Source organism: Hibiscus syriacus, unplaced genomic scaffold (genome assembly GCF_006381635.1).
Source record: "Hibiscus syriacus cultivar Baekdansim isolate YM2019G1 unplaced genomic scaffold, ASM638163v2 tig00110120_pilon, whole genome shotgun sequence".
Taxonomy (NCBI): Eukaryota; Viridiplantae; Streptophyta; class Magnoliopsida; order Malvales; family Malvaceae; genus Hibiscus; species Hibiscus syriacus.
Window position 1 is genome coordinate 155260 of NW_024062596.1, and position 60948 is coordinate 216207.

Genomic DNA, 60948 nt, shown 5'->3' on the forward strand with positions numbered 1-60948 from the left:
CGTGACAACATTAGTGCAAACCTCAATGTACTCAAATACCTAGAGTTCTTAGTAATATACATTGGGAATTTGAAATTAAGGTTATATAAATTCGAATAAGGTATAAAAGTATACAATCTTGTTATGAAAAGTTATTTGAATTCCTTATGAAATGTGTTTCTATGAAATGAATAAGAAATTATTATATAGTGCTTATTTGACTCGTACTTGCCTCACTAAGTCAACGACTTAGCGTGTGATTGATAACCATCGTTTTACTATCAAAATAATTTTGGCTTCTTAAATAAAAATGAAAAGGTAGAATAGAGAACCAGGGTCGATCCACAGGGATTGTGGTGTTTCTGATTTAGTAAAATTGTTTCTTGATTTTAGGAGAAGATAGAATTCCAGGTAAAGTTAAAAAGATTTAATAAAATAAAATAGATAATAATAAAATAATAAATAATAGTAGTAAAATAAAAAGGGGTTTTAAAATTTGTTTTTAAAATAAAATATAATAATTAAATAAAAGAAATAATTAAATAAATAATTTAAAGAGATTAAGATAAAGAGAAACTTATAGTGCAAGCAACCTCAGACTTCAGCTTTGTCTCAAATTCCTCGGATCCTCAAAACATATTTCTACTTTAAGATTCACGTCGGCTTACAAGGACAATTCTTTGCTGTCGACTCGGATTATGTTGTTTCAACAATAACTTATTTCTATCTCAGTTTCCTCTTAGCAAACAATTTTTCTAAGTGTGTACTCGGCGAGTCGAATATTCTTCAATAAGTCAATCCTTCTTCCAATGTTAACCATAACAACATCCAGACCAATGTTGAAAATTGTTTTGATTTGAAAAGTAAGCTAAGAAAATAGAGAGAGAAATCCCGAAGCGATTTAAGTGCCTTACAATTCATACATTTGGAATTGAGCCTTCACTTTAGCCTTCGGCTTAAAAGAAAATTAGCTAAGCATGACCAAAGTCATACTTAGAATATTTGAAAACAAAATTTTAAAGGGAAATAAAGGAAGTATGTGAAAAATAGTGAGAAATCTAGAGAGAAAAAGAAGATTTTATTTTCAGATGATAGATGTTTCTAGGCTCACCCTTAGAGGGTATTTATAGCCTTCAAATTCCTAAAAATAAGCTAAAGATAATTCCTAAAATAATATCTTTTATCCTAAAAAAAACTTAAAACTATTTAAACTAAAATACCTAAAAGAAAGATAAACTAAAAACTATTCAAAATAATATCCTAAGTCCTAATTGAGATACTAAAACCTATTTAAACTAAAATACAAAGATAAAATATAATGTTTAAAATGTTATCGATCCTAAACTTGAGTTTGATTCAAATCTTTATTCCAGAAACGTGCGGCCAATTTATTTGTTCTTCTAGAAACGCTGACTAGTTCTTCTAGAAGGTGATGATGTCATCACCTCGTCGGATGTTTCATGCCTGAATTCATGCCCACTAACCCAGATTTGATTCTGAAAATAAAAAACTCCAGAATTCTTTTCTTTTAGTGTAATTTCCAGAATCTGACGTCATGCATAGAAAATGAATGAAAACGAACAAATAAGCCACAAAAACCAATGATTAAGAATTAATTTAAAAGTAAAATATTAACTAAATTAAGCACTTATCAAATTCCCCCTCACTTATTCAATGCTTGTCCTCAAGCATTCATCAGTTGACAAATCAAAATCATAAGTTGCCATCTTCAATTTCAATTTATTTCTCAAACTTCGCATCAAACTAAAGCCATGATATTTGTTGAATTCAAGTTGCAATCAAGCAAAGATACAACTAAGAAAATTTAAGGTAAGCAAGACTGTTACACCCCATAATTGCATTATAATATAATAAATAAATATATCTTATATCACTATAAATAAAATAATAAGCATTATAAATATTATAATAGCACTATGAATAAAATATAATGAAGTGGGAGACAATGTCATAACCACTTAGTTTTTTTATTGTAAACATTAAATGGTGGGTTTATATATTATTAGGAGATAACCCATGAAATATGAAGAAAAAAAACCCTCTCCTCGTGGAGAACCAAAAACTGAATTTCTTCAGTATCGGTGGTGTGGTGCACCGTCGTGTCCTTCAGTCTCAGCTGCAACCATCGGTACAACCCCGACTAACCCAGTTCCGAAATCTGTCACAGATAGACTGAATCGAGAAGGGAAATCGACACTTAAAACCCCGATCGTCATTTTAAGTTTTGTCGATTCTGGCCATTCCAACAACTGTCTTGTTTCGTTCATCCGCCGTAAGTAAAGTCAGATCGTTTAATTTGGATAATATTTCAGTGTTTCGATTGAAAACATATTATAGTTGGTGTTGGTTTAGATTACCGATAAATATTTTTAAAAGAGTGATAAATACGTAATTAATTTCGGTTATGGTGTTATTTTCGTAATTATTTTTAAAAGTGTGTTATTTTCGTATTGATTTTTAAAAAAAGGTGTTATTTTCATAATTAATTTTAAAACGGTGATATTTTGGCAATTATTGTTAAAACAGTGATATTTTGGCAATTATTGTTAAAACAATGATATTTTGGTAATTATTGTTAAAATGATGCTATTTTGGTAATTATTGTTAAAATGGTGATATTTTGGTAATTATTGTTAAAAACAGTGATATTTTGGTAATTGTTTAAAAAATGACATTTCTGTAATTTTTACTGTGGACTATTGAACCATTTTGACCATAACTTTGATCGGTTTTAAACGGCCATTAAACGACATTTGATTTTGTTCGAGTATACCTATTCTGACATTTTTCGACGTGCCGAATCCGTTTCCGAAGTCCGTTTTGCCAAATTCAAAACCGAAGGTCTCCAAATCATCAGTCAAACCCGTTGACTTTGACTTTGACCAAAAATTCAAATTTTTGAAAAGTCATACTTTATGATTTTCGACGTCCTAATTCCAATTCCGCAATCTGTTTAGTCAAATTCAGACGCTAAAGTCTCCAAATTGATAGTCAAACCCGAAAAAGTGCATATATACTTAAGAGTTTTAGCTTTGAATGATTAAGTAAGACTTGAGACTGATAAATGATTATTATTTGAAGGTACAGGAGACTATCATGATCGCTCGACAACACGACCCAGCTCCTCTAGATCAGTTAAACCGCGTGTGCCAGTATTTACCCGTATGACCCGTAAATCTTATAATTTCAGAAATTGATTATGTTACCCTCTAGTAATGTAGTGTTATTATGAATTAGGTTCGAAAACTGTAGCAGAGCGTGGCAAGGCCAGTACTCAGTAGATCTAGAGTTTGATCCTATTATCGAGGTGTGTTCCCTAAGTACTATTTAATTGTTTTATCTATTTTGAAATATGGTACATTTAAAGCTATGATTTATTGTTCATTGATGGTTTATGGACAATGATTGAGATATGACTATTGGTTTTCATTAATATATGATAACGATGTTTACTGATTTATGGAAATTATGCTTACTGCATAAATAGTATTTTTGAAATACTGATTTTGGGTTGGATTGAATTACGGAGGTATAGCTCTGATCAAGCTGGTAAACCTTACGGACTTAATGGACTCTTGGGTAGGCTCATGAGCCCCAAGATGCTCTATTAGGTTAGCCCTCTTTACTGTGTGCTTAGAGTAAGCCCTACGGACCTAAGGATACAGGCTCAAAAGCTTATTCTTAGGTAGGCTTCCTTTTTGATGTGTGCTTAAGGTAGCCCTACGGACGCGGTTCTGGGGAACTGCAGTTGGTGTACAGGAGAAGGGATTTAAACTACGAGTTTCAAAAGTTAAACTTCATTATGATTTTATGATGATTTACTGAACTATTACTCGGTTATTGTACCTACTATGATTTTATTGTACTATTGGGACACACTAAGCCTAGCTCACTTTTCAAAAATGTTTTTTTCCTTTCATATACTGTTGGTTAGATACCCCAGATCGAGCACTTGGAGAATCAACATATATATTGAAGTACATCTATTTGTAATGCTTTTATATTTCAAGTTGACTTTATTTTGGTAACATGGGCCTTTATTTGAAGTATTTGTTTCAGAAATGAATATTATTTCGCTATTGATAATTGGTTTATAGTGATCCAAATTCTACGACGTGTTTTAAAAATTAAATTTTTAACTATTTAGTTTTATATTCATGAGTTAGGTTTTATCGTAATTTATTATATCCTTTTATAAATGTATTTATAATGTGATTTTACATTGATCGAATAAGGGTTTCGAAAAATGTCTTAAAATCATGGATGTGATCCGCTAGACTTAGTCGAAACGCATAGGCTGGGTCTAGGGGGTTACAAAGACATCCCAATTAATTGTCAACTTCAATAAAACATGACTCAATATCTCACAAAGATTCATACATATCCGCTCAAAGTGTTTGGGGTAGATGAATCGCTCATACAGAAACTAACCAAAATATTACCATAGGCATGGAATCCAATCAAGTTTCCACTACTAAAAGTGAACATAATGTAATAATCAATGGGTCTTTAAACAAGAGGTAACAGACTTAGGTTAGGGTAGGGAAAAGGCCAAAAATAAAGGTTTAAAATACAGAAACAAGAGATCAAAATAATTAAGAACAATCCACGAATTAACATGAAGCGCAATGAAAAACAAAACAAGGAAAAAGAATAGATGAAAGACAATTGAAACAATCAATTTTTCCTTCCCTTCTTTATATATATGTTTTCGAACAAGGGTCTGTTTTTTTTCTGCTATTCGAAACAGTGAACAGCTTGTTGGTTTTTTTCGAAAGAGCGATTTTTTTTATAGTGGAACAAGAATGATACAATATCTCAAGTCTCGGTAAGGGTGTGAAAAGAGAGGAAAAATAAAAAGAAAGGTTTCGGATTTAATTTTGAGGTGTAAAACAAAGAAAACAAATAGACTCAAATTTGGTTCACTAGTGGAAATATAAACGTAGGCTTTTTGGGAAAAGTGGGTTTATCCTAGGTGCCCCTATCATATTAAAACATTACGTTCAACATAAAGTCTCGATATGCATTGTGATTACAAGTTCTAGAACATCCTTATTAGTCTGGCACACACGAATCAAACAATTAGCAATAAAGAAAATGTATGCTCGTTAGGCTCAAATCTCACAAGAAAAGTTTATATGCACTGAGTCAAGTTTATCTCTATCAACAAAATCATAAAATATCAATATTCAACAAAAAATTCACCAACTATACCAATCATGCAAATTAAATTCGATCAAAACATGATCACAATCCAAAAGGAAGCAAGAGTATAAAGTGAAGTTCAAAACTAGCAACCAACGATCCCAACAAATCAATATCAGAATAACTCAATTTTAAACAATCAAACAAGTCAAGGAAAAATTTAACGACATGTTTATCTTTCCCCCCTCACTTAATCCGTTTTGTCCCAAAACGTATTCCAAATTTAAAAAAAAAAGAGGGAAAAAGAATACTCCCCAATATAGTGGCGATCGCGACCTCCAAGGTAGAGAGGCATTGAATGCAAGAAGAAAGAAGAGGTTGGGGTGTTTGGGGGCTTATCACGTGGGAATAAAAGAAAGGAAAAGAAAGGAAAAGAATTTTAGTTTTGGTCAAACTAAAAAGGTGGAAAGAGAAAGTGTTGGGATTAGTTTAGAATTGGAAAGGTTTGGATAGTGATAGATAAGGTGAGGCCCACAATGAATAAATTTGAAACAAAAGTGGATTCAAACCTGGAATTTTTGGTAGTGGAGGGAACAAAAAAATTTGGGGTATGCTAACGTGCACCTCCTAGGGGTTGGGTTTTTGCTAACGTGCGCCTCTTCCTACTTCCAGACGGAACTTGTTCTTTATGTTAAATATTCGATCGGTGTTCGGATCTGTTCAGAGAAAAATATAATAAAATTAATTAAAATAAAATAAATACAATAAAAAATGTTTGTTGAACACAAAATAAAAATAAAAAAGTAATAAAATAAAATAAAACAAAAATAGATCGGAATGAGTTACCTCCCATCAAGCGCTTTTGTTTAACGTCGTTAGCTCGACGACCTGGTTTTTCAAAGCGTGGGTTCCTCTAAATTGATTTCTTCGATTAGACCAACCGGAGCATTTTCATAATATGGCTTCAATCTTTGACCATTAACTTTAAATCGTACTCCTAAGTTATCTTCATTTTCAACAGCACCGTGAGGAAATACTTGAGTAACTGTAAACGGTCTGAGCCATTTTGATTTGAGTTTTCCGGCAAAAATTTTAAATTTAGAGTTCCTTTTGACCTACAAAAAAGTTTTAAAAGAAATTCTATTATCGTAAAATTCTTTTGTTTTTTTCTTTAAATATCCGAGCACTATCTGTCGCAAACGATTTTTGTCTGGGTACGAATTTTTACTTGACGGGAAAAGTGATATGAATAAATGGTTTTTAAAATGTTTTGGGAGTCAACATCGACCTTTTGGGTCAGGTAGGTCGAATACCTAAAAATTATCTTTTAAAAGAGTTTTTAAGAAAACATTAGTTAAAAGATAAATTGGTCTGCGTTTTAACCAAAAATTTGTTCTTTTTAATAATAATAAGGGATTCATAGTCAATTACGTTTGGGGAAGGATTAGCACCCCCACAACACCCAAAATTGGTACTCATTAATTATAAATTAGCTCTATTATTGGAAATTTAAAAATTCAAAAATATATTTAATTCATAATCTTGTTATTTCAAATTTATTAATATAATTTTAAGAAAATATATTAATATATATATATATATATTTAATTTTATAAATAAGATATTTATTTACTTAGAAATATCAGAAAATGACTTCTAGGTGCTTTAAGACAGCTCATTTCTTATTATTAAAAAATAAATAAATATTAATAAAACATTTCTATAAAAATAATTAAAATAAGTTAATATATACAATTTATAAAAATAGGATATTTATTTATTTAAGAATATCAGAAAAGAACTTCCAAGTTCTTTAAGACAGATCATTTCTTAATATTAAAAAATAAATAAATATTAAAATATGATTATTTTTCTTAAAAGTAATTTATATAAAATTAAATTTATAAATAGGATTTTTATTTAATATATAAAAAAGTAAATAAATATTATTTATTATATATATATTTATATGACTACATAATAATAATAATAATAATTAAATATATTAAAAATAAACATATAAAATTAAATAATAACTAAATAATGACTAAAATAAAGAAAATTAAATTATAGTATTAAAATATAAAAATAATAAAGCTTGTAAAATAAATGAAAGTATTAAACTTAGTGACTAAATTATAACATATTAAAATTAAATAACTAATTCATAATTAATTATTTAAAATTACAAGGGCTAAACATGTTATTTTATCTTATTATTAATTTAGTGACTAAAACAAATATATATAAAATTTGGACATCAAATTAAATTAAATTAAAACATGCTATTCATATTAACATATTAATTATTAAAATTAAAAGGTCTAAATCTGTTATTTTACCTAAAGTCTATGTATTTAGGTCAATGACTAAATTATAAAGAAATAAAATTAAAAGACTTAATTATAAGGTATATGAATTGATTTCAGTGACCAAAATAGGAATTTACAAAGTCATAGTGACTGCGCGTATGGTTTGACCATGCGGGAATTTACACAAATACCCTTCCCCAAAACAACGTCGTTCGAGGAGGGTATTTAAACCCTTTTAAACCGGCCTTAAGGGCCATTGTTTCATTTTCCTCTTTTCATTCTCTCTCTGACTGAAAGAGGGAAAAAAATTCTCTCCCTTCTCTCTAAAATACCTTCGGCCGGCAGCCGTGCTCTGACGCCGGTCACCACGGTGGTCGGAATCCCTAAATTACCCCAGAACATAGGTTTTGACCTCCTAAGGCTGAAAACAACCTTTGTTTTCCTTAAATCCCTTTAGATCGACGTAGATATAAGGTTATTTACCTTCGATATTTTAGCTTTTCAGTGTTAATTGCAGGCTCCGACGACTGTGTAGTGTCCTCGGTGGTAAATCTCCTTCTCTCTTTTCCTTTATTTGGTTGTTGTGAGTTTTACTTCGTTACTGCTGGTTGTTGTCGTATTTTTGCTTACTGTCCGTTGTTTAGCTTGCTCTCGATTCTTCATCCATTTTCTGCCGTGGCTCTCTGTTTTGCTCTTCTCCTTTCATTTTACAGGTGCGATGGCTTTTATAGCCAAGGAGGTTATCCCTTCAGACCGGTTCTAGTGGTGGTTGCCTAGGTGAGTCACCATAGGTATGGTGGTGACTCACCATAGGGCTTCTACGTAGGCTTCCATCTGGTGTTCTGGAATCTACGGTGGCGAGGTGGCGTGGCCAAAGGAGTCGGTCGTGGTGGTGGCAGCAAGGGAGGTAGCGACGTGGCCCTAGGGTGATGATACCCTAGGGTTTTCTCTGGAGGCTTCTGGACCGTTGGTTCTTACCAGTTCCAACGGCTGAGATTGAGGCGGCTAACTACTGAGATTATGAAACCCTTGTTGGGTTTAAGGTTTCCTGTGGGTTAGCTCAGGTTTGGGTATGGATTGCGTCAAGATCGGGTTTGGGTTGTAAAATGGGCCAGTAATATGTAATGATAATAAATTAATAATAAAAATAATAATATAATAATAATAAACAAATAAAATAATAAAAATAAAAATAAAAATAAAAAATAAAATGAAAAAAAACTAGTGTCTTCAGCTGCCCCTTTTTGCTCATTCTTATATTAATGAGAATAGGGCAAAGACGAAAAGACAATAAGTTTTTTTCATTTGACTTCACTTGATTAGGATGAAAATGTTGAACAAGTTCTTCTTCTTTGGGATTATCTCTTCTCATTATGAACTTTTCCACTGGGGATGACAATTTATCTCCTTCTATGATGTAATCTAGCAAAAAGTTGAATAAATTCTTCTCATTATGAATTTTTTCTCCTTCTTCAGATGAGTTCCTTTCATCATGAACTCCTTCTGGAAATGTTGATCTTCAAAAGAGGGGTTATTAATTCAGCTTCATAGGTGATAAATTAAGGCAAGGTTGAACAAATTCTTCTCATTATGAACTTCTTCTCCTTCTTCAGATGAGTTCTTCTAATTATGAACTCCTTGTGGAAATGTTGATGCTAACCTATCTCCTTCTGTGATAGAGTTACACAAAAGGTTGAACAAGCTCTTCTTATTATGAACTTCATCTTCCTGTTCAGATAAGTTCTTCTCATTATGAACTTTCTCTTGAAAATTGTATGTTGATCTATCTCTTTCTGTGATAGCGTCGAGAAAAAGGTTGAACAAGCTCTTCTTATTATGAACTTCTTCTTCCTCTTCAGATAAGTTCTTCTCATTATGAACTTTCTTTAGCAATGTTGATTTATCTAGTGATGAATTCGAGCAAAAAGTTGAACAAGCTCTTCTCATTATGAACTTATTCTCCTTATTCAGATGAGTTCTTCTCATTATGAACTCTACCTGGCAATTTGATCCATCGAGTGATGAATTTGAGCAAAAGGTTGAACAAGTTCTTCTCATTATGAACTTCTTCTTCCTTCTTCAGATGAGTTCTTCTCATTATGAACTCTACCTGGCAATGCTGATCCATCAAGTGATGAATTCGAGCAAAAGGTTGAACAAGTTCTTCTCATTATGAACTTATTCTCCTTCTTCAGATGAGTTCTTCTCATTATGAACTCTACCCTGGCTATGCTGATCCATCGAGTGATGAATTCGAGCAAAAGGTTGAAGAAGTTCTTCTCATTATGAACTTCTTCTTCCTTCTTCAAATAAGTTCTTCTCATTATGAACTTCTCTGGAAATGTTGATCCATTGAGTGATGGATTTGAATCTTTGCTAAAATCTTTGAAATTCCTGTCAAATATTCAACATGGATAAAATGAATGAAAATGTCCCTATTTTGCAAATGTCTAAATATGATGCATGAATGTTAAGTTCATCTTTTTACTTCAAAGTAGGAAACTTGGTCTTCCTTCACTTGGTCAAAATGTTCTTTCAAGCTGGCATTTCTGATTTGGAAGAGCAATCTTTGTGTCTTCTTTGTTTCATGAAAGTCTCAGAAAAAATGTTTCATTTATGGAACTCTTGTCGTAGTCAGAACTATGACCTTGATGCCCCATTTTGTCTTTGATAAAATCGGCTTTCTTCATCTGAACTTGTGTAAAAATCCAATAAGGCTTTCATCTATAAAAAGAGAATATATCATCTTTGAAAAGAGAATTTATCATCTTTGAAGAATGTAGATGTAGATATGCTAAACTCAGCAAGGATTAATTAGGAGAGCAATGTCTATTCTAATTTGACTCTTGAAAAACATCATAAGGAGGATTTATCCTAATTCCTTTCATGTCTTCACATCTAATCAGATCTCGAACAAGGCAACTTGGACCATATCATGTTGAGATGCTTAACAACAACTTGTCGTTCAACCTTAGTTGACTCCACTAGTTTCTTGTTGTTAAAAGTTTCAGCTTCCCTTATGTGAAAAGAAATATTCATCATATTTCACTTCTAACCTTGGGGTTGAAGAAGACAGGTTATATCTTGCATTGATAAATGAAAACCATATGATCACAACATTGGTTCAGCATCATAATCACTGGTTCGTAAAACACTTAACAACACATTCATCATTTCTTGTGGCTTCTGCTCAGATGTTCATAAAACATTTGACAACATATTCATCATTTCCTGTGGCTTCTGCCCAGATTTCTTGTTAGTGAAGATTTTTCATAGTGTTCAAAACTTTTGTATAATGTCACAAGACCATTTGAGAACAAAACTCAGTGGGAATACAAGTGAGATGCTGGTATGACCAAAAAGATGGTTGAATTCGTGAAATATGCTAGTGACGAATTGAATAAGAGATACCAACTGATCTTGATATCATCTCAGGTAAGGTCAAATGTGATATCGATCAAGTTTTCTTCCGTAATGAACATTATAGGAAGTAGAAACACATCAGCTATAGGATCCATGTATAGAAGGAGGTTCGTGGAATTCTTGTTGTTGTAAATGAAACGCACATTCTTGTTGTTGTAAATGAAACGCACATGATAAACCAAATAGATGAAAAATCAGTTCACCCTGGCTGGCAATGATAACCCCAATAACAACGGGAATAAGGGTAATATACGTAAGTTGAGCCTCTTTATTCAATGTCATCAAGTAAACAAAAATTGATGTATAAAACAACTTCGTAACCCCAACAGTATGGTTGAAATTAACTGCCAGGAATCTTAAAGAAATATTTCCAATCATCACCGACACAGATAATAAAAAATTCATGCAACTGTGATGTAGCTTAACAAAGAACATGTTGTCATGTGACACATGGTTAAGAAGATTGGGTATTTGAAACCCTACTTGTTGAGTAGATATTTGTTCAACAACAAGACCCTGATACAATTACATGATGAACGAAGCAATTATGTATAGTCAGCTCGACTGCCACTACTTCTCCATTTTCATTCTTCAAACCTTTCTATCTCATTGGAAATATTTTCTCAAGTCAATGATCTTTCTATAAGATAATATGGATCTTCAGCATGCCCCAACATTGGCTAATACAAACATTCAAAATACATCAACATTCCTGATTCTGATTGAAAGGGGTTTTCAGCATGCCCCAGCATTGGCTAATACAAACATTCAAAATGTGTCAATATTCCTGATTATGATTGAAATGGGCTTTCAGCATGCTCCATCATTTGCTTCTTGTTAATCTGAGCCTTCAAAATTCCCCACATGGATCTGTCTGAAATAACCTTTAAAATGCCCCAACATTTGCTGATACAAATGTTAAAAGTGTGTTCAACATTACTTCTTGCTGAGATGAGCCTCCAAGAATGCTCAAATATTCATATTACTATAAGCCTTCAAAATGCCCCACCATTCTATTTCTTGTTGAAATGGGCTTTCAAGATGTCCCGCATGGATTTGTCTGAATTGGGCCTTCAAAATTCCCCCAACCTTCTAAATTGTAAGGATTACTTCCAATGTTTGTTTGATTTTAATATCATGATCCCCACGAGGTCCAATTTTTACAATGTACTGTTGTGGGTACTTACGGCTTTATCCGTGCCCCAAATCTGTTTATCTTAAATACTCTCATTCTGATGTCACTAAATAGCAGTTGTTAAGTAACTTGAGGAATTCTCTTCATGTTGTCACAAACTTAAGAAGTAATCAATCATTCTGACGAAAATGTCTGAGATATGTGCCTCTTCTGAATATGGTGCCCATTTTTTGGATCTTGAGGGATCTAGTCGGACAAAGTGGTATAAATCGCTTGGTAATTCATTCCAGGCCGACACAATGAACCTTGTTTTCAATGAAGGCTATTTTTGGAATATACTTTTCCATGCAACATGTTGATTCTGATAACTACTCATCTGATTATGAAGCGATCTTTCAGTATGATTTCACAGATATTGATAGTTCTTCTGATACCGATGAAATCTTGAATTCTGATTTTGATGAGGAGAATAAACTGTTATACTTGACGAAAATGGGATACTCAGAGGCTGAGGCTTCAATAGCCATGGAGAGATGTAGTTCGGATTTATCAATTGTAGAGTTGACAGATTTTATATGTGTTGCTCAAATAGATAAGGTTATTGACACACTTCTTCAGGTAGAATATAGGAAACCATTATGCAATGACCCCAATTACAAGAAAAGACGAAACTCGGGCTATGATTTTTTTAAAAAAAGAAGAAACAGAGGAAACTTGAAAAGAAGCTTCTTAATGAAGACGATCATGCAGTTCATCTTCCAAATCTAATGATTTATTTTGGGGTTCCTACCGAACCAGATCAGATAACTCAAAGAACACTTCCAGAAGATGCTATTGGGCCTCCTTATTTCTACTACGAGAACGTGGCACTTGCTCCAGTTGGTGTTTGGACCGAAATGTCACTGTACTTATATGATGTAGAGCCAAAATTTGTAGATTCGAAGTATCTTTGTGTTGTTGCACGGAAAAGGGGTTATATTCATAATCTGCCAATTGAGAACATATTTTCTTTTATTATACTTCCTCCACGCACCATACATGATGTTTTTCCATTGACAAAAAAAAGGTGGCCTTCCTGGGATCCAAGAACAAAGTTGAATTGTTTACAAATATGTACAAGAAGTTCCAAATTGATAGAAAAAATCCGTAAGGCTCTTGAAGCTTATGGCGATGAGCCACCTTCGAGTGTCCAGAAGTATATTCTTGATGAGTGCCGAAAATGGAATCTAGTATGGGTTAGAAGCAATAAAGTTGTTCTACTTGAATCTGATGAGGTGAAAATGCTTCTAGGTTTCCCTAAAAACCATACACGAAGAGGAGGATCTACTAGAGACATGTTCCCTGGTTGTATCAATGTCATGTCTCTTTTCTCTGGGATTGGTGGTACAGAGGTTGTCCTTTACCGGCTCAGCATACTTTTAAAAGAAAATGTGCAAGAACTGAATGGTGATCAGTTGGAGCAATTGATGAGTAGATTTTTTTAATTTGACCTTGTTATCGATGGAATTCCGTGTAACAACCTTATCGGAAGAAATAAACATCATCGGGATGAACTAGAAGATTTTTGTTGGTGCATTTTCTTGCAATGACTGTTACAGTGACTGCCTCTTCTGTTGCTTCAAGATACACACCTACATATCCCACTCTTCCCAAACCATGAAAAGGTTTAGTTGATAGCAAAACTTGGTTATCTCTATTTTTGGAATCCTATAACCAATGTTACCTAATATGAAAGGCATACAAGTGTAAAATCTGTTCCGATGTCAAAATTAAGTTCAATAATCTTCTGAAAGACATAATGGATATAATCCTGACAAAGAAAATGATCGACATGGAAGAGGAAGCAATGATGTAACAAAACTTGAGCTAGCATCACGGTATAACCAGAGTGAAGGTGGTGGACTTGTTCATTCCCATAATACACCTAATGAAACTTATGGCTCTGTGATTGGAGGATATGCTAAAATACATAGATTAGTGGCTGGGGAAAGTGATTTGTATGGTGATGCTTATCGCCCTCAGCATGAGATAAGTGATAATCTTTCTTGATGGATTGCTAATGATACCACAAGAGAGCGTTACAAGTTCAATTCTCCAGACTTTCTGGCTTCTTGGACCACTTACTTTCAAGAAAGTGAAATGCTTCATCATTCTGGCCTCGTTCATTCTTTTTCTTCAATAGAGGTAGAATAGGCAACAACTTGCTTCAAGGACCTTCCTCATTTGAGACTGTCCTGTTTGAAAATATTTTTCCTCCTTTCTTTATCGAAGAATGAAAGAATTTTGTAAAATGTTGCCTATCACAAATTCACAATAGAATCAAATCGTAAGCATGAATTTAATGAATATCAAATAAATCAATTACACTTTTAAATCAAAAAATCATAGTCCTATGGCAAGTGTCAAAATTATTGACTGATTTAGGGCTTAGGTTGATTCTGGTAAAGTAAGGTCTGTCAGGTTGATCCAGCATATATGTCTTCTTTGAGCTTCCAATATCATGAAGGAATGGTTGTTATGATCATCTCCTAGAGATACTTCTTAGTTCCAAAATCTCAGGAACGTCTTTGGGATGTGCGGTGCTTCATCAAGAGCTTAAGATTGTCTCTTATGTCGTTGTTGCACCATTCAATATTCGAGCCGCCCTTTTAGGTTTTCAACTCGAATCCTCCTTTGGTTTCAAAATGTTATTTAAAAATTTACATCTTGAACCCCCCTTTTATCATTTTTCATATCATGCATTAAAGATTTAAAAAAACCAATTTTTGCAAATAAAAATCAATCCTGAGAGGCGGAATGAAATCTAAAGATAGTCTCTTTCACATAGAAATCCATGTATGATTAGAATGGACTTTTCAAGTATGTAACGTAGGCCAAGGCTCATGGTTACCAAAAAAAAGGATAAAAAGGCCCAAACAAGTGTTTAAGGGTAATTGAACCAATGATCAATTCATTCTAACGCCTTCAATCTTGCCTTGCTTGACTTGGATCTGCTTTGATGGGGATTTTCCATAAGATTCATTCATCTTCAGCATTTCTTGTGCTTCTTGTTGAATATGAATCTTTGAACTTATTGCACTTGATCAACCTTTTAACTTGAGGTTCAATAAGTCACTCATCTTGATTCAATTTTTTCCTTTTTCCTTTTTTTCTGATGAATGAGTATATTACTCCAATTGCTTTGAGAACCTCTTTTCCTCTTGCATTTCGAAAATTCTTTTGTTATTCTTGAATGGATTGATCTTCAAGCACATTGCATTTGATCTACCTTGTAGTTCAAAACTCTCTTCATTTCATGAAGATTTGCCTTCGTAATTGACAATATTTATTCCTGTGAGCAGATATCCTTCTTCTTGCCCCCCAATGTGGAGGGTGATTCTTGGTTAAGGTTGAATCAGAAGAAAATATTATAGGCTCAAAAGGGGACATTAAGGGATATATATACATATATATATATATACATATATTTGCAAGGATAAATGAAATAATGTCATTCGTCATCTCATACACAGAAGTTTTTATAAAAAGAGGTATCCTCAAGGGGATAAATATTCAAGATTAATTTTATTTACATGAAAATGATGTAATTAATGCATGGTATATTTTTCTAAATCATTCTTTTTTCTTCTTCTTGCTTTGAGTATGCCCCAATCACTCGAAATTATCTTCGATAAGTTGATCCATGATGCCTCATTTCGTCTCTTTTTGCAGGAAGATTCACGGATAATTTGAAAGTTTGGATCTTTTGAGGTCTTTTGATTTCAATATACAAAAATGATGGTTTTGTATATGGAAGGACAAAGGTGTGACTTTGGAAGTCGTGTATATAGTGGAAGGTAATGAACCAATCAACTCTACTTGAGAAGGTAAACATCTGGATTTGGTGTCTTAAAAACAGGTAGAGGCATTATTTTGTAGTCTCAGATGAATATATGGTCAAGATTTGATTTTGGTGAGGGTCAAGTAATTGGCATTGGATGGGTTATGGAAGGTATAATTTTACCACTTGCCAAAGATCTATAATTCTTGAAAAATAATATTTAATCTACTTGATATTCAAAAATTTCAAGATTAAAATTTGATTCTTTGCTCATAACCATAAAAGCAACACAAGTTTATTTATTTCAACAAGACAGAGAAAGGAACAAAAAACAAGTTCAAACAAGATGCTGAAAATAGAAAGTACTACAGTGGTAGATAACACTTCCACTTGTTTATGCATCATGCCTCATCATTCCTTAAATGTTGGGTATGTACTTGGCCCAGGATTCTCATCTTTATTTTCCCCCCATTTCTTCATCATTTCTTGTGTCAATACTCCCTTGTTAACGAGCGTCTCTATTTCTTTTAACAATGACCAACAATTCCCTGTTGAATGCCCAGATACTCCCAAGTGAAAATTACAGAAACTATTTTGATCATAGCAATGGGCATAAGGGTTTGGTGACACTTTCACCAATCTTGGTGTAATGTATTGACCTTTAACCAAATGAGGGTACAGATCTGAGATAAATTCTTGAAACACCTTCAGAGTTTTTTTTTGCTCAAGAAATTTTCACTTTCCATGATCGTTCTGAACGAGTAATTGCTCTTTTGTGATTGTAGGAGTTCTAGATGCTCATTGCAACTACAAATGGGGTAGTATTAACCAGACTCCTTAAGTTTCCCCTTGCCCTACTGGTTTTCAAAAAATCTAATATAGGTATCTGAGGTGTCTTCTGGGGGTTATATCTGCCTCATTCTTTCTTAGACCTATGGGCCAATCTCGAATTACATCTATGGGAGCCTTTTGATTTTTTCCCATTTTCTTACGCCCGATATTCTTCGCAGGATTTGGTCACATTAGTCTCTATTAAAGCAACGATTTCTGAGCACTGAACCTTAACCCCTTCTTTTACCTTGTATTTTTGAATTGCTTGCTCTAAAGGATCTTGGAAATTTCCCTCAAGGTTACCAGGAACCTTAGCTGAACAATTTGGAATTCCAGTCTGATTTATCCAAGGAAACTCCTTATTGGTCCAATTCTCATTTGGAGGCCACTGTGGTTGAATAAATTGTCGAGTAGTTAATCTAGCTGAGAGCATTTTTGGATGCAATTTTTCACTTGAACAGTGGAAGGGAGGAAATTGAAAACCCTGCATATTCTTTTTCTTCTTGATCACTCTATAAGGTTTAGCACCATGTTTAACTGAATAAGACCTCACTGTATTAACCTCGACTTCTTTCTCAACTTCAGTGTTGTCAGAGCCTCTTATCTTGCCATTATTGATAGCTATTTCGACCATTTCTCCACTCATGATGATGTCAGAGAAATTATTAGTGGCAACCCTTATCATGTGATTAATATAGGGAAATTTTAATATACTGATGAACAAAGTAGTGAACTCCCTTTCAGTCAATGGTGGATGCACTTGAGAAGCAACGTCCCTCCATCGTTGTGAATATTGTTGAAAGCTTTCATTACAATTCATATTCATGTTTTGCAACATTGTTCGATTAGGGGCCATATCAACTATGTGCTTGTATTGACCCAAAACGGCTTGAGCTAAGTCCCTCCAAGAACGTATTTGAGTATGTTTTAGCTTATTATACCATTTGGATGCATGCCCAGATAAATTGTCTTAGAAACAGTGGATCAACAACTTTTCATTCTCCACATAGTCAGTCATGCGACAACAGTACATACTGATATGATATGAAGGGCATGTGGTTCCATTATACTTCTCAAAATCTGGAACTTTGAACTTTGGTGGGAGAACTAAGTCAGGGACCAAACTTAGCTCTTTGGCGTCAAACCCATAAAATGACTCAACCGTCTCTCTAGATTTTATCACCTCTTCTACATTTTTCAGTTGTTTGATGAGTTTTTTCCTCTCAACTAATTCATTTGGGTCAGAGATCTCATTATCAGTACAAAATTCATTTGGCTTCAACCCAGAAATAGTAGGGTAGTCAGTGGGAAACGATGTTCCAGCTTGATATTGTGAGTTCTTAACAGCGAAGTGAACTGGTGATTGAATTTCCCGGTGTATAGAGGTGTGCTCAGGAATGTGAACAGGTGTAACACCCAAAGGATTTGTGGGGTTTTCAACAAGACTCTTTCCAACGGTCTGGTTCTTCCCAATCATTTCTTTCATATTGTTCAGTAGATCGATATGAGAATTTGTGATATTAGCTTCAATTTGTGCCAACTTTCTCCTCAATTCTTCCTGCCTCTTTTTTTTCTCTATCTCAAATTTGGCTAGCCTATCCTCAGTTTCTTTAGACATTTTTCTTGTGTCGTGCTAAGCGTTCTTGCTAAGATCACTTTGGTTGAAATCCTTATTTTAATGAATGAATGTTTTAATGCATGATGTAAGTTTGAAACTATAGATGTAACTATGCAAAGATGCAAATGCAAATACAGCGATGCAAAAATAAGAATGCAAATTGTACAATACAAAAACAAACATAAAAGTACGAATGCAAAGATGCAAAATGCAAATGTATGTATGAAAAGGTGTTACACAAGAGTGATCATCTTAGAACAGATTTCATTGAACACAAACATTTTCGTGCATCAAACAAAACTTTACATATAGGGGATAACTTTCCCTCTTAACTTCTCTAAAGCCAAGTTAGTCTATCAGCTTGTGGGCCATATTGCTTGTCCGGACTGCAGCTTCTTCCATGACATTCTTTTTTTCCTTCATCTTCTGTGTCAATTCTTGGAGTTGCTCAATTTCCCTTGTAAGAGAAACTTTGTGTTCAAGAAGTTCTTGAACAAGATATTCGTATATGTTGTAGTTCTTTTTCAACATGGTGACCCCTGTTATCCACTCTTCTGGGGTGTTTCCTATGCCAGCATTTTGAAAGGCTTGAGTGATCTTTTGGAAATCTTCATGCATGGTTTCCATTTCTGTGCTCAATTTCTTGTTTTGATCCTTCAAATAACATGCTTGAGCTTCATAAAAACCTCTTTTATTCTGAATGCCCTGACTGATACTCTTACCATAGAATGCTTTTGGTATCAATCTAACAAGATCTTTTTGGAATACTTTTGGTATTAATATAACAGAATCTTTGTGTGCATAGCTTGCTTCTATCCTCAGAGTTTCCTCAGGATGTATTTCCTTGGCTGCGTCATATTTTATTTGATCATAAAACTTTTTGTCCATTTATGAATTCTTTCCAATTTGATGAATAGTCTTTCAAGTCAAAACATTTTGGTTATGCCATGATCATGCAATGCAAGCAAAAGAAATCAATATAAAAAAAATTAGAGCAAAATAACATGCATGGGAAAAAATAAGAAAAAAATAAAATGGTTAGTACCAACTAATGGAAAGAAAAAAATATATCTATTATGGTATAAATCCTAACCTCATGCTTTCTAGTTCCATGCTTTGTTGGGAAAAATTAACCTAACTGCATGATTTCTAGTTCGCATGTATTTATTCAGGAAAAAAGAAAATAAAATATTAAAAACTAGAGTTTATTTCTCCTTTGTGTATACCTACGGACAGGGTTTCAGTATTATCTTAGATCAGGAGAATTTCTAGGTTTTATTATATACAGGGTTTCAGTTCTAGAAGTAAAGGTACTCGAACTGTCCTTGTTGGTGCCCCCTTGGGCTGCCAAACCCTCAATCCTAGTCCACTACAAACTTAAATGGATCGAGTTCAATTCGAGGGGATACATTTCTCTATTCCTGACACGAATAATAAATTCTCATGAAGACACATAGATCATATGAACCCCGAAAGCTACATGCTAGGTCTGACACGGAGAATAAATTCTCACAAAGACGTCGCTTTTACTCTCACTTAAAAGGGACAAGCTTGATTATAAAGCTTATGTTATGCAATGTATACGTGTAATGTGTGAGGAGAAATGTTCAAACCTCTCACAAACAAATAAATAATGAAATTTAATACTTGAAAATAAAATAATATTAATAAAAAAATAATATACATATAAATATTATGAAAATAATAAGTATATATAAAAATTTTGAAAAGAAAGAATTATAAATTAAATATATGAATTTCTAATTTCTAATTAATAGAGACAGTTTATAATTGATTTTAAAGCTTGACCAGGTCCCCAGCAGAGTTGCCAAGCTGTCGTAACCAGTTTTCGCCCGGGTACGAATTTTTAATTGGCGGGAAAAATGATGTGAATAAATGGTTTTTAAAATGTTTTGGGAGTCGCCATCGGCCTTTTGGGTCAGGTAGGTCGAATACCTAAAAATTATCTTTTAAAAGAGTTTTTAAGAAAGCATCAGTTAAAAGATAAATTGGTCTGCATTTTAACAAAAAAATTGTTCTTTTTAATAATAAAAAGGGATTTGTGGTCGATTACGTTTGGGGAATGATTAGCACCCCCACAACGCCCAAAATTGGTACTCATTAATTATAAATTGTCTTTATTATTGAAAATTTAAAAATTCAAAAATATATTTAATTAATAATCCTGTTATTTCAAATTTATTAATATAATTTTAATAAAATATATTAATATATATATATATATAATTTTATAAATAAGATATTTATTTACTTAGAAATATCAGAAAATGACTTCTAGGTACTTTAAGACAGCTTCATTTCTTAATATTAAAAAATAAATAAATATTAATAAAACATTTCTATAAAAATAATTAAAATAAATTAATATATATAATTTATGAAAATAGGATATTTATTTATTTAAAAATATCAGAAAATGATTTCTAGGTGCTTTAAGACAGCCCATTTCTTGATATTAAAAATAATAAATACTAAAATATGATTATTTTTCTTAAAAGTAATTTATATAAAATTAAATTTATAAATAGGATTTTTATTTAATATATGACTACATAATAATAATAATAATAATTAAATATATTAAAAATAAACATATAAAATTAAATAATAACTAAATAATGACTAAAATAAAGAAAATTAAATTTATAGTATTAAAATATAAAAATAATAAAGCTTGTAAAATAAATGAAAGTATTAAACTTAGTGACTAAATTATAACATATTAAAATTAAATAGCTAATTCATAATTAATTATTTAAAATTAGAAAGGCTAAACATGCTATTTTATCTTATTATTAATTCAGTGACTAAAACATATATATATAAAATTTGGACATCAAATTAAATTAAATTAAAACATGCTATTCAGATTAACATATTAATTATTAAAATTAAAATGTCTAAATTTGTTATTTTACCTAAAATCTATATATTTAGGTCAATGACTAAATTATAAAGAAATAAAATTAAAAGACTGAATTATAAGGTATAGGAATTGATTTCAGTGACCAAAATAGATATTTACAAAGTCAGAGTGACTGCGCGTGTGGTTTGACCATGCGGGAATTTAAACAAATACCCCTCCCCAAAACGACGCCATTCGGGGAGGGTATTTAAACCCTTTTAAACCGGCCTTAAGGGCCATTGTTTCATTTTCCTTTTTTCATTCTCTCTGACTGAGAGAGAAAAAAAATTCTCTCCCTTCAACGGTGGCCGAAATTCCCAAATTACCCCAAAACGTAGGTTTTGACCTCCTAAGGCCGAATACGGCCTCTGTTTTCCTTAATTCCCTTTAGATCGACGTAGATCTAAGGTTATTTACCTTCGATATTTTGGTTTTTCAGCGTTGATTGGAGGCTCTGGCGACTGTGTAGTGTCCTCGGTGGTAAGTCTCCTTCTCTCTTCTCCTTTATTTGGTTGCTGTGAGTTTTCCTTCGTTACTGCTGGTTGTTGCCGTATTTTTGCTTGATGTCCATTGTTTAGCATGCTCTTGATTCTTCCTCTGTTTTCTGTTGTGGCTCTCTGTTTTTGCTCTTCTCCTTTCATTTTGCAGGTGCAATGGCTTTTATAGCCAATGAGGTACGCCCTTCGGACCGGTTCCAATGGTGGTTGCCTAGGTAAGTCACCATAGCTATGGTGGTGACTCACCATAGGGCTTCGACGTGGGCTGCCACCTGGTGTTCTGGAATCTACGGCGGCGAGGTGGCGTGGCCAAAGGAGTCAGTCGTGGTGGTGGCAGCAAGGGAGGCGGTGACGTGGCCCTAGGGTGATAATACCCTAGGGTTTCCTCTAGAGGCTTCTGGACCGTTGGATATTTCCATATCCAATGGCTGAGATTGAGGTGGCTCGTAGCTGAGATGATGAAACCTTTGTTGGGTTTAGGGTTTCCTGTGGGCTGGCTCGATTTTTGGCTTAGATTAAGTTAATATCGAGTTTGGGTTGTAAAATGGGCCTGTAATATGTAATAATAATAAATTAATAATATAAAAAATAATAATATAATAATAATAATAAACAAATAAAATAATAATAAAAAACAAAATGAAAAAAAACTAGTGTCTTCACTATCATAAGCATTTCTTCAGATTTCTTCAAGTTCTTGAATGTGTAATTTATGAGCTTCACCAATTGCATCCATGACCATGTTACACTGTTTAACGGCCCAGAAAGCCTGATGTTCTAACTCAACTGGTAAATGGCATGGTTTACTGAAAACAAGCTGATATGGTGACATCCCAGTGGGACCTTTATCAGTGATTCGATATGCCCAAAGTGCATCGTTAATTTTAAACTCAATCCTTTCAGTCCAGTTTAACAATTTTCTCAAGGATTGTTTTAATTTCCCGATTTGATACTTTTTTCTGTCCATTTGTTTGTGGATGGTAAGCGCTAGCAATTCTTTGAGTTACTCCAAGTTTTTTCATTAGTGACTCGATTACTCAATTGATGAAATGTGTTCATCTGTCGCTTATTACAGCCCGTAGCGTGCCGAACCTAAAAAATTTTATTTTTCAAAAAAATTAGCTATAGTTTTAGCATCATTATACCGAGTAGCTTTTGCTTTCACCCATTTAGAAACATAATCTACAGCTAAAATGATATAAGTATTTCCAAATGACGAAGTAAAATAACCTATATAATCGATTCCCCAAACATCAAAAATCTCACAAACTTGTATAGAATTAAGCGTCATTTCATTCCTATGGCTTAAATTACCTGTACGTTGACATCTTTCACAAGTTTTACAAAATAGATAAGAGTCGCGAAAGATGTTAGGCCAAAAGAAACCGTATTCAAGAATTTTATGGGTTGCACGTTTTGGCCAAAATGACCACCGCAAGAATAAGAATGACAAAATTGTAAAATTGAATTTACCTCGCTTTCGGTAATACATCATTGAATTACCTGATCTGAGCAGTGCTTCCATAAATAAGGATCGTCCCAAATATAGTATAGGACTCTTGCTTAATTTGATTGATTTCAACTCTCAAAAAATCTAATGGTAACTTAGCTGTGGCCAAATAATTAACCATGTCCGCAAACCATGGAGTTATGCTTTGCGCCATCATTAATTTTTCTTCAGGAAATTCTTCTCTAAGTGGTGAGTCGGTTGTGGAAAGGGGAATTTGACTCAAGCGATCTTCTACGAGATTTTCGCATCCCTTTTTGTCTTTGATTTCCAAGTTAAACTTTTGTAAAAGAAGGATCCATCGGATAAGCCTCGATTTTCCTTCCTTTTTCTCATCAAATACCTTATAGTTGCATGATCAGAAAAAACAGTAATTTTTGTGCCAAACAAATAAGATCTAAATTTTTCTAAAGAAAAAAATATAGAAAAAAGTTCTTTTTACATAGTTGAATAACTTTTCTGAGCCGAGTCCAAAGTTCGGGATGCATAGGCTATAACATATGGTTATTTCCCTGTTTTTTGGCCGAGAACGGCTCCAACGCTAGTATCTGATGCCTCACGCATAAGTTCAAAAGGATAATTCCAATCTGGCGGCTGAACAATTGGAGCTGAAATAAGATTTTCCTTTACTGAATCGAAGGACTCCTTGCATTTTGAATTAAAGTCAAAGTCTTGATCCTTTTGAAGTAGATTGCATAAAGGTTGTGCTATCTTCGAAAAGTCTTTAATAAACCTGCGGTAAAATCCTGCATGGCCAAGAAAAGAACGAATTTCCATCACATTTTTAAGGTAAAGAAGTGAGCGTATAATATATATTTTAGCCTTATCAACTGCAATCCCTTTTGAAGAAACAATATAACCTAAAATTAACCCTTTATCAATCACAAAAAAACATTTTTCATAGTTCAAAACAAGGTTATATTCTAAGCATCTTTTTAGCTCACTAGTTAGATTATCAAGACATTCACGAAAAGAATTACCATAAACTGTGAAGTCGTCCATAAAGACTTCGATGCCTTTCTCCACATAGTTGGAAAATATACTTAACATGCATCTTTTAAAGGTGGCTGGTGCGTTATAAAGTCCAAAGGGCATTCGTCTATATGAAAATGTACTGAAGGGAGAAGTAAAAGTCATCTTTTCTTGATCCTCGGGTGTTACTGGGATTAGGAAAAAAACCTAAAAACCATCAAGGAAACAATAATGAGTTTTCTCAGCTAATTTTTCAATCATTTGGTCTATAAAAGAAAGAGGAAAATTATATTTTCGAGTAAAAGCATTCAACTTCCTGTAATCAATACAAACTCGCCATCCATTTTGAACTCTTGTTGGCACTAACCCCCTTCTTGATTTTCGACCACTGTAACTCCTGTTTTCTTGAGAATCACATGAATCGGGTTTACCCAATTACTATCCGATATCAGATAGATTACATTAGCATCAAAGAGTTTATGAATGTCATTCTTTACTACTTTCATCATTGGTGGATTTATTCGGCGTTGTCCTTCTTGTGATGACTTTGCTCCTTCTTTGACTTTGATCTTGTGCATGCAAGTCGATGAACTTAATCTTTTAATGTCAACAATGGTCCATCCTATGGCTTCTTTGTGAGAGCGCAACACTGCTACCAAAGCTTCTTCTTCTTCTTTGGATAATTTACTTAAGATGATCACTGGTAAGGTTTCATTTTCGCCCGAAAAGGCATATTTCAAATGTTTCGGTAATTGCTTTAATTCTACCTCAGGTGCCTGCAAAATAGAAGGTAAAATTTTAGTTTTAGAGGAAGATAAATATAAATCATAATTGATTGAATTAATATTTTCAAACTCTCTTTCTTCCTCTACGTGACAAAGTTCAGGTTCCTTAAAAAGATCATAAGAAAAATTAGATTCAATATATTCATCAATTAAAGGATCTATAACATCAACATAATTAATTCTTTCAACATGATTAGGGCATTTCATTCCTTTGTAAACATCAAATTCAATGATCTAACCATCAAATTCTATTGTTAGTATACCACTTCTAACATCGATCTTTGTGTTGTGCTTAGGAAGGGTCGACCTAAGAGTACCTAGAAATAAGAATCTGACCTATCATGTTCCATGTTAATGACATAGAAATCTGCAAGAAAAAATAATACATCGACCTTTACCAAGACATTTTCCATTACTTTCACTGGATAGATCACAGATCGATCAGCCAATTGTATGGTTATTTCTGTTTCCTTTAAAGGCTCGTTACTAATCATTTTATAAATAGAAAATGGCATAACATTGATTGAAGCTCCTAAGTCACACATTGCACGTTTAATTTTAAAATACCAATTTTACAAGGTATAGCGAACATACCTTGATCCTTCATCTTTAGTGGGAGCTTTCATTCAAAAATTGCAGAGACATGTTCTCCCAAATTTACCTTTTCGTGCCCCATTGATTCTCTCTTTGTAGTGCAAAGTTCTTTTAAAAATCGAGCATACCTTGGTACTTGTCGAATTACTTCAAGAATAGGTATGTTAACTTGAACTTTTTGGAACACCTCTAAGATCTCCCTTTCTTTGGCTCTTTTATCACGCTTTATCAGCCTTGATGGGAAGGATGGTGGCCTGATTTCATGAGATGAAAGAGAAGGATGTGAGTCAGACATACCTTGTGTTTCTGAAGGAGGCGTGTCATCTTGTTCTTTCTAATGTGCAGTTTTTTCTGCTGGAACTTCGGGTGAGATAATTGTTCCACTTTGAAGTGTGATGGCAATAACATTCTCTATCGAATTTAACTCCGTTTGAGAAGGTAGTCTTTCTTGTGATTCCAATTTTCCCACAGTTTGAGCTAGTTGGCTTACTTGGTTATCTAACTCTTGAAGATGTGTTCCGGTTTGGCTTTGTAATTTTACCTAGGATGCAATTAACTTTTCTTGTGAAATTGTTAACTTTCCTATGAGTTCCTCCAATAATGGTTTTTGTGTTTGTTGTTGAAGAGGAGGTCTTTGTTGATAAGTTGGTCTTTGATTTGCCGCATAGCTGAAGTTTGGGTGGTCTCGCCATCCTGGATAATAAGTATTGTTGTATGGGTTGTATTATCTTTGTGGAGGACCTGGAAAGTTTTCTATGGTATTGATTTCTGCATTGCCTCTTTCTTGTATCAGCGGACAATAATCCGTCAGATGGTCTAGCTTTGTGCATATCCCACATGCTCTTGGTACTCCAGATTTTCCTGCAACAAGTGAATTAACTACTTCAGTTAATTTGTCTAACTTATTCTCAAGGGAAAAAGTACTTATCTCGTGAACCCGTCGGATGGGTTCACTTGAAAACTGTTGAGAGTTAGCTGCCATGGTTGAAATTAATTCTATCACTTTTGTTGGGGTCATGTTGACTAATGCTCCTCCGCTGGCGGCATCTACCATTTTCATTTCCATTGGTAAAAGACCTTCGTAAAAGTATTGAAGTAACATTTTCTTACTTAATCTGTGTTGCAGACAACGTGCGTAAAGTTTTTTAAATCGTTCCCAACAGTTATAAAGACTTTCTTCGGTCTTTTGTTGAAGGGAAATAATGCTCCTTCGTAACTCGCTTGCTTTAGCCACTGAAAAAACCCTGTCAAGAAAAATTCAATTTATGTCAACCCATGAATTAACTGAATTTGGAGGTAAATAAAATAACCAATCTTTAGCCAAGTCGGCTAAAGAGAAAGGGAAATCTCTCAATTTAATTTGATCTTCGGTAACTCCCTATGGTTTCATGCTAGTGCAAACCATGTGGAATTCTAACAAGTGTTTGTGCAGATCTTCAGTGGGAAAGTCATAGAAGATGGGAAGAAGATGAATAAGTCCCGTATTTAATTGAAACGGAGTCCAGCCACTAGGAAAATTGATGCATACTGGCATTTGAGTGAAAGGATATGTGGCTAGCTCTCAGATTGTTGTTCTTCTTCTGTCATCGAGATGTTGTATGCGTCTGCTTCAGAGTCTGTCGCTGGATTTGATTCTACTTATAAACTCTGCTCTTGTTTTTCTTTTCTTTTTCTCTTTTTTCAAAGCGTTTGTGCGTGGATTCTTCGTGCTCATGCTTCGATCTCTGGATCTAGATATACTAATTCACCTGGGTTTCTTCTGGTCATAAATCAAAAACTAGAAAAAAAAATCAATACTTGTCGTTAGTGCCCAGCAACAGCACCAATTTGATAACCGTCGTTTTGCTATCAAAATAATTCTGACTTCTTAAATAGAAAGGAAAATGTAGTATAGAGAAACAGGGTTGATCCATAGGGAATGTGGTGTTTCTGATTTAGTAAAATTGATTCTTGATTTTAGGAGAAGATAGAATTCCAGGTAAAGTTGAAATGATTTAATAAAATAAATATATAATAATAAATAAAAAGGAAAATAATTAAATAATAAATAATAGTAGTAAAATAAAAAAGAGGGTTTTAAAAGTTGTTTTTAAAATAAAAGATAAGAATTAAATAAAATAAATAATTAAATAAATAATTTAAAGAGATTGAGATGAAGAGAAACTTATAGTGAAAGCAGTCTCATAATTCATGCTCTTATATAAATGCTGATTGGATCTTCTAGAAGTTGCTGACATCATCATCTCGTCGGATGTTTCATGCCCAAATTCATGCTCACTAATCCAGCTTTGATTCCAAAAATAAAAAAAATATAGAATTCTTTCCTTTTAGTGTAATTTCCAGAATCTGACGTCCTGTACAGAAAATGAATGAAAATGAACAAATAAGCCACAAAAACCAATGATTAAGGAGTAATTTAAAAGCAAAATATTAACTAAATTAAGCACTTATCAGTGATTGTTTCACACATAGGTTTGAAGAAAATAGAAGATTGAGGATAGGTGAGGACAGCATACTCCCACAAAGATCAAATCAGAACAATTTAAATGTAGATTTCTTGTAAATTTGTAAACTGATGGCATGTACTACAAGTTTAAATTGAAATGCTCGGATCTATTTTGTAAACTTATACTTTTGTATTTACGTAAATTATTAAGGGTTTATTTAAGTGTGAATGCAAGTTTTTAGTATTTACTTTAATTCAAGGGTTTCACCTTCTTAATACGAAGAAAAGTTTAAATTTTTTCCTTACTTGTTAATAGTCAATGATTTGAAATGTTAATGTGACACATCGAACTCGTATTCGAGTCGGGTATGGGTTAGGGGTATTACAACCTTAGCTCCACACTAAGGATTTTCTAATAATTTCACTAATTTTTTTCTTACTTTTCAAGGATAAGGTATAACCTTTACAACTCTCTAGTTTTTCTAAGGTTAAACTAGAACCACTCCCATTTTACAAGGTTTGATTTGGGTAAACAATAATACCTCACTAGGTAGGTGTTTACAAATATTTAAGCTCACAAAGATTGAATACAAAGATATTCAATATGGCTCAATACGCTATATGCAAGAGAAAATGAAAAATAAGAATGAAAAACTCTTTTCTCTTGATCTTTAAGCTTAGATAGGTGTACTAACCTTCTTCAAGTGTTATTGGAGTGTTTTTACTGTGTGGAATAAGTTGCTAGCCATTTATGACCGTTGGGGATGATTTATAACCGTTGGGAAGCTTTAAGAATATGCAATAAAGGCCACCTGCACATGTAGTTTCGAAACTTTTGAGAAAGTTTCAAAATTTTGTGAAAGTATCAAAACTTTTAAACACACTGTTCTTGAAAGTTTCAAAACTTTGACGAAAGTTTCGAAACTTTGACGAAAGTTTCGAAAGTTTCGAAACTCTTACTTAAAAATATGACCGTTGGAGAAAATCAGATCGTTAAAACAGTTCTAGGTGCAAAGTTTCGAAACTCTTAATAAGAGTTTCCAAACTCTTACAAAGTTTCCAAACTATGAACAATATTCGTGTATGAACAGTGTCAAATGGTAATTGAATAGTGTTTTTCATATTTAAAAAGATTTAAACACATTTTAAACACTTTAACCATGTATTAACTCAAAACTATTTCATATATATAAAGCAATTAAGAACACATATTTTTCAAGTTATTAAGGACTTTGAATTATTTTTGAAAATTTTGATTAAGTCCAAAATCAATTTTACAAATATTTGTTATATCAAAATATAAGTTCAACAAAAAATTTTGAGAAGAAAATTGGTTATTCACCGCTTTAGTTGGAAATGAGATGGATGTCAATCTAACTTATATTAGGTTGTTAACTTTCTCTAGTTAAATGCACGAATTTCTAATTTTCTCTCTAAAATTTTAATTGGTTAAATATCATTATATTTGTTTAACTAAAAAGGATCATTAATTAAAATTAAAATTTGAATTCGTAAATTTCATTGCAATGACAATAATTAATTGATTAGGTACCGATTTTTTGGCATTATGGGGGTGATAATCCTTCCCCACATGTAATCGACTCTCAAACTTATTTTTATGGAAAACATACCAAAATGTTATTTTTAAAATTAAATTTTATTAAAATGATAACATTTTTGGGTGATCCAATCACACCCTATCAAAGACTGGTGGCAACTCACTCGAACCACATTTTTAATTTAAAACCCAATTTTAGTCGAAATGAATCCCTTAAAATTAATTTTTATTTTTTCAGACCTTGCGACACAAATACTCTACAAATCAATATATTAGAATTAAGTGTGATATCTAAGCATGGTAAAAGCATATGAAAACTAGAGATCTGAGAGTCTGTTAGATTGAAAGAATATTTTTCTACATTACAGTGGTCGTTGTATTATTTTATGGTTGAGGAATAAATGGCTTATTTCTGTGTCAGCTAAAGCTTTTGATGGAGATATCAAAAAATGAAATGAAGTTAGGTAACATGAAATTAGTAAAACGATGGAAACCATGGATAAATTGATTGTTTCAGTGTTAGTTGAATTTTTTACTATAAGGTTTCTATCACTTCTCCCTAGTTCGGATGGCCAAGTCTGCACAAGATATCAACGTCAACATGGAATTCACGTTATCCTTTTGTTTCTTTGGATGGTGACACCTTCATTTTCTTGATTGCAAAAAACTTCAGAATGCATAAAGAGAACATTTGTATGTTTTCTGGTACCCTTTGGTTCATTACCACCTATTGAAGCATAAGTCATGCATAGAGAAAGCAAAGCTATTGTTACACAAAAATCATGAAAAAAAATAAATACCTCTCTTGATCGTTGTTATTAGTGGACCAAATTCAAAGATTCAAGTAAAAGCTAACTCACCATTTTTTGGTTATTCGTCAATAATGTTAACTTTCAAAGAAACGTCGTCAGTCTCGTATCCTTTCTCAAAGTTTACAAACTGGCTAATCCCAAATCGACAATCGTTTGAACTACGTGTGAGCAAAACTTGACTCGAAAAATTGATTTTTTTTCAATTTTGAATTATTTGAGTCAGCTCGAATTATCAATTAGTTCTCGAGTTTGAGCTGAGTTGAAATTTCAAATTTTCAAGCAACTCAAAAATAAAAAATTTGGAAGAGTATTTTGATAGATTTGTGATTTGGTGCCTGATTTCCTATTCCTTAAATTCCTCTTTCATTTTAAGTTAAATTTTTACCAAATTTGAACCACATGCTCCTAAACCATCATATAATACATATGCACTTTCAATTTCATTTTTGATAACAAATTTTCTATTTTCAATTTAGTGTCTTAATTTTGTATGATTTCCATATTACTTCAATCCATCCTTCATTTTAAGTTTTTTTAACCAAATTTAAACAACATGATCCCTAACACTATAAAATACCTATATAACTTTAATTCTTATTTTGTTTACTAAAATTATGCTCTCTATTTTCTAATTTATCCCTTTAACTTTGTATTTTACTTAATTTAGTCTTTTGATTACAATTATTTACAAATTCTTTCTTCACTTCAATTCTTTGACTCCTTTATACTCCCATTAATCTTTTATCCTCAAAATAGATTATTTGAAATGTAATGTTGTAAATATATTTTATAATTTTGGATTGTATGTGATACATTAAATAATATAGTAATATGAAGAAATATATATATATTATGGTTAGAGAAACTCAAAAAAATGGAATAAATTTGTACTATAATACTAATAATTACAATTAAATTTGTATAAAAACTCGACTTGAATAACTCAACTTGAATATCCTAAACTTGACCTGACTCGGAAAAACATCAAGTTAAGTTCAAGTCATAAAATATGAATCTTCAACTCGAATAACTCAAAATTTTTACTTGATTTGACTCAATTCGATCAAATGCTCTCCCCTAGTTTGAACATCTTCTTTTTTTCAAATTAGAAAATTTTAGGGTAAATTTGATATAAAATTATTATTTAGGGACTTATTTGATATTTTAGCAATAGTTTAAGGGTAAAACTAAGTATTAAACTTTTTATTAATGTTGACAATTCATTAACATAACGTAGATTATGTGACCATTTTCTTACAAATTGATAATGTTTAGTGACCAAATTGTTACTTATGAAACTTTAATGGGGAAATGAAACTTACTCAAAAATTAGTGACCATTGGTGTAGTTTACCCTTTTAAATTTCAGATTCAATCTTTCTATTTTTTATTCGTTTATTATTTGTTAAAAAAAATATGTTAAACCTACAATTAATTTTTTAATTTAAAAAAAGAGAAATTAAATTTTTAAAATAAAACTAAAACTAAATTCTAAATGTATAAAGAATATAAAGACTTATAATATATTTTAATTGTCTAACGCAAATTATAAATTTATGATGGCTTAATAAAAAAATAAGTGTTGAAATTGTGTCTTGAAAAAAAAATTAGTGCTTAAATAATTTTTCGTTAAAAATACATGTATAACATTTTCTTAGTTATATTTTTAGTTACCTTCCGTTATATATTTTGAATTTTTTAATTTTTTATAAATAAAAATATTATTTTTTAAAGAAAATGAGAAAAAAATTAAAAAACTTAATTTATTTATTAAAAATCAAAGTTTCTAAAATTTTAAAAATAACCTCGATTGGATTTTCACTGGAGCTTCGAAGCTTCCTCCACGGCAAACGATGGCACAACTCGATGAGAGAACGGTTGGGTTTTCCTCGATGTGAGATGGTGCTATCACTGGTGGAAACGGTGACTGTCACGACTGACCGGAGAATGGTTCGACGATGATGGGCAACAAATGATTTCTTATTGTTTTGTGACGATAGACGATCAATTATGGTGATTGTTGGTCGAGGTTGAGGTCGTGAGACGTCAGCGAAGCTGTTGGTGTTGGCAGTGTACGCCACCAGTGGTTGGTGGTGATGGCACCGGGGAAGAGGGACGAGGGGATTTTTTTAAAAAAATAATTATATTTATTTTTTAATAAAATTAATTTTAGTTTTTTAATTTTTTTAAATAAATTCTCAAGATTGCTAATAACGTGACACATGCCACTTAATGGAGATTTTTAACGATGGTTAACGCTCGAGCACCTAAAAGTGTAACGTTGAAAACACTAGACACCTGTTTTTAACAAAATATCCTTTAAGCATTAAAACGTTTTTTGAGACATGGTTTAGGCACTAATTTTATTAAGGCATTTATGATTAATATTATTTTCAGAAACCATGTTTTTGTCAAAAAAAAGAAAAGATAAATTCTAAAATCAATGCATTTTGATTGGAATAATTTAACCGAAACTAGAGCTTTGAAATGTTGGTCAAGTGTTTGAAACCCACATTAGAGGATTCTACAAACTATTCTTAATTTGACTCAACCTGAATATGTAAAGTAACCCCTCAAGTATACATACATATTTGTTCAATTTTGGATTCAAAAAAAATATTTGTCCAATTTTAAAATATGTATAAAATGGTGTGGGTGATAGTGTGAACTTAAAAGTAATAAAACAACTCCTTTTCATTTTTAACATAATTATTGATCACTTTGAGAAGACAAGAGTGGGGACTCGTGCAATTTTAGTTTTTTTTTTTTTTGATAATTTCAAATTTTATTATCCAAAGAAAGCATAAACACCTGCTACAAACAAAACACCAAGCAGACAACCCTGCTAAACATCGAACTAAGCAACAAACAAATCCAAAATCCAAGCTCTTTCAGAATCAAAAACCTGGAAAAAAAAACTCTATATAGAATATATCCTCTATACAACTACACAATTATACTCCATGCCAACCCCAAATAATCATGTAATCCAATCCTACTAAATATAACAAAACCTTTAACAGAATGAAAACCAAATAGCAAACTCTGAATAAGAGACTGTCCAGTGAACCTCTTCTCCCCATGAACCCACACTCCTCAACAATTAAGTAGCTAAAGCAACAACTCTATCAACCCATCAGCAAAGAAAAAATCAACAAATCCCCCAGTCAAGACAAAGCTGCAAATTAACCCTATCAAGCTTGTTAATACAACAACCCTATAATTTAACACAAACAATCATCCTAATGCATTCAAAAATCTCTTTAACTAACCGAGAGCATCCCCTAAAAAGCCTAAAATTACGTTATTCCCAAACAAAATACATAAAAAAAAGTCCAAGCCAACTTCAAGATACAGACAAGCAAAGATTTCCCTTTAAAATTAACAACTGACCAAGTCAAAACATCGTTTTAGCACAGTGACCTGCAAGGCAACCTACAAGCATGTATAACTCTGCTCCAAACTCCACAAGCAAAAACACAGCCATTTAACAAATGATCCCTACTTTTCGACCCATCATCACAATGACCACAACTCTCATCCGACTCTAATCCCATGTGAATGGGCCTGTCTTTAGTAGGCAACCTTTCAAAACAACCATACAAGCAACAATTGACATTTTTGGGATATGCAAAGGGAACCAGAGAAGACCTTCCCACAAACCTTTCTCATTCCTATATCTAATTCTCTCACAAACCCAACTGCCTTTCACTACATCCCAAACCTCCACATTAGCAAACAAACCAGTTGCCTTATTCCTAAGCTTAAGAAGCTTTCTCAATATCCAACTAAGCTAAGGCTTGCAACTAACATCCCAAAAACCAACCCCTTTCAAGACATACTCCTTGACCCATGCCACCTAAAGGGAATCAACATTAGCTAAAATATTCTTAATCAAAAGAAAACAACAAACCTTATTCCAACAAACTAAGCTTCTCAAGCCTAAACCCCCTCAGACTTCAACGAATACATTTACTGCCAATTAACCCTAGCTCACATAGCCGACAAGTCATCACCCTTCCAAAAAATCCTCATACAAAGCTACTCAACCTACCGAATTACCTCCTTTGGAAAAACTAACTACCTACACCAAAAACTTGAAATACTAAACAAAACAAACTGGATAAGTTGCAACCTACCACCATAACTCAACTTCCTTTTAGACCCCAACCCCAACTTGCTTCTAATCTTGACAATCAAAGGAAATCAGTCATTTACAATTAATTTCCTAGTAACTAAAGGCACTCTAAGGTACCGAACAAGAAGCTTTCCCAATTTAAAACCAATGGCAGCCTGCACTCTACACAAAACATGCTCCTGTACCTCACAAGCAAATAACTCAGACTTTCCCGCATTAAGCTGCATTCCACATATTTCATAAAACAACAAAAGAACCCCAACAACCCCAAAATCAATTCCTCTATCTCATAACAAAAAATAAGCAAATCGTCAGTAAAACTGAGACGTGTAAGAGAACCTCTCTTGCAGTTATGATAAAAATGAAATAAACCATCCCTAGCAACAACATTCAACAAATGAGAAAGCACGTTCATGACCATAACAAAAAGGTAAGGGGACAACGGGTCACCCTGCCTTATCCCCCTTCTCTCTTTAAAATAACCCACTAAACTCGAATTAAAAGCAATAAAAAATCGAGAATCAATAACACAAGCTTTGATCCAACCCCTGAACACCTCAGGCAACCCCAAAGAAGCAAGCATTTTCATCAAAAAATCCCAACTAATATAATCAAAAGCCTTCCTTAAATTAATTTTAATAGCACACCTAGGAGAAAGAGAACTACGAGAATAGCCCCTAATAATCTCCAGAGCTAATAAAGTATTATCAACAATACTACGCCCCTTAATAAAAGCATACTGATTAGGTAAAATCATATCCAAAAAAATAAACAGCCAAGTGATTCACAAGAATACCAGTAATAGTTGTATACACTACTGAGCAACAAGAAATAGGGCCAAAATCCCTAGCCATACTCACATTAGGAGACTTAGGAACCAGTATAATTGTTTTAGAATTAATGGAAAGAATAAGAGACCCAGTCTGGAAAAACTCCCTAATAGCAGCAAGAAAGTCATCTTTCACAATATCCCAAGCCACCTTGGAAAAATAAGCAGTGTACCCATCAGACCCTGGGCTTTTCTCACTCCCCTTCTTAAACAACGTTGACTTAATTTCCTCAATAAAAACCTCTTTCAATAAAGCATCATCAGCCCCCCGAGGTAACTCATAACCCAACAAATCTTTAAGAAGCTACACGGAACAACCTTTGACTGCTGCATCCTCAACACCAAGCTCAGTATAAAAGCGCACCATCTCATCAGACATGACCTCAAAAGTATCTAACTGAGTATCATCTTCAGTAAATAGCAATCTAACAGTATTTTTCTTTCTCTTCCCCAACACAATAGAGTGAAAAACATTAGTGCTTCTATCACCCTCCCGGATCTAGTGAACTTTAGTTTTCTTCTTATAAAACGAAGCTTCAGCCACCTCCAAGTCATGAAGCTCTCTTTGAACAATCCGCTTATCAGCCAGAGATATCATAAAAAAACCTCCTGTTAAGCTCCTTAAGTCGCGGCTTGAGCTTTTTCAATTTAACAAACAACTGGTGCATAACACTACCATGCACATCAAGCTTCCAAGACTCCTTCACAATATCCTTAAACTCACCATATGTAGCCCAACAATTAAAAAATTTAAAAGGCTTAGGCCTATCAGTCTGACTCTCTTTAAAAAATGAAACCAGAGCATGACAGTGATTAGACACCCCCTAAGCCTTGAACTTAACAAAAGAATCAAGAAAATCTTCAAGCCACCGAGAATTAATTAACACTCTATCAAGATTCGAGACAAATAATTCACCTCCTGCCTATTAGATCAAGTAATCAAAGGCCCCACCAATGGATGATCCATTAAAACCAAAGAATTCATACAGCCCCAAAAAGCTTCCATATCAGAAGAGTCATAAGATCTTATTATCTCTTAATTAGAGCTTTCCTCTACATTTTAAATGACATTAAAATCTCCTCTAATCAACCAAGAAGACAACCCAACCATGATCTCCAACTCCTCTAGCTGCCTCCAAAGATTTCGCCTATCAATCCCATTATTATAGCCATAAACAACAGTTATAACACACATATGCCCACAAACCTCACCAACATTAAACAAAGACTGATCAAAAACTTTTAAAACAATAAATAGTAAACATTTCCTCCAAAAAAAAAAACCCACAACCTCCCATTCTCAATACTCTCATGATTGGAATAACACTCCTAATCCAAAGAAAAAAAGCAATCTATCTATCAACATTAATAGCCCTTACCCGGGTCTCCATAAGACAAACAACATCCACATTATACTTACCAAGCCTTGAAAAACTCGAGATTACTTCAAGGGATTATTAATATCCCTGATGTTCCAAAAGTAAACTATCATTGAGCAATGATAGAGCCTTCCTCCCCTACAGCAACTCCCACAACAGCCTTATCCACAACAGCCTTATCCACAACATCCTTCTTCTTAATTTTCATTTCATTTAAAAGAGCAGCAACATCCATGGAAGTAGCTCTAGGCTTCCTAGCACCCTCCATATCAGCAGTTGTCACCAGCACCTCAAAATAATTTGAAGAACCATCAATTTACTTTTTATCTTTACCCCTTCCTTTGGCTTTCTTCTTCAGCAAAGAAGCTTGCAAAATCGGAAAATCCATCTCACCCTTATCAGAAGCCAGTATTGTATTAGACTCATAAAGAGCATTAGTTTCCTCAACCAAATTAACAACCAATTCCTCCACCTGAGAACTAACCCAAGGCTCCAGCCCCTCACCACCATCAAAAACATGTTCATGCAGTGCCTCAACACCTCCCACAACAGTAGCTTCAGCATACTCAGCCAAAACATCACCCTTCGTCCTCCAAACCTGTGCCACATATTTAGTAATATAATCATTCACCCCTATTTCAATAAAATCTTAGCATATTCCAATCTTGTTTTAGATGCAATAACAGAATCCATAGAGAGAGGAACACCTAAGGCACTCGCTATGTAACTTAACCCAGCTCATGAATAAAGCTCCAATGGTACGTTATAAAGTTGGACTGAAACATGAATTCTAGATAAATCGAAATCCAAACGCTTTGTGCTTGGCTCCCACTTCCTTAAAACCAATGGCTTATTCTAAATATGCCACGATCCATTCTCCAAAACCCAGCCACGGGTAGACTCAGAAGCAAACAAAAAACGTAAAGATTAGTACTCGCTAACCTGACCTGAACACGAGAACCCTTAGAAGCCTTCTTCCACAAATTGTCCACAATCCTCTGCATAGAAGCAAAATTCGGTGCAGCCCCAAGGAATTGCCTCACCAAATACAGCTCCCATTCTGAAATACCATCATCAAACACCTCAAGCGGAGGCTGAACAATCGGAATCCCATCCCGAACCACCAGAGGAAAGAACTCCAAAGCCTGCCCAGCAATACCCCCAGAAAGCTTCCTCCAATCGAGCGTACCAGCACTTGTGCAATTTTTCATTTATCCCATCAAGTAAAAAAAAACATCCTATATGCCAGGATGGATAAAAAATTGTATTCTTTTTTAAAAAAATAATTTTTTTATGATTTAATTTTATATTTTCTAATTTTTAATATAATTTCTTAACAAGAAATTTTATAACTTTTTATGTTCGTGAAACTGCAAAATCCAACTGAAAAAATATATATGAAAAAAAGGATGGTCAAACCTCCCATACATACAAATATTCAAATAGATTCCCTCTTTATCTTTTTCATATATGATTGCAAAGTGGACCACTATGTTAACAATCCCATATTTTTATAACAAAATATGAAAATAAAAGAAGTAGGGACGTGATAGCAAAAAAGAAAAAAAAAATACCTCAAAAGCAACGCGTGTCCCCCTTGCTTAGTTGCTGCTAGTTAACTCTTTTATTACCTTTTGACCATCCTCTCCTTCATTTTTCCAAGTTGCTTTGATGCTTTCCCTTCTCCTTTCAAAATCTTGTATATATATATATATATATATATGCAATTAACCTAATCTGACCTAACCTCATCTTCTCATTATTACTTTTCATACAAATATAAGTAGACCCAAAATGATTGATGATGACTAAATTTTTTAAATAACAAACACTTTATAGAAATATATTTTCAAAACAAAAAAAATTATTTCGACAGAGATTTACTAACAACATTATAAGACCAAGTTATGCCAAATTAAAGTAAAATAAGTAAGTCCTAAATTTAATCATCGTAGAGCTTGAGGAACTAAATTCATAATTAGGCCTTTCTTCTTTTGTTGTCCAATATCAACACTCAACAGGCAGTAGATATGGGATGATCTACATATGATACAGTTACAATATGTGAAATCTTGAAATCAGAATCCATGAATAAAAAAATAAAATTCTTGTATTTGATGGTCGGTTTTGAGTTCAATGAACATACAGGCTACTTCACATTTTTTCTAATGTGAATATAAGTTGATTTTTATTAGAAAGATTATCAATCATTTTACAATAAATACTTGTACATTCTTACAAATATCGTGTTTGAACCTGAAATATGAAAATATAATAACAATCACTGAATTCATTTGATTCATACAAACTACATTACATTCAATACGCTTTGGTGCATGTTTCATGCACGTATACATAGTTGCATGTGAAAATTGAATTGGTCTGTTGAAAAAAGTTAGCCAAAATTTAATAAATTAGGCCCCAGCAGTCAACATTTTTTACAATGAATAAGCTTAAAGTTTAACTTACAAATTAATTATCCTTCTATTTACTCCTTTAATCATTAAGTACCATCCAAAACCTTACCCAGTGATTCTTCTTCCCTTTGTCACTTTCCCCGTTTCTCAAACTCAAAGATCAAAATTTCTTCCATACAAGCGTATATTTTTTCCCTAAGCTCTAGATCCTTTCTCCCAAGTCCAGAATGTCAAGAACAACAATCAAGCAAGTGCTTTGCAGTTCCGACACCGACGAAAGGCCGACTATCGGTCTAAAGGATGGGAGAAGAGGCAGAAGAAGGAGAAAAAGAAGGGTCGTTATGGGGATGTTTAGATTGAGGCTTGTCAAGAGCTCATTTTCACCTGCAAGATTGTTGAGGCGTTTCAGAGCAAAACTTGCGAGAGCGTTGTGGTTCGTATCAATCAGAAGGAAGTCTTCGCATAAGGTTTCTTCTTCGAATCTTCCGAGGTCACGGTCGTTGGCCGAGTCTATCGACTCTCATCACGCCGAAGCCATAGAAGATTGCATCGAGTTCTTGAATTCTTCTTCATCTTTGTCAAGATCAAACTCGGTTTCCACATGCTCTTGCTAGGAAGTATAGATCATGAGAAGATGTGTAAATGAAAGGGCGGAAAAAACAAAAGGTTTTCTATACAATTCATTGATTGTTTTGATTTCCCATATGGGATGCATAAGGCAATTGAGTTCATCTTAATTACATTCACTTCCTATTCATTACTCCAACTTGATTCAGTTTAGAAATTAAGGATGCAGAACCTGCAACCTTCTTTTACTGGAAATAAAATAGAGCAGGAATAGTAATTAGTCTCCCCATTAATAAGTTGGTATTTATCTAAGTATTGAGAATATGTTAACTATGACCAGTATGATAATGAGCTGCATACTTTTCATTGGGTATTTTGTTTAATTCATTTACTATTTATGTTTATAACAACCTAAATTATATTATAAAAAAAAGAACCTATATTGTTGTTGGACCAAAAATTTGGGGACACTTGGTGGAAGTTTTGAACTTCTTTGCCCAACAACCGATGCTTATCGTTGGACATCCATTGAGATGCATGCATGAAGATTACACCAACAATGAATCTGAGGGTTTAGAAAGGTATTTCAACACCAACCAACCTCATCTTGTTAAACGCAGAAGCTGGCTTGTAAGCGCCTGACTGAACATTTTTTTCCTTCAAAATTTATTTATTTAGCGTTGTTTTTGGTATCGTGGAATATTCCGAGATACTTTTGTTTTTTTCTTTCACAAGGTTAATGATGTTTCATTTACGATTCTAATGGACCTTTTTTCAGATGACGTACATAAAATACCCTGCAAAGATCAACATCATCGATACTATCTCAGTCGACACTACGGGTCTTCTATTAATGTGAAAGGAAGTAACAATTTCGATATAAATTCATGGATGTCAGGTTCTATTTCACCAATGGAATAAAAGTACAAATGAAGGCTTCTCATATCAAACCAGAACACTTTGTGGGGAGGGGGGGGGGGGAAGCATTATCTAGCACTCAAATGATTGATTCAACATGATTTTAATCCTAATGGAAATGCACTTCATCACTAAAGTCCAATAGTTGTACGAAAAACAACGAGATTTAAAACTCTCAATTCTGGAGCCTAGTGATATCCCTGATTAGAGATGCACAGAATCCGGATTTCAATCCGATCCGGATCGGATAAAAACCGATCCGGTTTTTTCTCCCAACCCAAAAACCGGATTTTAAAAAAATCGGTTCGGATCCTAACCGGTTTGGAGGGTCGGATGGTGTAACCGGTGTAACCGGTTTCGGTTTGCAAAAAACCGGTTTTTAAAAAAAAACCGGATTTTTTCGGTTAAAAACCGGTTTTTTTAAAAAAAAAACCGGTTTTTTATCCGGATAAAAACCGGTTTTTTATCCGGTTTGAAAAAAAAAAAAAACCGGTTAATCCGGTAAAAAAACCGGTCGTTTAATTTTTCTCAAACCGGTTATACTATCCGGTTTTTAAATATCCGATCCGGTTTAAAAAAAACCGGTTTTTTCAAAATCCGGTTTCGGATATTTTTTACCCAAAATCGGATATTCGGATTTTTTGTGCACCTCTATCCCTGATTGAGCTATGAAGAATACAAAATCTGAAGAATGAAGATCCTATGACAGTTAATAGCCACTCCTCTGTGCTCAAGATTTTTTCACGATTAGAACTCCCAAGTAATATTAGATGATATTCAGCTTCAACTGGAAGCCGGGACGGTTGCTGGCTTATCATCCATGGCTTTCTCATGTTCTTTGTTTAGCATCTGAAAAACCAAATGAAATTGCCAGTCAAAACCCAATCTACAAGTTTCAGCATAGTATAAACATAGCAGGGAAATTGGAGCAGGTTTATCACCTTGTAATTGATCAAGTTATAGAGTGCAATGACACTTCGGATGAGAGACAACAGATTTATCACCAACATCATATCATTTGTTTTTACTGCACAACAAGTCGAAAATGTGGATCAATGAATTTCAAATGTTAATACATATCATTTTAATCTGAAAGAACATGAGCATGTTCAGCGATTTTTTTAGATATGTATGGTTGATTTTTTATTACCAGCAAAAGCCTTGAATAGTTCATTTACGTTTAGATTTGCAAGCAAGTTGAACACATCCTGCAGTTTAAGCATGGAAACCTTTTATCATGTTATATCATCAGGGTAATTATCCAGCAACCTGCTAGTTCTTTTTATGAGGCACAAACGGGAGAATTTATCCTGGAAGCGGAAGAACTACTGAAACTTCGCGAAAGCCTCACAAGGGTTTATGTACAAAGAATGGGCAAGCCCCTATGGGTTGTATCCAAAGACATGGAAAGAGATGTTTTTATGTCAGCAACAGAAGCCCAAGCTCATGGAATTGTGGATCATGTAGCGGTTCCATAACAAATAGCAACGATTTAGCCAATCCACAATTTAATTAAGATTGATTTAATCCCTCTTACTCCTTTCGTTTAAGCCTAAGGGGCTAATATTTTATTAATCTTTTAAATAGAAAAAGAAGTAATTAAAAACAATAACATTAGTGGGGTAGACAATAACCAACCCAAACAGGCTTAGAACTATATAATGTCGTCAATATTCTGGATAAATCAAGTAGATAAGTTCAAGGGAATTTATGCAATCAAGTACTGAAACTTAAATTTAATGACTACAAATTCTTTTAAACTTTGCTTTCAACTATCAGCAGAAATAGTTCACCTGTAAGTGGTACTGTATTTCATGATTCAGCGGAAGCTTCTCGTCAATAACAAGATCAAGGTAAGACCATTTCTCCTAACCTTGCATCCAAACCCTTCAAAGCTGTGAGCTTTCCAGTTACCTGTCATTAAGGCCGAGGTATATATATATAATCCGTTTGTTAAAAGTTTTCCACAAAAGTAAAAGCTTTATTACCAACTGGAATAGAAAAATAAAGAAAGAAAGAAAGGAAAAACCTCCGTTGCAAGTGTACTAATGGTTGTATCTTTAACATCCCTTAGAAAGTGTTCCACTCCTGTTTGTGGGTGAAAAAGGAGTTATATTGTAAGAAAATGAATGGTCCAAAAATCCAATAAACTAGAATTAAACAAAAAAGGTAACTTTCAGAGAAGATATAAAATTTCATCTACTGACATACCAATCTCCTCAACTTCGTGAGCAGCAATTTCAGAAGGAACATGAAAAAAAAATCTTTTGGCTCTTTTGAGTGGCATTCTGCATCATTACCATCATATTACAAATGCCCAACAAATACATACAAAAGTGACAGCTTCTAGCAAAATATCATTACTAGTTGCAGTCCCACTTAACATCAGGACTGCCTATCCGCCTCAACAGACAAGCTCTTTCTCCATCCCATAAATGAAAAACAAATCATCCAAAAATTGTTCTTTTTTTTTATAGGAATTGAGGCCTCATTAAAAAAACCCCTTCATGATTTAAGGAACTCATATTGAATTCCTTAATCAAAGGAAGAAGGAAAAGAGTGCCTTAAACTTTATTAATAAAGATACATAAGATTTACAATAACAAGATAAAACCCTTACAAACAACCTAAAAACCCAAAATAAAATACCCCAACAACAAAGTAAAATTAACCAATACCAGACTTAGCCAACCCATCAACCTCAATATTGGTTGTCCTAGCCACCCATCTAATAACTCCCTCGACTTCTTTGAGTTTAACAGCTACCTCCCTAACAATGGAGGAATAGAAAACAGGACAACAAGATCCATCCTTAATCCAATCTACTACCATTTTACAATCTGATTCTATAATCAACCGACCCTTAATACCTCCTCTCACTGAGTGAAAGAAATTTAAACCCTCCTTAACAGCCTTTAACTCCATCAGAATAGGTGGACCCGGACCAGAAGCCGTTTTAAAAGAACCTAAAAGTAGACCTTCTTCATCTCTTAGAATACCCGCAATTACACTGCTCTTCCAGTCAGAACTGGTAGATGCATCCACATTCAGTTTGACAAAGCCCTTAGGAGGGGGGGAACAAGGGATGGTAGAGACAATTGATTTGTTTGGAGGGAAACATGAATCCCCAAGGGAAGGATCACTGATAAGGGAATCCAAAGAAATGACCGAATCTGCAAACTTAGCTAGGAACTAAGATGCAAGCCTTACTCTAGCTAAGAAAAATAAATTAGTTTGATCTAACTTCCCTCTTTCGAAGACGATGTCATTTCTAACTTTCCAAACAGTCCACATAACAACAGCCGGAATAAAGTTCCAAATAGTAGAACTGGAATTTAGATCTTCCCAAGCTAGAAGAAAGTTTTGAGCATTTCCATGAAAGACCGAACTGATACTCCAATACTGCAAAAATTTATTCCACAAAGACCACACGACAGAACAAGAGAAAAATAAATGAGAAGAGGATTCATCCACCAAATTACATAAAGGACAGGAAAGATCTACAATATCCGAAACCCCTCTTTTAGCCAGTTCAATCCTAACTGGCAGTTTTTGAAGGACCACCTACCACATAAAAGTCTCAATCCTTGGTGGCACCAATCCTTTCCACAAAATTTTCTTCCAAAAAGAGTTCGCCTGAGAAACCGAGGAACAAATCTTCACACATGAATTAACAGAATAAACACCATCCCCTCTCACTTTCCAAATCAGAGCATCGCTGGCATCTTTGGACAAGCAAAAATTAGAAATGATTGTCATCAGATTAGTCCACTGTTCAAATTCCCAATCCGCCAAATTCCTCCTCAATCGATTATTCCAAATCCAACCTAAAGAACTAAACTCGCCGAAATCAATCAATTTACCACTCTGATTTGAAGGCATAGCAAACAACCTTGGGAAAGAGACCTTAAGAGGGCAATCCATTGCCCATTTGTCCTGCCAAAAACGAATAAACTGACTACAACCAACTTGAATTCTGCACATACTTCGAAATTTTGAGCCAAATGAGTTCTTTAAAATGAGAATTAACCACTGAACTCCAAATCCAAGAGGATTGAGCTGGTATCTTGTTATTGAACAGTAAAGAGTAGGGATCCAGATTGTATTTTGAACATATCAACCTCCTCCAAACAGCATTCCTTTCATTAGCAAACCTCCAAGACCATTTCCCCAGTAAAGCTCTGTTCATATTAATAATATTCAACACTCTCAAACCTCCCTCCTCCTTAGATTTGCACACATTGGGCCAGCTGACCCAATGAATCTTGTTTTTATTAGTTCCACCTCCCCATAGGAATTTAGACATTATGGAATTGAGTTTGGAATTAACCGAGGAAGGAATTTTAAAAAGAGATAAATAGTAGGCTGGAAGTAAACAAAGAACCGATTTAATCAAGACTAACCTCCCTGCCAATGAAAGAGTATTAGATTTTCAACCTGCAAGCTTCTTGTTAAATTGTAAAACCCCGGATCCCAAAGAGAGGAAGAATTCCTAGATGCACCGAGAGGCAAGCCTAGATATTCAGAGGGAAATTTCCCAACTGCACAACCAATAGACGAGGCCCACTCCTCAACCTCCTCCGTAGCCGTATTAACACCAAATAATCTGCTTTTTTTCAAATTCAATTGAAGGCCAGAAATGAGTTCAAACACTCTTAAGACCCTCTTAACATTTAAAATCTGATTCTTCGAAGCTCCACAAAAAATAATTAAGTCATCTGCAAATTGCAGATGAGATAAATTAAAAGCCGTCTCATTTCTTCCAAATTGCAGTCCATAAAACAGTCCCTCAGATACTGCTTTTAAAAGCAATAAGTTTAGAAGTTCCCCAACCAAGTTGAAAAGCATAGGAGAGAGAGAATAGCCCTGACGGAGACTCCTTACCATAGGGAATTCCTGAGAAGGGACCCCATTAATCAAAACCGAAATTGAGGCTGTTGATACACATTGTCTTATCCAACTCTTCCATTTGAAGCCAAATCTCATTTTCTCCATAACTGTAAAAAGAATAGACCAATTCACAGTATCATAGGCCTTTCTGAAGTCCACTTTAAACACACATCCTTTAAGCCCTTTTTTCTTCCAAAAGTCAACTCCTTCATTAGCTATAAGAGAGCAATCCAGTATTTGACGACCTGGAATAAATGCAAACTGCGTTGGGCTGATCAAACCAATAATACAATTCCTTAATCTCCTTGAAAGACATTTTGAAAGGATCTTGTACAACCCTCCTACAAGGCTTATGGGTCTAAAATCATCTAATCCACCATTATTAGACACCTCGGGAATAAGAGTAATGAAAGTATGATTGACTCCATGTTCCCAATCTTTCCCCATATAGAAATTATGAAAAAATTTCAGAATATCTACCTTTAAAATAGACTAAAATCTCTTAAAAAACCCATATTTAATCCATCCGGTCCGGGAGCTTTGTTGCTATCACACGATTGAAGAGTTTCCCAAATTTCTTCCTCTGTAAATTCTTTTTCCAAAACCACACTTTGCTCCACATAAATTCTGGAAAAAATCAGCTTCAAATCTTCAACTTCCAAGGTAGACTTAGAATTATAGATTCCAAAAAAATGGTCCTTAACAGTAGCTTTGATGATAGCTGGATCTTGAATAATCTCACCATTGATATTTAGGACACTCATAAAATTCCTCTTTCTCCTGACTGAAGCACATGCATGGAAAAATCTTGTATTACGATCCCCTTCTTTCACCCATTTTGATCTCGATTTTTGAAACCATATATGTTCTTCAATTTTATAAAGTTTCCATAATTCTGTTCTCGTAGTCCTCAATTCTGCTGCTTTTTCACAACCATTAGAGTCTTGCATTTGCTGGAAATTTTCCTCTGCTAAGTGTATATTCCTTTCTAATTCTGCAATTTCTACAGCTGGGTATTGATATCTATTCCCCGCCCATTCCTTGATCGCCAATTTGGTAGATTTCAGGATAGAAAAAATTCCAACTCTGTTATGTTTACTCTTGCAGTTTTGTACAGCAGAGCCAACTAAATTCTGAAAACCTTCTTCATCCATCAAATAACTAAATAATATGAATGGTTTTTTACCCCAACTAACTCCACCGTTCTCAAGAAAAATGGCATTGTGATCTGATACAGCCTTAGGTAACAAATACTGTATAGTTTCAAGAAAGGCTTCCAAAAAATGGACATCAACTAAGAACCTGTCCAGTCTAACAAAGGTGGGTATATCCTGATTGCTACACCATGTGAACCTACCCCCATGCAAAGGTAAATCAATTAAATATGTCTGTTGGATAAAATGACTGAAAATTCTTATTGAATTTCTGTTTTGGGCTCTTCCAATCTTCTCTTCTTCTGAAAGATACACATTAAAATCACCTCCCACACAAAGAGGAATACTCTGACCACAAATAAAAACAGCTAACTCTTCAAAAAAGCAAGCTTTTTCTTCTTCAACAGTAGGACCGTAAACATTGATAAAACCACACCTAAGTTGTGAAGTTCGAAATTTCCCAAAAGTAGCAATGAACCTTCTGTTTATAACATGATTTTCCACTTCAAACATGCCCTCATTCCAACAACTCAATAAACCTCCAGAAGAACCCACTGCTGGATATTCTGTAAACCCTTGAAGGGTATTCAAACCACTACTCCTCAAAAAATGCCTCTGAATCTTCTCCATTTTTGTTTCTTGAAGCAAAAGAAAAATAGGGTGTTTCTTTAAAACTAAATTTTGAACAGATCTTTGTTTTTCCTTTCTTCCCAATCCCCGAACGTTCCATGAAATAATTGCTAATTGGTTAATCATCAAAAAAATTAAAAACCAGAACTGCCAAGAAAACTGAAGCTCAAACCAGCCCCAAATCTTCCTCCAACTTTATAATTTTTTTTCCCAAAAAGTTGACTTCCCTTCCTTGAAAGACACCCCCAAAAGCTTATTGACTTCCTAAGTAGCTAAGGCTTCCTCCAATAGAACTGAAAAAGCTGGAGAAGAAACTGTTGAAGTGCTAGCCTGATCCAATGCCTCCCTTATCAACAATCTTTTGGCTCTTCGAATAAATTTAATGGAATTGAAATCAAAATCATCACCTTCTGAAAACCACTCTTCACACGTATTACCCAAACTACTATCAGCAACATGCCTCTCCACAGTAGACTCCACACAACCATCCATATTAAAATCTGCTACTGGACTGACTGGCAGAACTGAATTTAGCACCAAGTCCTTACCCTTTAGCTTTTCTAAGGATTCCTCTTCTGTAGGTAATGGCCAATGTCTTCTCTCCCTTGATCTCGAATACACCCTTTTATAACTAAACATTCTTCTCCTTTCCAACGGCTCACTCCTAGTAGTTAAAGATGAATTAGATCGATGAAGCGATCTTCCCCTAGAAATCATTTTTCCAGCATGTGCATTAGAGTCAATCATCTTAGTTGCTGCTGTTAACTCTACTCCCCCACTACGCAGCATCAAACTGGAATGAGATATACCTCCATTATTTGCTTCCTCCATGTTGACAGATTGAACTATAAATTGGTTCTAGTCCATTCTCCCAAAACTATCCAATTTAATAATTGGCCCAGTTGGAATTATTTTAAAATCTGTAGAACCAGGCTGCTCACTTTCTACTGACTGGGCTTCAGACCCATCAGCCGAAAAATTAAAAACTCTGAATCCCAAACCGGCATAATCACCCAAATTGTTTCTCCCAATATCCTGGCAGTCTGACACCTCACAATTAATGCTTTTCCCATCTCTGTTAAGCATTGGGATATGATTTTCCCCACCTACTCCAACCAAACCCGTATAAGCTCCTTTGTCAAACCATAAGTCTACATTTTGTCTGCTGTGTTCTTCTAAATGTTCAGCACTTTCCATACTTTCTGACACACTCCTGTCAGCTTCCTCTCCAGCAATCTTCTCACCAATTTGAATTACATCGGAAACTCCCACCGGCGATTTGCTAGAAAAATCTGAATTATACTCGAGCACCGAACCCCGCTTAATCTTCACTGTATAAGATCTTCCATAAGCTCCAAGTGTTATCACCTCAGGGACATCATAAGGGCTCTCCACCCTGATCAAAATCTTCACCGTGGAGAGGTCTTCTCTGTTTTTTATATCTTCATGGATATCTTCCACCATTCCCCACCTCCCTGCTAAAAGTTCCAAGAAGGTGTTTTGTCAGCATAATAATGGAACCCCAGATAGTTCTATGAGGCAAAAAGCCATTGGAATGCCATCATCATTCAATAAAGGTGCCAACCTATCGAACCAGAAAAGTAATTCATCTTTTTTCGTCGACCATGCATCCAACATTTCTTCATCCGACTTAAAGGTTACAACACATGAATTCCAAACGTAACCCCATCTGGCAATCTGAACTTCAAGGCCTTCATTAACTAGAGACTTCTGGACTAATTCTAACTCAAAAGAATGTTTAATAATCCCCGTTAATGACCTCTTCACCCAACTGGAGCTCTCTGAAGGAATATGCATTTCCCAAATATTTTTTATGCCTTTCCTCCTGTTGAAACCTTCAAATGTCATTTCCCTTTGGTCTGATACATTACTCTTCAATCTATTAGACAGTAAGGCATCCTTGTAAGATCTTTCATCCCTTAAACTCCTATTAATATCAACTTTCACTTTTGACCTTGAAGTATCAACTGAGACCTGCTTTAAAGTCATCTCCAAAGAACTATTCTGCCCTGCTGACCTCATACGAGCTTCCTTGTATCGTGCAGAACCAACTGTAATTCTCCAACCATCAATCAATGAACCATTCAGCTTGTTAATAGCCCATTTTAGACTTTCCTCGTTACCAAAATGTACAAAGGCAAATATGGAGAATTTGTATTTCGGATTCCTTGTTTCTTTAGGAATGAACACTCTGACTACCGGACCCTGAGTTGAGAACAACTCCCTTGACTCTCGTCGAGACACTCTTCTACTTAGATTATCGATGAACGCCGACCAAACTTTCCCGGAAGAAAACTTCCCTTTCAATTTTTCTCTCTACGTTTCCATCTCTCACTCATCTTTTTTGGACTAGGTAGAAAACAGATGAATAGAAGAGTATCCAAAAATTGTTCTTACCTCCTTAACCTCTTCAACATCATAGTAGGCCTTGGTGGGGATCCCCAACTCCTTCGGTTGAACAATAATGATGACCAAAACAGGATTTGGGACATAGCTGCAACAACAAAAGCACCTGGTTAAAAGATTGGACTGGAAAGTGAAGTTAAGAACAGTATAAGAAATAACAATCAATAAAATCTTACTTGTGGAATAATCTGTGAATATCTAGATCATTTTCCCGTAATTTTGGGCCCGTACTATACCAACTAACAACTTGCTCCTTGGCTAAAACAATGATCAAATCAAATCCAGAGATAAAGAACATTAATTCTTAACAGAATAATAGATGAAACGAGAAAGAAGAGAATAGATAAACTAAAAGAAGCACCATCTTTACTAAAGTTGAGAAACTAGTTACCATTAATCCTCTTGAACACTGAAAACATTGATTCATGGTAGTTGTGGTCAAGGAACCATATACTCGGGTCTTTCTCGTCTTCCTCAAAAGGAACTGAAAATTCAATATTCAAACTCTTCAAACACGATAATACTAATTAATGCAAGTCAAGTGTCAACACAAGCTCAACAATAAGAAATTATATCATCAAAACATATGGAGGACCAAGGCATTTCTTCAAATACTCTTTAGGTCAACACATACACAATTAACAAACTGTCTCAATTCAAACCCAACAATCTGATTTAAAACCCCAAAACCCAAAAATTACTCTAAAAAACCTATAATTATAAATTATAATTCAGCACAAGCAACATCTCAATCAGCAATCGTGCAAAAGATAAAAACATAAGATTTCCCTAAACAGTATTTATTAAAGCAAACAGAACGATTCAGATCTAGAACGAAATTCAAAAAAATGAAATAAAAGAGAAAATAAACAGCAAAAAGAAGGAAAAAGAGAAACCTGCATAGCTGTTGGTAACGTCGACGGAGCCTTTGAAGGAAGAACCAAGTGGGTCGAGCCGATATTTGCTGAGTTTTTATCACATCCATATTCAACTCTTTGATTTCTCTCTGCCAGTTTTTGATTTTGTTTCGTTTCCTCTGTCAAGAGACCATATTCAACTCTTTGATTTCTCTCTGCCAGTTTTTGATTTTGTTTCGTTTCCTCTGTCAAGAGACGTATTTCTTGAGCCACCGGAAACCAAATTATGCGTAGCTTTCTTATACGAGGGTGGATTAGATAAATGATCCCTAAATTCTGTTTATATTTTTGTTGGGTAAACTATAAATGTTTTAGTGAATTTTATTTCAACATCAATATTTGAAAATTATATTATGATCACTAATATTATCAATTTTCATAATTAATTCAAGGTACATTAATAACGTCGTAAATTTATTTATTTTTGGATAAAATGTGTATATTCAATCCAAAGAGACATCAAAGCTGCAACAGTCAAAAGTAAAACCCTACAAACAAGATCTAAAAACTAAACTATACATTTCCTGTGTTATTCCTCGTAATAAGCTTTATCTGCACAATTTCTTTAATACAATCAAGAATTTCCTCCTCATTCCTATATAAGTTCCTAAAATTTATTTTATTTCTTTCCTCCCAAACAAAGTATATATAAACATTCCAAAAAAATGTAAACCAAATGCTTGAAATAGATTTACCCCTCCAAAGAGACAACATCTATTGAAGTTCACCCTCCAAGCTAGTGTTCCCACGCTACACATCACTCCAGGACAGAACAGCTCTCCAAACTCGAGCCCAGAAAGGAAAACTAAAAAATAAATGACTTCTGGTTTCCTCTTCCTCCCAACAAAGCACACAAATACCCTCAAGAACCATGCTCATTCTACGAATGATGTCCTTAGTTGCTAGACGATTAAGCAAAGTCAACCAAGACACAATAGCATGCCTAGGAACATGTAAAGGAAACCACACCAACTTCTGCCATGGAACTTTATCATTCTTTACTCTTATCTCTTGTCAAATCCACCTCATCCGAACAGACATTGAACACCCAGCATGGAATAACGGCCACACAATCTCCTTAAGGGAGAAAACTTTATTTAAACCCCAACTCACCCAACTGCCCAGAATGAAACCCCAAACGCTTGTCCCCTTAAGAACATAAGTCTTCAACCACTCCACCCAAAGGGACCCATCATTCGCCAAAATTTTCCTAAGAAGCTAAAGGAGACGCGCACAATTCCAACAAGCCAAATCCTTGATGCCTAACCCCCCCTTTAGATTTCAGAGTGCAAATCCGACTCTAACTCACATTAGCACCAAGAGCAATAGAACCTGAACCCCTCCAAAAAAAGATCTCATACACAGTTGATCAACCTTCTTCAAAACAGACCTAGGCAGAATCAGTTGCCTACACCAAAATTAGAAATGCTAAACAAAACTGATTGAATCAATTGCAGCATACCAGCGTAGCTTAATCTACAATTCGACCACTTCCCTAGCTTCCTACTGATAGAGTTAAACAATCTAAAGCAGTCCTTCTCCAACAAATGTCAAGTAACAAGCGGAACTCTCAGATAACGCACCAGAAGCTTATCAATATTAAACCCCCAACGTGTCTCTAATCTTCTCCAACTCACCCTCCAAAACACCGGAAGTAAAGATTTCACACTTTGCATCATTAATTCTTAATGTCAACATTTTGTAAAATTTGCTCAAAACAATGAGCCCCACCATGTAATCAAATTACCCTTCGCAAAAATGAGCAAATCATCAGCAAAGCATAAGTGCGCTAACATGACTCTCATGCACTTAGGGTGAAACTGAAAAAAACCCTTAAAAGCCGCCAAGTCCAGCAACCGAGATAGCACATTCAAGGCCAAAACAAACCAGTAGGGAGATAAAAGATCTCCTTTCCTAACACCCATCTCTCCCTTAAAATAGCTAGCTAAGCTACCATTAAAGGCAATCGAAAAATATCGGGTCATTACACACCTGCGGATCCAGCCCCTAAACTCATTAGGGATTCACATTGCCTCAAGAACATCAAGGATAAAATTCAAATTTATGTTGTCAAACGCTTTCTATAAGTCACTTTTTATGGTGCACCTCGGATTCAAAGTTTTCCTACCATACCCTCTCACATTCTCTTGCGCAAGCAGAGTATTATCCACAATATCCTGCCCTTTAACAAACGCTGATTGGTTAGGCCTTACCATATCAAGAAACACAATAGCCAATCTACGGACCATAATTCTAGTGATAGCCCTATAGACAACCGAACAACAAGATAAAGGCCTAAAATCCTTCATATTGCAAGCATTTACCACTTTTGGAACCAGGACCAATGTTGTAGCATTAAAAGCCAGTAAGAGGTTTGAAGTGCTAAAGAACGAACAAACTGCATCAATAATATTCGCACCCACACCTCCGAAGCCACTTTAAAGAACTTGGGAGAATATTCATCCAGTCCCGGTGCTTTATCATCACCATGGTGAAAAAAACCTCTTTAATCTCAATATTATACACTTCTCCAGTTAACAACCTGCCAACATCACTAGAAATTTTAAAACCAACAATCTCACTTAAAGTACTCACATTGCAGCTCTCCATATCTGGGTCCACAGCTCCTACCAAACTTTGAAAGAAATGCACAACTTCCCCCGACGTATCATCAAAAGACACAAGCTGCTGCCCCTGCTCATTATAAAGCATACGAACCATGTCTCGTTTCTACTTAACCGCCACTGAGGCATTTAAAAATTTAGTGCCCAAATCACCTTTATTCAACCACTTTACTTTCGCTTTTTGTCTGTAGTAAAGTCTTTCTGTCATCTCAAGCTCTTCTTGTTCAGCTCGGAGAAGGTTCTCACATCTCATACCCTCAGCATTCCCATTGTCAGAAAGATTACAAATTTACTGGTCCTCAAGTTGAATCTTCTTTAACGCCACCCTAGCAGGGAGATCCCTATAACAAAATTTATTAAACAACTTCAACTCTCTTTTCATACATTTCATCTTGCGGAATAAAACCAACATCGGATCCCCCTAAACATGCTTCAACCAAGAACACCAAACTACCTCCATAAACCCTAGATAAAGAGTCCAAAAATAAAAGAATTTAAACGACTTTGGCCTGTGAATAGGCAAAGGCATCTCCATCCAAACCAAAACGGGACAATGATCTAACTTCCGAGCCAAAAACACAGTTTCCTAACTATTAGACCAAGTAAATAGAGGCCCACTAAAAGGATGATCAGTAAGATTCAGATCCTCCATTCAGTCCCTAAAAGCACACATATCCGCAGTAGGATGCTCAAAAGCATCCATACCCAAGGTTTCAGACATTGAAGTCCCCCACAATCCAAGGGACAGAAGCCATAGAAGCACCAACATCCTTTAACTGTTGCCAAAGAGCCCTTAGAATCACACCGTCATTACTTTCATACACTACAGTGACACCAATATCCATACCCCTAAACTTACTTATCGACGAAATAAATTGATCATAAACACAAACATCCCTAAGTTGCATGTCATTCCTCTAGAGAACCTAAATCCGACCATTACTCGCACAACTATAATTGGAAACCCAATTCCAATTAACAAAAGCACCAGCAACAACCCCAAGCATTTTTTTCTCTTTTTCTCTAGTCTTGAGCAGATAAGCAACATCAATCTTAAACCTATTAAGACGTTTCACAATAAGTGCTTGCTTATTCAGGGCATTAAGCCCTTGCACATTCCAAAAATAAAAATTCATGAGAAGGAAGGCAAATATCCACCCTCACCAACCCCCTCAAGACCTTTTTTCCCCTCTCTAATTGATCTTTATTTTTAGCTTTCATCTCATTCAACAGATTCGTCACCCCTAAGGCAGCAACCCGTGGTTTTTGAGCATGCAAATCAACACCAATAGGGAAAGAATTCTCCTGATCATCCCCTGAAACTGCAAATTTATTCTTAGTAACCACCCCTTGCCTTCCACCTTCTTTACTCCCTACATCCTTATTTTAGATTTCAATTTTACAAACCGAGACAGACTAGAACTCCCAAACTTATCGCCAGCTTTACTAGAGGCATCAACATCAATACACTCACTAATATCCTGATCTAAAACAGCACTCTCACTATCAACCTTAGTTAACAGTTCAACTCCCTCAACTATAGTTTTCACAAGGTTCTTACACACAACCTTAGCATAATTACTCTTCCCAGATTTCTTAACTTGCCAAATTTGCTCAACAGTCTTACCCTTAATAGAGCAATCCTTCTCCGAATGAGAAAAGGTACAACAATTAACACACCTAATGGGCAACCATGGAACTTCTACTAACTGTCGTAGTAGTACCATTACCGAGAACAATTGAAATCAGCGCCAATTTCGATGCATACCTTCTCATAAGAAAGACGTTGCCTCGACGTCGTGATCCCATCCATATAAAACGGAGTTCCCACAACGCTCGCAATAAAACTTAGTCCCTTCTTTGTTAAAAGCTCCAATAGAACATGAGAATGATGAATCCAAACAGGAACACGATCCATCTTAAACTCCAAGGTTCTCAGATTCGACTTCTACTTTCTTAAGGTCATCGGGTTATTTTGAGCATGCCATAGACCAGTCTCCAGCATCGAATCCACTGTCGAGGCATTCCCAAACTGAAAAATGAACAAATTTTCCCAGTAAGGCTCACTTCAATCTTACCCACTTTACTCCACAAGGATTTCAACCTTTCGCTACCTTTCGCACCACAAAATTGGGAGGAAGCCCAAGAAATTGAGCAACCAGCGAGTGCCTCCAAGTAGAAATCCCTTCATTTAGAACCTTAACCGACGGTCGCACTTTAATGGAACCCTCACTGATCTCCGGAGGAAAGAACTCCAACGATTGCTCCTGATTCCCCTCAAACAACTTCCTCAAATCGATCAGAAGCAAGGAAACAAGAGATAAATCAAAGCAAACTGAAGAAAACAAGAGAAAATCACGACTGAGGCAAGAAAATTTTCAACGAAAAATAGACCTGCTATCTTACGCCGAGAGCATTTTCTAAACGTGCGCCGATCAACCTATTTAAATTTTAAATTTAACGTCATAAATTTATTAAAAACAATATTAATATATAATATAATCTATAAATTATAATTAAAATACTAATTTGATTTTAGTTTTAAAAAATAATTTTAAATTTTACAAATTATATCAATTTGATTTTAATTTTAAAGTTTTAAATAATTATAAAAATAATTTTACTTGATTTAAACCTATACTTATACTTGTTCTTTAATCATTTTAAAACTTTAATCACCCTTCAATTACAGCTCAATAAAACCACAGAGGAGAACCCCTATCTTATAAAAATAATGTCTAAGTGGGAAAGAAGATAAACACTTTTTGTTAATCTAATAATATAATTCCTTTATTTTTTGAAAATTAATTATAATATCTCAATCCAATGCCTAGATTTAAACATGAAATTTTCATTAGGATTCATTCACTGGCACATATTTATTGTTTATATAATTCTTTTTTTGAATAGTTTAGAGTGTTTAGAATTTTTTTTAGTCATTAACAGCATACGTAAACTCTCCAGATATAAGTACTTGAACTCGGTACCTATAAAAGAAACAACACTCTATTTTATTCTTAAGGCCACTGAATAAGTAAATTGATTCATAAAGACACTTAGCATTTTTTTTTTGAATTGAAAGAAGCCTAAAACAGTAGGCTATGCGCGTATATTCTCATCAGTTTGTTGCGCAACAGCAGCGTCTAAAGCTAGGAGGTCTGCTAGCTCATCCGGAGGGAATCAAAATGAACCAAGCTGTAGTGTTGTCGTGAAGCTAGCTTTGTCATCCTATCGGCAATCTTGTTTCCATTCCTGCTAATCCATTAGATTTTTGTCAATCAGCATCCCGACTGTCGAAGCTTTAGAATTGCGTGAAGCAACGGAATATGGATGTCGATTAATCTACTTTCTCCTACCAATTTCTTTTATTCCAACTAAAGCCTTAATGTTTTAAAATATTACTACACATGACTTATTTTTTTTTTAACAATTTCCTTAATTATTCTATATCTTTAAGAAAATTATTAATCTAATCCTTAAGAAAATTTACGTGTGATAGAATTATTATTATGTAATAATTTCTATAGATGATTCTTGTATTTTGATGACATAATTAAATTGTACTAAATTCATTGTTATGTTTTTTATTTATTTTTGCTGATGTATTGTCAAATTACACTAAATTTTATAACTTATCCCCTATTCTGTCTTTCCTTTCGAACAATTCAGAATCTTAAATTCTTACTCGGCATCCAGATGATCATAGTCTTGATTTTCAGCATTAAAATATATATTTATATTCTTTTACTATTGTTGTTTTTAGTTTATAATTATTATTTTGTATTTTTTATTTATGATATTTATTTTGCATGTATTTTAAATTACGTATGCGAAATTTTTGATAAATTATTTTTGTGTCACTTTCGTGATAAATATTTTTCTTCAATGGAATATTAAGAGAATATCCATATGTTTTTTACATGTTCAATAAAAAAGGAACTAACTTATACCAATGTAAATAATTTAATAATATTTTTATCACTAATAACATAGACTAAATTATTATGATATTTAAAATAATAATATTATTCATCGTGTTTGATGTTTATGATGGGTACTTTTTGGAACTGTGAGAAACATATAATGATACACGCACGATCAAAACCAACTTTCTCCATAACTTGATTATTCCATGAATGTTTTCATTGGTGCTTCTAAGGGAGTTATTCCTTACCTTATCATATATTATATCATTTATACATTCTATTCTATCATAAGCATGCATTCACATGTTAGTATAAATTATCATATCATTCATACCATCCTATGCTTAGTTTATCATGTCTTTCATATCATTCAAATATATGCTATGACTACATATCATTTCTTAGGATATTAATATTATATGTTTCCATTTATCATTTATTATGAATACCATGTTTTATGATATTCATGCATATAACATATAGTCCACATCTTTATATTATATTCTTAAGTACATAGGTTAACTTTTAATATGAGTTTTTTATGTTTCTTACAGGTTCCAAAGTATACAACAACTTGGAAGTTGAATTTGAGCTTAACTAAGGACAAGGAGCTAGGAAAACTTACATAGGATTACTCAGAAGAGCATGAAGAACAAATGGTGAAAAGTTGTCTATTGCCAACCATTGCCAAGTGAGTTCATAGCTGGATTGAGTTGAAGATTTGAGCTAGAAGAAGACTTCAATTCAGCTTGGAACTTGAACATACATAATCTATGCCCAAAGGACATCAATTTTGTGAAAGGTCACTTTTTCTCAAATCGTGCCTTTTCGCGAATAGGTGCATTTTCGGGTCATGCCTTTTCACGAGGAGCTACCAAGTGAATTAACACATCAATGGGCATTAACTGCCAGCTCCTCATCAACTCACTCACCTTGCAACATACCTTTTCATGAAGAGGTGCCATCCAAACATCATGATCTTTCGTGAAAAGTGCTGCCATGGAAGGTCACCATTGAAGGGGGATGTGCATTGGTGATGTTATTTAGGCCAAAAGGTGCCTAAATCATGAAGATACACGAGGCAAGCAACCTAATCATTCGTCCACACAAGAGCATGGATTTGGCGCCAACATGAGAAGACATCATTATTTAATTCAATTCATCATGTATTTTCATTTAAAGAGTCATGCATCTTGATAAGGGTGCATGTATTAGCCGAATAGACATGTGATGGTTCGGCCATGCCCCTTGGTTTCCTATATATAGCCAAGTCATTTGGCATTTGTAATAATCTCATTTCATACATTAATCAAACCTTTGTGAGTTTATCTCTCTTCAAGTTCTTGATTGAACTTTATCGACTTCTCAAGCTTTGCTTGTGGTGTCACCCTTCTTCTTTCCATAGATACTTGTGCATCCTATTTGTAATATAACTAGATGGGCCAAGTCCGGTTCTACCATCCCTTAAAAAATCATATAAAGTATGGGTCTATGCTCTTTAGCATATGTTCTTCTTTAAGCCTTCTTTAAGATACTACCATCACCATTTCTTTCTCTCCTTCACCACAATCATTATCATAAAAAACAACCCATCCATACTTCCATTCTTTCTTTATACTTTCATATTTCTAGCCCACCTAATCACCATTACAATCTTGCATTGCAGGTTCCTTGCTTCCTTCCTAGATCCAACAATCGATTTGTTGATGTCTTCATCATCAACAAGGCGTGCCACAACTTATATCATATAAAATCCAGAAAGATGAAGTAATTGTTGAGAAACAACAATGGTGTCACAGCTCCATCTCTCAATCTTTCTTCTAATTCACAACTTCATCTCTTTCTCTATCTGCACCTTCTTCTCCTATGGTCACTTAGAAGAAATTCAGTTTCTTTTTTGAAGATTTCAAAATTTAGGTTTTCAATTTGGTGTCTCAAATTAGGTAACTTGTGAAAATGGAACACGACAACAATGATTCTGTAGCAATCGCACCATCACCCGTTCTTGACATATATATATAATAAAATTACGTGTAAACTACACAGATGGTCACTAATATTCGAGCAAATTTTAATTTTTCTCACTAAAGTTTCAAAAGTAACAAAATAGTCACTAATGTTATTAGTTTGTAACAAAATGGTCACTAATGTTATCAATTTGTAACAAACTGATCACTCCACCATTATCTATGTTAAATTGATGATGTGACACTATTAATGAAAAGATTAATGTTTAATTTTACCCCTAAACTATTGCTAAAACATAGGTCCTTAAACAATGCTTTTATATCTAATTTATTCCAAAAACTTTCTGATTTCCAGTTTTTTTTAAACACCCCAACGTATCAATTACATTTTAACTATTTTTTTTACAAAACGAAAATCAAACTTAAACAAATTAACTCTAGTTTGTATTTAAATATTCTAACCACTTTCCTTACAAAACGAAAATCATCCCAAAAGCATTATTTTTCACATTAAAATTAATTGAATATATGACTTTAAAAACTCATGTATTTGTCTTTAATGGAACAAATCTATTTATCTATACAGTGCGGTTTTCGTTTTGTAAGGAATATGGTTAAAATATAGTTGTGGTGGTGTGGTGTTTGGGAAAAAACTATAATTTAGAAAGATTTTGAGATAAATTAGATATAACATCATTGTTTAAGGGCTTATTTGATGTTTTAGCAAAAGTTTAGGGGGTAAAACTAAATATTAACCTTTTTATTAACGTTTCCACATCATAAATTTAACATAGATAACAGTGGAGTGATAATTTTCTTATAAATCGATAACGTTAGTGACAATTTTGTTAAAAATCGATAATGTTACTAACCATTTTGTTACTTTTGAAATTTTAGTGAAAAAATAAAAACTTACTTAAAAATTAATGATCATTGATGTAGTTTACCTTAAAATTATACATAAAGAAGTGACGTAACTAAAAATTTAAAAATGACAGTAAATTTTTTTAATACTTTTCTAATATAATAGATATTCCATTTTTAATTTTATTTTTATCATACTCTTAATAAATTAAATTATATTTAAATTTATTTAAAATAATGGTTACATCTCTTAAAGATTTAAGTGCATCCTCCCCTAATCCAAACTCGACCAAAAGATACCGGAACCCATTTGAATTGTTGCCTAACCCAGACTTTGTACCATGGTTCGGTGTAGGGATCGATTTAGGATTGTATTTTTTAGAAATTCTAAGTTTCTTAATGTCAATTGAAAACAATATTTATAAAATATTATATCATAAAGGTATTAAAGTGTCATAAAAATAAAAGTGTAGATTCTATTAAAGTTGTATTTATAATTCGATGAAGGCCGAAGAGTTATATAAAAGGCTTATGGTCCCCAAGAAATAGACAATCTCGTATTTTTTCTTAACCCCTTATAGAGTTGATACTCAAGAGAATTATATTTTCTTGAAATATCACAAATAAATATTCAATAATTTCAATCTATTAATTAATTCATGTATATATATTTCCACAAAATATAGTATTTCTTAGTCTTGATGATTTAATCCATGTTTATTTTTATATTTATTATGATTTGATTTTAACAAATGATATCATCGTCTCGTCATGTTGAATAATTGAGAACCTATTGATTTAATTTTTTGGTTGATTCATTCAAGTATTTTGGGTTTAATTTTCGTACATTTTTGTGCGATAATTATGCCTTCACTTTGCCATATTTTTGTGTTAACTTTGCGATAATGGTTCTCAATTGTG

At 34.0% G+C, this 60948-nt stretch overlaps 2 protein-coding genes and 1 pseudogene across 2 annotated transcripts; 1 reads left to right on the plus strand and 2 right to left on the minus strand.

Moving 5' to 3' along the window:
• The first annotated feature begins 39370 nt into the window (after positions 1–39370).
• LOC120215469 (josephin-like protein) lies at positions 39371–39757 on the plus strand. Its single transcript, XM_039213153.1, has one exon. It carries the CDS (start codon positions 39371–39373, stop codon positions 39755–39757), a length of 387 nt encoding a protein of 128 aa, XP_039069084.1.
• Positions 39758–42238: 2481 nt separating this feature from the next.
• LOC120215464 lies at positions 42239–50264 on the minus strand (annotated as a pseudogene).
• Positions 50265–51396: 1132 nt separating this feature from the next.
• On the minus strand, positions 51397–53367 carry LOC120215470. Its single transcript, XM_039213154.1, has 5 exons — positions 53072–53367; positions 52780–53028; positions 51956–52054; positions 51671–51763; positions 51397–51589 (listed from the first exon to the last, which is right to left on the minus strand). The coding sequence occupies exons 1-5, from the start codon at positions 53365–53367 to the stop codon at positions 51397–51399; spliced, it is 930 nt and encodes a 309-aa protein (XP_039069085.1).
• Between the last annotated feature and the right edge of the window lie 7581 nt (positions 53368–60948).

Excerpts from the sequence above, each read along its gene's own strand:
- LOC120215469 (XM_039213153.1), top strand. The coding sequence starts at position 39,371 with ATGTCAAGAACAACAATCAAGCAAGTGCTTTGCAGTTCCGACACCGAC.
- LOC120215470 (XM_039213154.1), bottom strand. The coding sequence starts at position 53,367 with ATGGTTCGTATGCTTTATAATGAGCAGGGGCAGCAGCTTGTGTCTTTT. Across the intron at positions 53,029-53,071 it reads TCTTTAAAGTGGCTTCGGAG|CACTTCAAACCTCTTACTGG; the intron begins GTGTGGGTGCGA and ends TTCGTTCTTTAG. Across the intron at positions 51,764-51,955 it reads CTATTGCTCTTGGTGCTAAT|TTGGGTGAGTTGGGGTTTAA; the intron begins GTGAGTTAGAGT and ends CATTCTGGGCAG.